Consider the following 71,289-nt stretch of genomic DNA (forward strand, 5'->3'; position numbering starts at 1 on the left):
TTTCAGCTCTATCAGTTTTTGCTTCATGTATTTGAGGCTCTGTTGTTTGGTGCAAGCACATTTAAGATCATTATGTCTTCATTGTGGTATACTTTTTTAATTGTTATGTGATGTCCCTTTTTGTCTCTCTTCTTTCCTCTGAAGTCTACTTTATGTGATATTAATGTAGCCGCTCCTGACTTCTGTTTTAATTAATGTTTTCATGGCATATCTTTATCCATTTTTTTACTTCAACCTACCTAGGTCATTGTATTTGATGTTTGTATTTGTCTACGTCTTGTACATAGTGTATTTTTGACCCTATTGTTAAATCCACTCTGTCAATTTCTCTCTTTTGATTGGCGTTTAGATCATTCACACTTAAGGCAATTATTGTTGTGGCAGGACCTAAGTTATCATTTTGTTGTTTTCCTCTATTTTTTATTCCTTTGTTTCTCTCTCCTTGCCTTCCTTTAGGTTACTTGAACAATATCTTAGGATCCCATCTTGATTTACTTGTAGTGACTTTCTTTATTTAATTGAGAGGAGCCGCCATCTAGATGTCATGAGCTTTTCTGTGGGAAAGACTCTTCCAGGCACTGCATGTGACTAAGGCAAAAGCCACAGCACCCATGGCCCAGGTGTCTTGGGGTGGATCACCCATAACTGAGTTCAGGGCTTTTTCCACCCTTCAGCATGAGGAACCTTTGACAGAACTTAGTGTCTGCAGCAGTGGAGCCTCTGGATGACAATAATCACCAGGGCTGAGAAAGGATTTCTCACATTTATCATGGGAGGGAGATGCCAGATGGGGAAGATAGACTTTCCCACAGCTTGCAGGATGAGTGCTCCAAATTTAATCCTATGAAGCTGTGTTGGCCTTAGTTTGTACCCCAATCTAGTGAAAACTATTCTAGAAATGCCAATTCTATCTTTTCCTTAGCCAGAAATAGCGTCTAACTGCAACCTTCCATGTAGTGACATTTGGAATCCAGATTATCTGCCTTAGATGGTAGAGAAGGATGGAGACAACTTCAGCCACCCTACACGCCCGACAGGAGATGAAAGTGCATGTTCATAGTCCTGTGGCAAGCATTTTCCCCCAAGATGCTCAGAGCACTAACACTCTCAACCTCATTAGTCCTTAAGTTAAAGATCAAAGTCTTTATCCCTCTCGTATGAGTGGGAAGATTAAAGAACAACAGATACTTGCTCGAAGTCACATGCTAAGCCAGGAGTTGAATTAGGAGTTAAACTCCCTCCTTGGATATGTGAGATAATCAACTACACCAGCTGATATCTGCAATGCTGATTATTTCTGGTGCTTAATTTATAACCCAAACTGAGACTTCTGCCTTCTCAGAAAGGAGCATGTAGTCTGATTCAGGGAGACCTGACTCAGTCATGGTTTATTCAGCACGACATGGAATGTTGTGTGTGATGTATAATGATTATAGTTTACCTCCTCCCAAAGCTTTGGGGACTTTCGCTGAGAGCTTTCCTTGGATTTATCCATTCATTACTTCCTTCACGCATTAAACAGTCTTTGTCAAATGCCACCAGAGCCCAAGAATACTCCTGACTATGGAGATATAAAACTGAAAGGTGAGGTAGGCAGCCAGGTAAACAGAGACTCAGAGATATACGATCGAAAAGGGAGCTATGAAAAGCCTGGAGATAGAAAAGAGAGCTGAAGAGAATTTTTCAGAAGTGGCTGGCCTTTATTCAGAATTGTGGCAGGCAGCCAAAAGGGCCAAAGCTGTCCTAAACAGAGAAGTGTTCCAGACAGAAGGAACAGCAAGTGCAAAGACACTGACTTGAGCGCTGATGTGCGTCCATGAAAGGCGAGGAATTCCGTGTGGCTGGAGACCGGGAAGGCAAGTATAGATTTATGGCAAATTAGACCAAGGAGAGAAGCAAGGGTCGGATGATGGAAGGCCCTAAGTCTCTGCCATTTCCCAAGCAGTGCGCTGGGTAGAAAGAGCACAGGCAGTGGAATCAGATCTAGTTTTCATACCAGCACTGCCTTGTGTAGGGGATTCCTTGCTTCCCCCTCCTCCCAGCCACCCAAACAGTTGTCCAAGGTGTCTAAGGCATTAGACAAAGAATGGATTTACAAAGCCATAAAAATACCAGGGCAATGTCATCTAATAGTTTGTGTGTATGTCTGGATTTAAAATCAGCCAAATGAGGCTTAAGCCACATTGCTCTGGTTATAGGATCTGGTGAAGCTTAAGAAACTGGCTGGGGACCAGGTCGTGCATAGTATTTGTTTGCCAGCATCTGCTTCCACGGTACCTGGAGCCACTTTCTTCAGCGTCAGATTTTCCACTCTCCCTCACCTTCCTCTCCACTTGGGGGTGTGTTCCCCGGGGCACAGCTCGGCGTTAGGAATGTTGACATATAGATCTCCAGACAGGTTAATTGTGTCCACCTCCGGTACTTGCCTTCACACGCTCCTCCTAAACTCCTCCCTGGGAGAGACGCTCCTGGGATCATTATCAGTCAAGACTGATGCCTTTTCTCTTCTCCCTCTTCTTTTTTATTCCTTTATATTTCCTCCAGAGGAGATGATTTATTGAGTACAGTAGTCAAAAGTGGAAAACATCTAATACTGTGTCTATTAAACCAAAACCAATGGACTTACCATTCCATTTAGAAAGCTGTCTACACCTACGTTGCATAACAGCTGTGTTGACAGTCCTGGGATGAATGAGGAAAATGTTACAGAGATTTAAAATGTGTGACTAAGTGACTCAGTTCTTTGATGCTCCAGTCTCAGAAGAGGGCTATTTGGAAGACTTGGATTTTTCTAGAGCTGAATTCAGCAACAGCTGAGGGTGGTCACAGTTTTTCAGGTTTATTCAAGAACAGCCATTCGATGCACACACACTACTTTGTACACACCTCACACCTAAGAATACACACATCACACAGACACACACCGCAAAACGTGTGCACGCATCTTCCAATTGCAAAAGGCCATTGCAAGTATTACCGTTAGGCACCACCCACTTGAGGAGCAAGTGGATCAACATTATAGCAGGTGTGAATATGTATACTTATATGATAGCCCAGGTACTCAGATAACTAACCCTTTGAGGCAGGCATTGTCCTCTTTATTCACAGGTAAGGTAACAAAGGCTCAGTGAGGCTAAGTTATTGGCTCAAAGTCACACAGCAAGGAACTTGAAGTTTATCTGATTACCAAGCACATTCTCTACCACTTCAGCAAACCAGACCACTTCAGCAAAACAGACAAGTGAGTCAAAGAAAAATATGAAGAGGCCCGATTTCCATAAAGAAGTATAATGATCTCTTCTACTTCCCATACCCATCACACATAAATTAATTCATCCATTCAACAAATATGAATATGCAGGGTCTACTGGCTGCTACACATTGCTCATTTTGAGAAGCCCATCCCAGCCAGAACCAAACGTACTGAGAAGCAGCTTCAGATCTAGGATTTTATTTCATTTGCATCTCACATGCCAAGAAGCAGAGATAATTTCGCAAGTCAGGTCATCCAAAGAATAAGAAATTAGAGGTATCTGGAAATGTCACTTCAACTGTTTCAACAGGGATATCCCTTCTCACTCCTGAGTCGGTGTGTCAGTGTCCTAGGGCTATCATGACAAATTACCACAAATTGGGCAGCTTAACACATCAGAAATTTCTTGTCTCACGGTTCATGAGGACAGAGTCAGAAATCAAGGTGTCAGCAGAGCCACACTGCCTCCGAAGCCTCTAGGGGAAAATCTTTTCTTGCCCCTTTCAGGTTCTGATTGTTGCAGTCAATCCTTGGTGTCCCTTGGCTTGTGGCAGCAGCATTTCTGCTTCTGTCTTCACATGACCTTCTTATCTATAATACATGTATTTCTGCATGTCTACTCCTTTTCCTATAAGGACACAAGTCACATTTAGGGCTCACCCTAATCCAGGATAGCCTCATCTTAACCGTTACATCTGCAAAGGTCTCATCTCTAAATAAGGTCACAGTCTGAGGTTCAAGGTGGACATGTATTTGGGATGGGGTGGGGGTGGGGGACACTAATCAACCCACCATAGTAGGAAAGAAATCAGGGAAAACCTAGCTTGGCTTCTCATCTACCCCCTTGCCACCAACACGAATATCTACTAGTTCCCCAAATTTGTGTCTTGATGCTCCCTTTTCTGATCCTGTACCTCTTGACTTAAGAAAAATCTTAGTCGGAAAGTCCTTGGAGTCACTATCTTGCCCCATGAATCTAAACCCTTGGGCAAGTAATCTTACTTCAGACCTGGACACCCAGGACAATGGACCCGGTGCTCCAACACTCTTACTTAGCTAGGGGAGGGTGTCAACCCAGTGGTCAGCATGAATGAGATCTGGACCAGACTAGCATGGGGTTAATTTTCAGCTCTACTACCAACTAATGAGGTTTTAGGAAAGTCACTTTAGGAAAATCTCAGTTTCCTCATCTGTAGAATGGGTATGTATAACTCACAGGGTTACTGAGAGGATTAAATTAGGTAATAATTGAATGTTTTTAAATAGTAGCTTTAGTAGTAGCGGTAAAGGGAAAGAATCACAAGACCCATGGGAAGGCTACAGTGAGCTCTGCTACCTGGTTTACTGGGAGGAATATGGCTGGGGTGAAAGGAAATCAGAACTCCCTCCCATGTTCAGATTACTCCAGAAATGGTAGGGTCTTCCCACTGGACCTGAGAGACCTATTTTACCTGAAGCAAGAGCTTGATTGAGAGAGAAGTGGAGGTGGGGAGAGAGATCTGAAGAGCTCAAAATGCTTAACAGCTCATCCTTGGCTGAGCTGAATACTGCTTCTCTGGAACTTCATGGAATTCCTCCGGGTTTTGCTTCCAACTATCAACTCCTCTCTCACTACCTGTCTCCTTTCCTGGTAAAAGAGTAAAACTAGGGCTTCCCTGGTGGCGCAGTGGTTGAGAGTCCGCCTGCCGATACAGGGGACACGCGTTTGTGCCCCGGTCCAGGAGGATTCCACATACCGCGGAGCGGCTGGGCCCGTAAGCCATGGCCGCTGAGCCTGCGCGTCCGGAGCCTGTGCTCCGCAATGGGATAGGCCGCAACGGTGAGAAGCCCGCGTACCGCAAAAAAAAAAAAAAGGAAGAGGCTTCAGTTTCCTTGATGCCTCTGGGAATTGCCTGGTTACCCTCCCCTCTACACGGACCATCATCTCCAGCCCCATTTAAAACATCTGTTCTCATTTTTAGTTCCAGGATTCTGCATCATAGCTGGACCCTTCCCTTCTTTACCATCTCTGTGTTGGGCATATGGTTCAAATGTTTAAACCTGCTCAGCCTGGCCTGAGCATCTGTGGCCTCTCAGACCCAGGTTTCCAGAGCTCCTCCTGCATAAGAAACAAAGTTTCAACCCACAGTCTCCCCAGAATTCTAACTCTAAGCTTTGTTCATGGGAAGTCCTAGGGGTGAGAGCCCAGTTACAAGCCAGTGCTGCTGTTTCCATTGGGAAGTGGTCCAACTTGAGCAAAAAATTCAATTTGGGGATACCCAGACCCAAATGTTGAATTTCACTCCATATCAAGTCTCATTTCTCAGCTGCATTGAGGAGCACCTTCATCAGAGGTGAGAGGACCTTGCTTCAACCTGGGGCCCAGAGCCATGGTTAAGGCAAGTTAACACGTCTCCCTCTGTCCCCCGGTACTAGGCTTGGTTACATCTCATCCTCTGCTGTGTTTCCTTCTCGACTGAGCAGAGACACACAGAACAGTAGTTCTGCATCTCCTCTTACCAGGTGATGTGTTGGATGTATGACGTTTTGCTACTCATCTGATCCGTCAATTCTTTTTTTAAATTTAAATTTTATTGAAGTATGATTGATTTACAATGTTGTGTTAATTTCTGCTATACAGCAAAGTGACTCAGTTACACATATATCGGTTATAGATATATCTATATATCTATATATATACATTCTTTTTCATATTTTTTCTGTTATGGTTTATCACAGGATACTGAATATAGTTCCCTGTGCTATACAGTAGGACCTTGTTGTTTATCCATTCTATATATAATAGTTTGCATCTATTAACCCCAAACTCTTTGTCTGTGAGTCTGTTTCTGTTTTGTAGATGTGTTCATTTGTGTCATATTTTAGATTCCATATATAAGTGTTATCATATGGTATTCGTCTTTCTCTTTCTGACTTACTTTGCTTAGTATAATAATCTCTAGGTTCATCCATGTTGCTGCAAATGGCAAAATTTCATTCTTTTTTATGGCTGAGTAGTATTCCATTGTGTATATATATATATACCACATCTTCTTTATCCATTCATCTGTCAATGGACATTTAGGTTGTTTCCATGTCTTGGCTACTGTAAATAGTGCTGCTATGAACATAGGGGTGCATGTATCTTTTCAAATTGTAGTTTTATCTGAGTATATGCCCAGGAGTGGGATTGCTGTGATCCATTGATTCTTGACACAGCAGGGACCTCAAACGAGACTCTTAAAACCAGACTCTTGGGTAAATCCCAGGTTTTGAGAAATCAGGACCTCTACAAGAAGTGAGAGGAACTATGAGAGGACGGGGTCTTCTAGGGGCAGAGAGTTGGCCCAGCAACAGTCAGGAAGTAGAAATGTGATGGCATGGTGTGGGGGGGCAGACATGATTGGATCACAGAGAGATTTCTCTCTTAGCTGGAGTCTGAAATTTATGCAAGTGAATAAGTAGAAAATAAGGTCTGAAAGATAAGCCAGGGTCCTTTTTTGGAGGTCTGAGAAATTGGTACTTCTATCTATTGAGAACGAAAACCATAATCATTTTCAGAGCAAAGTAGAGGAATCACTGGGATTTATTTTAATATCAATACTTATTGAGCTACCCAGGCTACAGGAAATAGGCACCCTTTTACTGCCTTACAGAGTCACTCGATCATAGGAAAGTGACCACACGCACCTCTATAGGAGCATCGGCTTGTCTACACCTTGGGAAGACCTAGTTGCTGACAAAGAGTTCACTGTCCTTGAGCCAGACTCCTGGTGTGTGCACTTTGCCTCTTTCCTCTCTCACAGCCCATGTCTTTGCTCCACCTTCCGTTATTTATTTTATATTTTTAATGACTCACAGGCACAGATTGCTAAGTACCCATGGAACCTGACACTCCTGAAGTGTTCTCAAGCTCCAGAGAAGTGAGCAAGTCATAGAGACCCACCCACACAGCCCTTGGAGCAGTCTGGAGTGCAGTGTGCACGGGGCCCTAAAGCCACTCACTTCCCTTCTAGGAATGACCCTAAAGAACCCGCTCCCAACCAAGGACACACGATGATTTGTGCGTGGTGCTATTCATAGCAGCAGTGTTTATAGGAAGAGAAGGGTTAGATAAATTACGGCCCATTGTATAATGAAATGGTAAGCATGCTCTCAGATGCATTTTTTTCTAAGAAACTTGAATAATGTGGGGAAAATGGGGAATTCCCTGGTGGTGCATTGGTTAGGACTCCTCACTTCCAGTGCAGGGCGCACGGGTCCGATCCCTGGTGGAGGAACTAAGATCCCACACGCCATGGTGCAGCCAAAAAAACAAAATGTGGGGAAAATGTTTCTGTTAAAATAATAAGTGAAAATCAAATCTCTGCATATATATATATATATATATATATAAAACTATAAGTAAATAATAAGTGAAAATCAAATCTCTGCATATATATATATATATAAAACTATAAGTAAATAATAAGTGAAAATCAAATCTCTGCATATATATATATATATATAAAACTATAAGTAAATAATAAGTGAAAATCAAATCTCTGCATATATATATATATATAAAACTATAAGTAAATAATAAGTGAAAATCAAATCTCTGCATATATATATATATAAAACTATAAGTAAATAATAAGTGAAAATCAAATCTCTGCATATATATATATATATAAAACTATAAGTAAATAATAAGTGAAAATCAAATCTCTGCATATATATATATATATAAAACTATAAGTAAATAATAAGTGAAAATCAAATCTCTGCATATATATATATATAAAACTATAAGTAAATAATAAGTGAAAATCAAATCTCTGCATATATATATATATATATAAAACTATAAGTAAATAATAAGTGAAAATCAAATCTCTGCATATATATATATATATAAAACTATAAGTAAATTATAAGTGAAAATCAAATCTCTGCATATATATATATATATATATAAAACTATAAGTAAATAATAAGTGAAAATCAAATCTCTGCATATATATATATATATAAAACTATAAGTAAATAATAAGTGAAAATCAAATCTCTGCATATATATATATATAAAACTATAAGTAAATAATAAGTGAAAATCAAATCTCTGCATATATATATATATAAAACTATAAGTAAATAATAAGTGAAAATCAAATCTCTGCATATATATATATATATAAAACTATAAGTAAATAATAAGTGAAAATCAAATCTCTGCATATATATATATATATAAAACTATAAGTAAATAATAAGTGAAAATCAAATCTCTGCATATATATATATATATAAAACTATAAGTAAATAATAAGTGAAAATCAAATCTCTGCATATATATATATATATATATATATAAAACTATAAGTAAATAATAAGTGAAAATCAAATCTCTGCATATATATATATATAAAACTATAAGTAAATAATAAGTGAAAATCAAATCTCTGCATATATATATATATATAAAACTATAAGTAAATAATAAGTGAAAATCAAATCTCTGCATATATATATATATATATATAAAACTATAAGTAAATAATAAGTGAAAATCAAATCTCTGCATATATATATATATATAAAACTATAAGTAAATAATAAGTGAAAATCAAATCTCTGCATATATATATATATATAAAACTATAAGTAAATAATAAGTGAAAATCAAATCTCTGCATATATATATATATATAAAACTATAAGTAAATAATAAGTGAAAATCAAATCTCTGCATATATATATATATATAAACTATAAGTAAATAATAAGTGAAAATCAAATCTCTGCATATATATATATATATATATAAAACTATAAGTAAATAATAAGTGAAAATCAAATCTCTGCATATATATATATATATAAAACTATAAGTAAATAATAAGTGAAAATCAAATCTCTGCATATATATATATATATAAAACTATAAGTAAATAATAAGTGAAAATCAAATCTCTGCATATATATATATATATATAAAACTATAAGTAAATAATAAGTGAAAATCAAATCTCTGCATATATATATAACTATAAGTAAATAATAAGTGAAAATCAAATCTCTGCATATATATATATATATAAAACTATAAGTAAATAATAAGTGAAAATCAAATCTCTGCATATATATATATATATATAAAACTATAAGTAAATAATAAGTGAAAATCAAATCTCTGCATATATATATATATAAAACTATAAGTAAATAATAAGTGAAAATCAAATCTCTGCATATATATATATATATATATAAACTATAAGTAAATAATAAGTGAAAATCAAATCTCTGCATATATATATATATAAAACTATAAGTAAATAATAAGTGAAAATCAAATCTCTGCATATATATATATATATAAAACTATAAGTAAATAATAAGTGAAAATCAAATCTCTGCATATATATATATATATATATAAAAGTATAAGTAAATAATAAGTGAAAATCAAATCTCTGCATATATATATATATATATAAAACTATAAGTAAATAATAAGTGAAAATCAAATCTCTGCATATATATATAAAACTATAAGTAAATAATAAGTGAAAATCAAATCTCTGCATATATATATATATATAAAACTATAAGTAAATAATAAGTGAAAATCAAATCTCTGCATATATATATATATATATAAAACTATAAGTAAATAATAAGTGAAAATCAAATATATTTTATGTTTATCTATCTATCTATCTAAAACTTTATATAAATGATGCCCCCCAGCTTTGTTAACTATGTATGTAAATGTATGCATCTATAAAAGACCAGAAGAAGATATGTTTAGATGTTAACATGTATTTGTCCAAGTGTGGAAATTTAGAGTTTTTATTTTCCTCTTTATACTTATCTATATTTTCAAGAGTTCCTACAGTTGAACTCATATTAATTCCATAACTAAACACAAAAGGTGTTACTTAAAAAGAAGAATAAAGTACTATACTTAACAGCTGTTTCTTGAATACTCATTATATGCCTGGTACTGGTCTGTTCTAAGTGAAGAAATAGAGAAGGAGAAAGGGGGAAAAAAGGAAAACAAAGCCCAACTTTCTTCCGAAAGGAAAAAAACACCCCCTCACGTCCTGCACTGTGTGGGTGGATCACAGGCTGGGCTGGAGAGAAAGACATGCTTCCTGCTGCAGAAGCTGAGCTCAGGTGCTTGAGACCAGGTCGGCCCACACCCCGGGAGCATTTCAAAGTGAGGAGCTGGGACTTCCCTGGTGGCGCAGTGGTTAAAAATCCGCCTGCCTATGCAGGGGACACGGGTTCAAGCCCTGGTCCGGGAAGATCCCACATGCTGGGGAGAAACTAAGCCTGTTCGCCACAACCACTGAGCCTGCACTCTAGAGACTGCAAGCCACAACTACTGAGCCCACGTGCCACAACTACAGAAGCCCACGGGCCTAGAGCCTGTGCTCTGCAACAAGAGAAACCACCACAATGAGAAGCCCACGCACCGCAACAAAGTATAGGCCCCGCTCGCTGCAACTAGAGAAAGCCCGCACACAGCAACGAAGACCCAACGCAGCCAAAAATAAATAAATGAATCAATGAATCAATAAAGTGAGGGGCCGTTCTAGTCTGCAGGGTCCTAGCAGGCACCCAGCTGGGAGGCAGACCTCTGATTCCAGGCCCAGCCCTGCCCCTGCATCTGGGTGTCAGGGAGCCTTTCCCTAATCCTCCAAGTCCCCTCTGTCCCTTCAAGTTGCCACAAATGAAGACCCCAAGACACTCTGTCTTGCAGCTGTGAGATTCTCCTAGATAACACAGGCTTGCATCCTTCCTTGACGCATGCATGCCTTTCTCCCAGATCCAGCTGTCCAGTACAGATGTCCTCACAGCCCAGGTTACAGTCCAGGTCTAGACGTCATGGAGGCAAGAAGGCCAAAGTTCAGGAAAGGTGGATTTGCTTTCTTCTTGCTCAGCTATAAACGATGCTGTTCTGAATAATAAACTGGGGATAGTTACTTTCAAACCCCCTTAGATCCCCAGCATCACCACCTGCTTGATTTCCCAGGGGTGTAAGGCGATCCACTAAGGCTCCAATCACTTCCACGTGCCTGCTGAGCAGGGCCTTCTCCTTTCTGGCTTTGTTTTGTCTTCTTCCTCTCTGTCTCTTTACAGATTCTTTTGTAGAGACTACATTCTGTGCCTTTTGCAATGATGCATATTGGGAGTAAAGCGTCTGTCCCATCTGTGTGGTCTCTGAAAGTGCACATAGAATGAGCCACAGCGTCCACATTCCACAGGCTCCACCCCACACTGAAGCCCAGCATCACGTTTCAGGCACAGGGCAAAGGAGCCACTCTCCTCTGTCCCTTTGCCCGGCCCTTGGATTACCTAGAAGACGAAAATCAGCACTGCCACCTGCTTCCCTAATGAGGCCACGAGAAGGATCAATTGCACTTTCCCAGGCAAAAGAGCTCTGAGATTTTCGAGGTCTTGTGCAGGGGTAGCCATAGTTATTTTTAGCTGGGAGATGGTCGTGACTCATAGGATACAATTAGAGACTGATTCCCTGCAAAATCCTGTGGCCCGGACCACAGCTGTGGTGAAAGCGGGCTGCAGTGAGGCCAGCGTGACCACGGAGTAGAGGGACGGAGCTGGGAGGAGAGGAGGATGGACGTGGAGGGAACACTGAGGGGAGGGATGCAGGTGGCTGCGTGCAGGTGCACCAGCCCGAGCTCCCAGCCTGGGACACACAGAGCCTGCCAGCACTGGGCAAGCTCAGGGGGCCCCATCCTGTAGGAGTGTGTGTTTGTAAACTCTTAGTTTGAAGGTTTCCCATTTAAATTCCAGTTGAGAGTGGAACACAAACTTCAAGAGTGTAACTGTGGTTGTGAGAGGGCTGGTGGGTGTGAATTTCAGTGGGTCACGCCTGGTCTGTGTCCTTGAAAAGATCATGTAATCTCCCAGTGCCTCAGTTTCCTCATTTGCAGTGTAACAAGAGAAGCAGCCTCACTGGGTTCTAGTCTGCTCACACACATTAATACATGGGAGCCCCCTCACCGAGGGGTCTGGCACAGAATAAATGTTAGCTGTTATTACAGGGATGCCTATAATTTAAATTTAGATCAGTCCACGATCTACAGTTACAGTCTGAGAGCCTTCAACTCTCACGTTCCTAAAATGAGTGCCTCTGCCTGCACATCACAGGTGGGCACAGAGCAGGTGATCAAAAATCAACCAGGAAGTGCTAGAGGCATCTCGTGGGCACTGTGCCCGGCCACTATAGATGCAGGGAGGAGTCAGAGACCCGCACACTCATCAAGCCCCAGGCCAGCAGGGGCTTCAAACAACGCCTGTGGGGAAGCAAGACATAAGGTGGGCAGAGCAGATAGGCCCAGAGGTCACCTGGCTCGGTGTTCAGGGGACTCCAGCCACCCGCCACAGATTTGCAACTGGAAGTGCAACCTCCCAGCTCCACCCCTGCCCCTGTGTGACCTGCCCAGGCCGTTGACTTTCTCTGGACCCCACTTCTCAGGCTGAGATGAGGACCAGCTTTCTGAGCACTGTTGGTCTAACCGACCAAGCACTGTCACCTTAGGGGGGTGGGGGCTGGGCTTGCTTCCTGCACTCAAGCCTTTGGAGAGAATGAGACACATTCACAGTTAAGCCTCCTGCCACATAACCAAGCCCAAAGCAGAGGACAGCGGATGCAGAGGGCCAGGCACAAATGATGGAGAAACCTTCCCAGTCAGCTCTGGTGGACAAATCTGGAATGGTTTTCTGCATTCAAGCTGAGCCTTTATCATGGATCTGATATTAAAACTGCAAGTTAAAAGGGGGAGGGTGAGAGGCACTCCAGGAACGAGGGAAGGAAGAGTCTGGAACATAATCAGGGAATATTTATTAGTTCCTCTGCATATATGAACACTGAATTATGCTAGGTATATGCAAAGATGAGTAAGCAAGGAGCTCCTACTAGGCGGGCGGAGACACTTGGGAGAACAATGGGATGAAGGATGCGATAGACGTGCGGGGAGCCCCACCCGCGGAGATTTAGGGCTGGGGAACCAACGGCTCTGGTCTGCTCAGGACTGTCCCAGTTTTAGCATCCACAGTCTCACGTTGTAGAAAACCCCTCAATCCCCTTCAAGCCAGGGCAATTACTTCCCTACTTGGGGCTTGGTGATTTGGGCTGAACTGAACTGTGTCCCCCAAAATTCATATGTTGAAGTCCTAACCCCCTATACCTCAGAATGTGGCTGAATTTAGAAATAAGGCCTTTAAAGAGGTAAGTTAAAAGAAGGTTCCTAGGGTGGGCCCTAATTCAACATGACCAGTGTCCTTATAAGTAACAGAGGTTGGGACAGAGACATGTACGTACAGAGGAAAGACCTTGTGAAGACCCAGGGAGAAGGTGGTCATCTGCAAGCCAGGGAGAGGGACCTGGAACAAACCTTTCCCTCATGGCCCTCAGAAGGAATCAACCCTGCCCACACCTTGACCTCCGTCTTTCCAGCCTCTAGAACTGTGAGAGAATAAATACCTGTTGTAGCAGCCCCCCAGACGGTGGTATTTTATTATGGCTGCCCTGGCAGACAAATACACTGGGTGAGAGGTAGGCTTGAAACAAGATGGGGGTCATTCATTCAAGGGCTCCAGCATGTGAGAAGACACCCAAGTGGCAGTGACATTGTGGTTTAGTAAAACACCAAAATAGGTGGTCAGGCCAGAGACACGGCCAGGACTCCAATAGTTAAAGCCATATGTGCCAAACTAAGGAGTTTGGGAATTGTCCTCAAGGACGAGGGGATGCCGGGAGGTAAAGTGGGGCCTGAGACATCTGATCAGGTTGGAGTTTTAGCCAGTTTCTCTGCTGGGTAGAGTAGGAAGCAAGTGGGCTCGGAGAGACCCAGCGGAGACACCCAGCACAGCTGATGGAGCGGCTCAGAATCCCGCTGTTCACTTTCACCTTCGTCTCTTACTGACACGTGTCTTCAGCACGTTCCTCCTGGCCTACAGCCCTCAGTTTCCCCAGAAGTAAACAATTCCCAAAACGCAGGCCCCCAGGAGAGCTAACACAATCATTTTCAGGCCAGAACTCTTCCAGGTGGTACCAAATCTCACTCGGGTATGGAGTCCTGGAGAGCAGGTCCCCCCACTTTTGCTTCTGTGGCTTCTGCTGAAACATTGGTCAGTGAGCAGGTCTGCGGGCTCAAGTCAGAGCCAGGCGACTGCCAGAGATGATGCTAATTGCAGTGCACTGAAGACCAGGCTCGGCCACATGTGCTGAAAGTCCACTCGGAAATGTCTGTCCGGGCCTCAACAAGTCCCTAAAAACCAGTTGACCACACACGGATGGGTGACTGGACCACTGGGCACTGGAGGGCTAATTTAATGTTTTAAATGTAAAGCTTTTAATGTTTTAATGTTTCAGTATTTCAAATCTGCAAACTTGGCAGATTTACCAAAATATTTATTAAAGTCTCTAGCGATTTACATTTGACGGATTGGCAGGGCCTAAGAGAGCTGTAGGAGACTGGGCTGTGGGGCCTCCATATTCTGCTGATACTGCCAGCCCCTCCCTCTCTGAGTCAGGCAGTCCAGGGGGATCCATGTGCTGATTGCCTTTGCCTGTCCTCCATCAGAGAATTCCTTTACGTCCCGGTGCCCTCCAGGATCCCTACAGCAGCACAAGTGAAACATCCCTTAAAACATCAATAAGCTGATAAAATCATCACATCCAGTAAGATTGCCAAAGTCTCAATAAAGAATCAAAAGAAACAAGTTGTTGATAAATCTGTTTATTTATATGGTCACTGAATTAGTCATTTTGCCAATTGATTTGTGACTTAATTGGCTTTCATTGAATTGGCAGCGCAGCTGGGTACAGCCCAGAAAAAGAGACAATGAAATCTGCAACACTCCAGTGGGGAACCGGGCCTTGAGCAGGGAGGGAGAGGGAGGCACCAGGAATGGATGTGGCCTCGGAGCTGAGGGGCATGTGCGGATGGGGGAGGAAGGGGCAAGAAACACTGATTCTGCGGCACCTCTCTGAGTCTGCATAGCCTTGACTATGATTAAAAAGTGAAGAACGGGGCTTCCCTGGTGGCGCATTGGTTGAGAGTCCGCCTGCCGATGCAGGGGACACAGGTTCGTGCCCCGATCCGGGAAGATCCCACATGCCGCGGTGCGGCTGGGGCCCGTGAGCCGTGGCCGCTGGGCCTACGCGTCCGGAGGCTGTGCTCCGCCACGGGAGAGGCCGCAACAGTGAGAGGCCCGCGTATCGCAAAAAAAAAAAAAAAAAAAACGTGAAGAACTGTCTTCCCTTTTTTTTCTCATTTGATCCTCACACAAGTCTTTTAATTCCATTTGCAGAAGATTAAACAAGCCTAGAGATGTGGTTTACCAAGATTAGTTAAGACTTTACAGAACTTAAAGCTCAAACCCAATTTTTTAGAGTCTAAGATCCATGTTCTTGTCTGTTTCACAGGTGAGCTCTCAGTAAAGGATAGACAGATCCAGAGGATGGACCACTATGGTCTCAGTGCTTTGCACACGGTAGGTGCACAGAAAATGTGTCCTTAATAAATGAATACTGATGATGACAATGAGGATAATAGTAATTAAAATAGCTAATATATATTGAGTTTGCAGGAATTATTTAATTTTCAACCATATGTGATAGTTCATATTATTAAACCCATTCTGCAACAGCATGATGGAACCAACAGACCTTGTAATGAAGCAAGAAGAAAACGCTGGACCAAGCAATGCTTTCCCCCAGGAGAACTGCAGAGAGTAGCTTGATTGTGTAACAGGAAACCGCGTCTGTAATCCAACCCCCGGGTCCTCAGTTTATACTCAGGTTCCTGGGCCACGTGGTTCAAATATTTAGAGAAATTCTAAATAGCCCAACTGTGCCTGTTAACTATTTGTCCTTAGAGGGGATGCTGTGGGGAAGGGACCACAATCCTCACCAGTTTCCAAGTCCCAGGGCTTTGCCTGTCCCGGTGCCTCGCCCATCACTTCTGCCCCATCCTCCACTCCTCCTGCACTTGTACGATTGTGCAGGACCTCTTTCCTGGAGACAAGTATCTGCTTTCTCATTTCAGCCTGCCCAACACACCACAACCAGGGCAATCTGCTTTAAGAGGATCTTAGATCACAGTACTCTCTTGCTCAAAACTGCTGCGGGATCCCCCAGGACCTGGGAGCAGAGGGTCTCAAACAAGAGCCTGCCTCAGAGCTCGCTGGGCCCCCTCCCCAGAGTGTCTCATTGAGTAGGTTTGGGGCGGGACTGAGAGTTTGTATTTCTTGTAAGTTCCCAGGTGGTGCTCTGCTGCCCATGCTGCTGGTCCAGGGATCACATTTTGAGAAGCACAGCTTTAAATAAAAGCCAAAGGCCTCAACCTGGCATCCCAGCCCTTTTTCATGATCAGGTGGCAGTCCTCGTGTCCTGCATCTACTTCCATGGAATGTCTTAGGCACATTCAGCTGTTAACAGTTAGGGCTGCCATGTGTGTTCCTGCCTCTGCATATCCACTCATCCTGTGTCTCTGACAGAAATGCCTGTGCCTCTCCACCTTCCCCACCATTCCCCCAGCTTCTCTGCACATCTGTATCTTACACAGATCCTTCCCCCCTCTGCTCCAAGCCACCTGCTTCAGGAAGCCTTGCCTTACTTCTCTGAGCAGGACAGGTTCATTCCTTCTTTGCTCTTAGAGTAATGTATCGGCTCCTTTCTTCTAGTACTTATCAATTTCAACCTCAATTTCTGGTCCTATGCATCTGTGTTTTACGTGCCCTGCTAGAATGTGGGCTCACACAGAGGCAGGGTATAGCTGAGCTCGCTCAGGTCTCCTCTCTGCTGCTTACTAGCTGTGTGAACCACCACTCACCTCAGCCTCTCCAGATCTTAGTTTCCTCATCTGTAAAAGGAGAGGAACAATAACCTGTGATGGTTTTTAGCATGTCTGAAAGTGCTTTGATACTCCTTCCCTTAAATATGGCCTGACCTCAGTGATGCTCGCAGCTGATAGAATGCAGTGGAAGTGATGCTACGTGATTCCAAAGTGAGGTCACAAGAAGCTGGCCAGCTTCTGCCTGGTTCTCTTGGGCTGTTCCCTCTCAGCACCCAGTCACTCTCCATGAAGGACCAATGCAGACGTTCCAGCTGACGGTCCCAGTGGAGGTTCCGTGACGGCCTCAGCAGCCAGACCTGTGAGCGAGTGAGCCTCCGGTGACTTCGGCCCTCACTGCCACCTGAGACACGTCCATGGAGCACTGCCAGCTGAGCTGAGTCCACCCAGAACCACAAGGATGGATAACGAAATGATTGTTCCTGCCGCACGCCACTAGATCTGGGGGTGATTGGTTCAGCAACAACGGATAACTACTCTACATGCTTATATGAAAAGTTAAATGAGACAATGGAAGAGTTTGAGTACAAACTTATACAGTAAGCACACTGAGAGGAGGCGTCTTGTGGTGCATGCACTCGGCCATCCCCTCAACCCGACCCACATTAAAATTTTCGGTTCTGCCTATATGCCCTCTTCCAAGTTGTCTACTCTGTCACACAGATTAGACCCATGGTACACAAGCCACAGTCTTCTCCCAAAGCTCAGAGCAAGGCAGCAGTTCTCTCGACAGTTGGTCCTACCCAAGACCCAGGACAAATGTGACCTTGACCATCCCCTCTTGTCTCCAGTAAGGAAATGCATTCGGAGGCTGTGTGATGATGCCAAGGCTCTGGGCACAGACACGATCTTCAATCTGTACTTCGTCTGGCTCCTTAGATAATTATTGGGAAACTTTACCCTGTGTCTTATCCTAGTTCTCAAAGGGCCATTGTGGATTTTATAGTGGGCAGGCTGTAAGACATGGACCCACATTCCTTGACATGCTTCCTGTTGAGAGGTGGTCTACACGCCCTCCCCCTGAATCTGGGCTTAACCAACAGAGCATGGAGCAGTGACGCTCTGTGACTGCTGGGGCTCAGCCAGGAAAGGCCCAGATGCTTCAGCCTTCCGATTAGGTCTCTCGGGATTGTCCGTCTTGAGCCCCTAGGTGGTAGGGTTCTCTAGAGAAACAGAACTAATAGAAACAGAACAAATAAACAGAACTAATAACATGTTTTAAGGAATTATCTCACCTGATTGTGGAGCCTGGCAAATCCAAAATCGGCAGGGTAGGTGGATAGGCAGGCTGAAGACCCAGGGAAGAGTTGATGTTACAGTCTTGAGTTCCAGGGAAGTCTGGAGGCAGAATTCCCTCTTTGGGAGAGGTTAGTCTTTTTCTCTTAAGGCCTTCACCTGATTGGATGAGGCCCACCCACATTACGGAGGATGATCTGCTTTATTCAAAGTCCTGATTTAAATGTTAATCTCACCTAAGAAAAAACAAAACCAAAACCACAATAAAACAAAACAAAAAAAAAACGCTTCACAGTGACATACAGACAGTGTTTAACCAAATATCTAGGTACTATGGCCGTGTCAAGTTGACACATAAAATTAACCATCACAGGCCCTTTCGCTTGGAATCCAAGAAAGGCTACATGGAAAGGCAAGGCCTTCGTGCTGTGGTTGGCAAGTCACAGTGGAGCCTAACCTGCCGGCTGTCTAGCCCAGGTGCCAGACATTGAGAGAAGGCACCTCCAGAGGACTTCAGTTCAGCCCTCAGCTGTGAGCATCACTCCTGGCCATTCAGTTCTTTCCAGCTGAGGCCCCCAAGTGCATGGAGGGGAGACCAGTCACCCCCTTCTTCCCTGTTCAAACTCATGAGCCACAGACTCCATGAGCACAGTGAAGTGGTGGTGAAGTGTCTTTATGTCACTGTGTTTGGGATGGTTTGGTAGACAGTAATACATAACTGAACTACTCACATCTTTAGGAGAAATATTCCTACGTAGTCCTGAAATGTTGTTGAGGGAGGATTTTGTTGGCATGGCTGAAGGCCTATAGCTCCCCAAACAGTATTCATTACACCAAATACTAAGACTTCTCACCTCTTCCTGTCTCATCTTTCTTTGTTTTTCTTCCCCAGAAACATAGCCTTCTCTGAACCAGCTCAAGAAATCTCAATTTTAAAGGGTTAACTCCCGAGTTCCCCTCATTTCATCTTCTCGTGTTCCACTGAACCCTCAACAAAAGAAGTCTATAGGATGGATCCGTTAAAAGCTTTAAAAGGAATCCAGTTATATATAGGCTCTGGAATTTATATTTGATAAATTACTTAGCTGAGGCTGCGTTGGGGGTTACTCTATTAATAAAAAGAAAAAAACCCATCATAATTACTGGAGTTAGTGAGTGATTCTTTCCATCTACAGGGGCTCTCTTGTGAATTTCACAGTTTCCCTTGAGCTGGCTGCCAGCCACTTGTAATGAAGGACACTGAGAACATACACAAATAATAGGATTGCTTTGGAGGGAAATGCATTTCTTTAGGGAGGGAAGAGAAAGGAACAGACTATTTGTTTCCCAGACTCCACCGCCCAGCCCAGACCGGTGTAAAGAGCCATGCCCACTTTTGTTGAGGGGCGGGAACAAGGGGATGGAAAATCTGGCTCTCCACATCCCGCCTGCAGAAGGACTCTAGGCTCATCCTTTCTCTTTAAACTTTTCTGAGCAAGAATGTTTGGAAAAATGTCATTAGAACCTTGGTGTATCTCTAAGATATGGAAATGGGATTGCAGTGGGCAGCATGGGGCATCCTTTCCACATGGGGTGTAAATGAGTCACAATCCAGCTGAGAGAGGCAAGGATGACTGTCAAATGGATTAGATGAAGGGGAATCCTTGATTCCACCGTTTCCCCTGAGGGAGCGGGGAGTCTCAGAGTCCTGCTTTCTAGTCCAAACTCAGCTCTTGGTGCCATTTCTGAAAAGGCACCTAAAAAACTTGAACAGTAAGGAAGAGATCCATGGCAATAGTGAAGGAATTAAAAGACACGTCCCAAAGGAAAGAAGGGGACATAATGCAAGTTAGTCCTCAACAAGACCTGTCGCCCAGGTCTCTCTCCTCACCTGCAGACTAGGGGAAGAAGGGTTGAGGTGCCGAAAGGGCATTTGAGACGTTGGTCCACTATAGAAGTTCTGATCAAGACTTTGACCGCATGTAGATGGGAGGAATTTCAACTGCCTTGGATGAAAGAACCAAGATCCAAAGTTAACCTACCAACCCAGAAATATGTACACAATTTAGCAAGCCCTACTGCAGAGAAAAAGACAGGTGAGAACTTGAAAGCCTTGGACATGCAGCAATCTTGCATCTTAGGGCTGCCTTGAAGGTTACTGAGATCTTGGGGCATGTAGATCAGCTGCAGCCTTCCAAATGCACGCACACTTCTCCTCTGCACTGCTCAGGGACCAGCCCTTTCACCCCACATTTTGGAGACTGTCGGTCTGAAAAGGCAGAGCCCCAGGGCAGAGGACAGGACAGCTGTGGGTGCATGGGCCGTTAAGAGTGCCTCCACAGGGTGCCAGCTACATGTGAACCTGGACGTGGCAGCTGCCCAGATCTAGCTTCCCAACCTGACCTGCCACATCTCATTTCTTAGTTAAACTAGCGTAGCTTCAGGGCATAGCTTTTCTTGCATTTAACTTTCTGTACTTTCTTCCAAGGTGGGGCTTCGAAGCATCAAACTAACATAGATTCCTCTGAATTTCCTGTACTTTGTTAAGTTGTCCCTGGGGCTCTTTGGGGGAAGAATCCCATGACTTTTTTTTAGGGGGTGGGGGGACTCTGAAAGGATAAAAAATTACATGTCCTATACTTTTAAAAATTAATCAATCTGTTCTTACATTCAGATTCATACCAACCACTCATCCCGCCCAAAAAGTGGCTTCTTAATACAGGGTCACCTGGAACTTGACAGAACACAGGACGTGCTTTCGAATTTCAATAAACTGGGGAAAGAGAGAACTTGGATTTCAGGGACTTGAAGGAAATGACAGGAATCTGCCACAAACTCTTAATTAGTGTACCGCATATTGAAGCTCACGATTATTTTTAATGACCTCGAGTAATGAGTCCAAAGTTTAAAAACACCAAAATTACTTAATTGGCAATAAAGTCAGAGTGCGTATTGGAAGAGCAATTATTTATTTCTGCTCTGGAATTCTTTTGAAAGGGTTTGGACGTACTGACTTCCCTGGGTGCAAGCTGGTCAGATGGAGTTCCCTGGTGACGATGTCTCTTTAAGGGGCGTTCATAGTGAGCTCTGAGGAATAGCCCCCCTTTTAGTCTGGTTGCTAGGAGGAGGCAGCAGGAACAGCTGGGAGGTCTCCTGCAGTTTGACCACTAGAGGGTGGATATTCCTTTCTGCCCCAAGGCCCGGGAGAGAGAGACACCATGGTGCTGCCAGGACATACTTCCCCAAGAGGCTACATCAGTACAAGAGGGCTAGGTACTGGCTACAGAGGAAAGTCACATGGAAGTACCTCCAAAAGGAGATGTCATGTGTTATATGATCTTGGCCCTCCACAATGCGTGGGGTTTGAATATGTTGAGAAACGACCCTTTAGGCAGGGGAAAGAACAAAGGTGAGCATGTGGGGAAGGAGCTCAGAGGAGCCAAACTGGAAGACCTCCAGGGGGCATCCTCCTGGAAAGGGGGAGGGGCGCAGACTGGGAAGGTCTGGAACGTCAGAGGGAAGGCCTTACTATTATGTTCTCCAGCGTTGGGGAGCACTAAGTGAGAACCCAAGAGAGCAATGTAGTGATCAGCTGTGGAGTCACCGCAGGCTCCCTGCTTTAACCTGGTGAGCTGTGTGACCTCTAAGCTCAGTTTTCCTCTTATTTATTTATGTATGTATTTATTTATTTTTTAATTGAAATATAGTTGACCTACAAGAATATGTTAGTTTCAGGTGTACTACATGATGATTTGACATTTGCATACATTATGAAATGATCACCAACATAAGGCTAGTTACCATCTATCCCCATACAAAGTTACAATATTATTAACCATATTTCTTATGCTGTGTATTACATCCCTGTGACTTATTTATTATATAACTGGATGTTTTTACCTCTTAATCCCCTTCACCTATTTTATCCGCTCCTCCATTCCCCTCCCCTCTGGCAAGCACCCCTTTGTTCTCTGTATCTATGAGTCTGTTTTTGTTTTGATTTGTTTGTTTTGTTTTTTAGAATATAAGTGAAATTCCATGGTATTTGTCTTTCTCTGTCTGATTTATTTCATTAGCATAGTATCCTCTGGGTCCATCCATATTGCCACAAATTGCAATATTTTATTTCTATGGATGAATAATATTCCAAGGTGTATATACACATACATATATATATATATGTATGTATGTATGTGTATATACACACCACATCTTCTCTATCCATTTGTCTATTGATGGACAATTAGTTTGCTTCCACATCTTGGTAATTGTAAAGCTACAATGAACACCGGAGTTCATTTCTCTTTTCAGATTAGTGTTTTTGTTTTCTTTGGGTAAATACACAGAAGTGAAATTGTGGGATCATATGGCAGTTCTATTTTCAGGTTTTTGAGAACCCTCCGTACTGTTTTCCATAGTGTCTGTACCAATTGACAATCCCACTAATATTGCACGAGGGTTTCAGTTTTCCTCTTGTACAGGGATGGGGGGAGAAATAGGGGTACCCGCGTAACGTGGTGACTCTGATGAGCAGGTTGATACCATGTATGTGAGATGCTTGGCACAGGGCCAGGCACACAGTAGGACATATGTGTACGTGTCAAATATTAAACCTTGGCTTGAGAAAGATTTAGCTCGCCAAATGCATTGGAATGGAGGAAAACCGAAGAGGGGGACAAATGAAGATGCTACCGCATAGTACTGTTTGAAGAAGAAGACGAGTTGGGGAGGCAGAGAGGGGACAGGGAGGGTGGCAGGGGTGGGGTTCACTGAGCTTCACAAGGGTGGATGGTGGTGTCCGTTATCAATTTATTTACTCAGTGAACAGCCATTGATCACCTGCTTCATGCAAAGGATCTAGTAATGCGTGGGGAGGTGGAGGAATACTGCAGAAATACAATTGCTTTCCAAGCAGTGCTTCTACTTCTCATTTCTGATGCATTCCTTCTATTTCTGTATATTACTTGAAGCTCGGAGGCCAGATTTTAGTAAGTTTGAGGGGTCGATGGGGCATCAGGCTGGAGGTGGTAGTAGAAAATGTGAGACTGGATTTTGGAAGTGACATGAGGACAGAGTGGAGATGTGGGAACGATTTAAATGGAACAATTGGGCTAGATAAGCTCTGGGTGGGAGACTGCGTAGGAAGCAGGGAGAAGAGGGCTGGACAGACCCGGCAGGGATGGCGCTAAGCTGCCTTATCTCTCTTCTCCACAAAGAGCACACACTAGAAAACGGAATTTCTGGAGAGACCCGTTCCTGGAAAGAGAGTTCTTCTGACTCGGGTGTTTGCAAGCAGGGGCTCCACAGAAGTTCTCACCTATGAAACTTCATATGTTGATCCCTTCAAAGTACCTCTAGCTTTTCAAAGTTCCATTTTGTTTAGTTGGTTTTACTTCAGAGAAATTACGTAATCACTCAGCTCTTCCTTTGCTTCTTCCTCGGTGTCTCACCCTCTCCTTCATTTTCCTCGTCTTATTTTCTTCACCCTTTTTCTCATGTATCCCTAGTCCCTCCCTCCCTTCCCTCTCCTCTTCTCCCCTCCCTTCCCTCCCCCATGGAGATTGAGTCAGGAAGGAGGAAAGTGTCCACACTTTCCAGTTTGTTTTCCTGCACTGGAGCTGTGGCTTCAAACCAACAGAGAAACTCTTTGGGAGAAAGAGACCTCCGAGGATTCCGCCCTTATCAAAGGCACATCAGCGTCAGGGCAGTGGACTTCCTGTTTACACAGCTCTCCCCCTCTGGGGAGGCTCTGCTGAGCCTGGCCAGCTGTGGCCTGGGCAAGCCGCCTAGCTCCAAAGCCCAGCATCCCACTGGTTGGTGTCGGGCTCAGGCTTGCTGGAAACCCACAGCATCCACACCTGTCCTCCGCCACACCTGAGTGTGCTCCCCACACCTGAGTGTCCTCGGTTTCTGAATACCCACTTCTCCTGCATCCCCAGTCTCTCTCCATTAGGTGCACTGGGGGCCTGCACTCTTCAGAAGCCAGGCTGGGACACTTCCTACCTCTATTTCCCTGTTGTGTAACTGGTCCACAGGGGGCATGGCTGCCTGGGCTTCTCCGGGCTCTCTGGCCTGGAGCCAGGACCCCCCGTCTCTAAACTGTAAGGCACTTGGGGAATCATCACCCATCCTCACCTATTTATTATACCCCTATTATGTTCTCTTCACTGTCCTAGGGGCCTGCTGACACAGGTGGAAATGAACAGGTTCTCTGCCTTTACACGCTTCCGTTCACAGACAGACAATGAGGGAGAAAATGTCAAATGATAAATGGGTTGGGGGAAGTTAGGGTGCAGGCAGGACTGAAGAGGAGAGGGTGTCTGCCTGAGGACCAGAAGACGGCTCCCTGGGGGGGCTTCTTTAAGTTGGGGGTGAAGAGGGGGCAGTGTGGGAAGATGTAGGGGACAGTGCTCTAGGCAAGGGAACCCTAAGTACAAACGTCCTGGTCCTGAGGAGGGAGCAAGTGGGGCTTGGTCAAGGGACAGAGAAATGGTGGGGAGATTGGATCTCAGGAAACAGGTGATGGGGTGTTTTTTGATGAGCACTGGAAGGTAACCAGAGGCAGAGCTTCCTGAGCCTGTGGGTGGGCTCTAGAGAGATGCTTGAATTTTATTATAAAGGCGCAGAAAAAAAGCATTGAAGAATTTTACTCAGGGAGAAGGGCATGAACAAATTTATATTTTAAAGATCAGTCTGGCAGCTGGGAGCTGTTGGATGCCCAGTAGAGGGTCTGGTGCCATAGAGAACCCCACTGGTGGACTCGTGTCCTGCAGCTGGGTCTGGGGTTGCATAGTGAACACCAAGAGCTGAGCCCCGAGCCACACGGACCCTACACCCATGATCTCCGTGATCCTCCCACAGACCTGGGCCATAGAGGGAGAGTGGCCAGGGAAGGACAGAAACAAGAGTGTGACATAGTCCATGGAGACCAGCTGTCCTTCGAGTGCCATCCCGAGAGGCTCCTGTGCGAGCCTTTGCTCCCAGCCCATAGGGGTGGGACAAGGAAGTCGCTTCGGTCTTTCAGGCCTGGAGACGTAGAGCTTCAAGGTGACCATTCCTACCTTCACCTCCGATGAACCCCTGAGGGACAGGGTCAAACACATAGTGCTTTTTCCACTGAGGCCCTCTGACCATGGAGGAGTGGTTGTATGTACAGAGAGGACAGGGTGCCTTTATAGGGGAATTGTCCCATGTCCTGTGGGAGCACTGAGCTTGAATCTCATTCCAGAAAAGACTGCTCCCAAACAGCAAACATTTAAGATGGCAGCCCCAAAACCACACTGAGCCAGACACAGAGCCTTCGCGTGACTGACAGCAAGATGCCTGTCCCAACTGACCACCAGGCTGGCGGCTGGAGTCCTGGGAAACTCACTGGAGGGAAGCTTCCTTCCTCAGACATCAGGTGGTAACACGTCTGTGCGTGAAGTGACCTTTGAATGACTATAGATCCTCGACTGCGGATCTTCTGCCAACTGTGGCAAAGCCCTTGAGAGGAGGGCTTGCCACCCCAAGGCAGAGCAAATTGGGCCTCAGGTATTTAGGGACCCTCAGCTGAGGATGGACAGAATAGGGGCTGAAGACCTTGCAGCAGCCCAGGCCAGACTGGGACCAAAAATGCCTCTTGCCACACATGCCATGTGAAAAACTAGAAGTGTGTATATCATCATCCATCTTACTGTACTCACGATTGCTCAAGGTATGGAATAGCATTTATAATAATTATATGAGAATTATCTCCGTGTTTTGAGGACTTGCTGGGTGCTCATTTTGCTAAAGATTGAAAATATATTATCTCATTTAATTCTCTCCACAGCTGATATTCTGCCAATGACAAGGTTGGGGTTCAGAGAAGTTAGGTGACTTCTCTGAGGTCACACAGGCTGGAGCCCAGGGCTGCCTAACTCCAAAGCCTGGCCCTGTAGCCTCTGAGCTTGATGTAGACCTTGAAATGAATGCAGAGTAAAGTTATAACCTTCTCACTCCAGAGGGTGAATTGAGTCGTTCTTGGCAAATCCTTTTGCATCATCATAATTCACTGAGTTAAAATCTTCCCCTGGGTATTTTATGCACAGATGCAGGGACCTGGGTCAGTTCTGTGTCCCCTTGGGGGTTGAAACCTAGGCCCAGAGTGGGCCAGGTCAGGGAGCAGCTCTCCGCCCCATGCAGCATACTGACTGCTGCCTTTCCTCGCTTCTCCTCTTTGCTGTTTACTTCTTCTACTGTAAAAGTAACATGGGCTTGTTATAAGAAATGCAAACATCATGGAAAAATATAATCTGAAAATGTGAAAGTAAATGTAGCAATCAGGGTCCCAGCAGAGATGAGACGGCACACTCCAGTTAACATCATTTCAGGAGAGTTTAATAAAGGAATTCCTTACAAAAGTGCAGGCAGGACACAGAGTCACCTCCCCTGGAGAGGGGGGGAGGGGAGGGAGAAGTCACCAGATACAAAGTCAGGGAGCAGGCCTGGACAGAGGGACAGAGTTCCCACCTTCCATCAGCAGAAGCGGGCGGGGGTGGGGGGTGGGGGAGGTGGGATGACTTGGCTCAAGGTTCCAGGGAATAAACATCCCGTCGTCCTCAGCTCCTGCTGGTGATGCCGGCAGTGGTGTTGGCCAGGTTGGTTCCCAGGGTAGAGGTCAGGCCCAAGAGTGTGGGACTGGGTCTGGAAGGTGACAGAAGATATTCCACAGAGTGCCCCAGAATCCCATCCTATAAAGTAACCTCTATTGGCAGCTATGTCTCTAAATACCATCTTAGGAACTGAGTGCTCGACACACTCACTAAACCTGGACCGTTCCTCCCAACCAAAGCCCCCGCAGCCCACTGCCCTCAAGTTCTGCAGGGCACTGAGTGAGTAGCATGAGGTCTGCCATATACACTCAGAGAATCCCACTAATCAAACGAGAGGGAAAGAAATTAATGCAGAGGAAGAGGGAGCAGCAACACAGAGGCTGGGTCCTCAGTGACAGGCTGAGAAGAGGAAGAGGAGGGTGCCCATGGCTGAAGGCAGCAGATGGGCAGGACACCTGCCCCAACACCGCTGCAGGGCTGGCCCTGCCTCTGCCTCCGGACACCCCTCCCACTTCCACGTGCCACTCCCCCCCCCCCCCCCCCCCCCCCGCAAGCCCTGAGAGCTTCCTGTGCAGCCCATGGAGGTATAGGCAAAAGCAGGTATAATGAGGCATGGGGCCAGAGGCTGTGTGAAGCTATGAGAGTGTTTGATTTAGTTCTCAAACAATCCCTGGGGCTTTGTCTTTTCCCCAAAGGCAAAGCATCCCAGGTCCAGAGCACAGGCTCGCTGTCATCCTGTGGTCCTGGACCTGCAGCGTCACATCCCCTGGGACCCGTTAGAAATGCACCTGTTTAGGGGCCACCCAGGCCTGCTGAGTCAGAAGCTCTGGGGTGCTGCCGAGAAATGTGTCCTAAGAAGCCCTCTGATCACCTCTCAAACTTGAGCACCTGTGGTCTACAGCAGTGATTTCCCGCGATGAGTTTCCCTAAGAGCAAAGAAAGTACTGCCACCTGGTTCCCGACCCCAGACTCTGATTTTGTTGGTCACAGTCTGGGAGTCGTGGTCCTAACGTGTAGCTCGGGCTGAGCCCCTGGACTGGGCCTTCCCCCAGGAGGACTCTGTTGCCTCTAGACTTTCTCTTCCTATCTCTTTGCTTTCCCATATTTCTTTGGACTAAATCCTCTTCTTGGATTTGCCTTCTCTTTTTTTCATCCACTCACTGAAAACAAGTTAGGGTGATAATCGTCTTTCCAAACATGCACTGCCAAAAAAAAGTGCCTAAACAAGATAGATCCTTGTGAGCAAATCCTCTGGGAGTTTTGCACAGTATGTTAAAAATAATATATTCGATTTTTCCTAACGCTTCAGCCTGTAGTCTTGGGGACTTAACGGTGTTCCATATGAAACTTGCCAAATGATTTTTTTTTAATAAAATGAATACTACAGTTTATATTAATGTATTAACATACATTACAAATGTAACCACATGAAAGTTTCTAGAGAAATATTAACTTACCACATTATTCAAATTATGTCAATTTGACCAATGCAAAACCCTCAGGGCATGTAAGCAACAGCAACAAAAAAGGTACTGCTTTGTAAACAGTTAACAGGAGACAGTTTTGCTGCCTTCCTTCTTGGGATAGTGGATCAGGCTTTGGCTAAAGAGAAGGTAAACAAACTTGGACTTGGCCGTGTGACAGGAGAAAACTTCCAGAGAGACAAGACCGAAGGATGCCAGCTGCCCGCAGAGGCTGTCCTACCAGGGACAGCTGGGGTGCGGTGTGGAAGAGAGTGCCTGGTGGGGCTGGCAACCAGGGGGAGGACAGACCACAGACACAGACACGTGAACAAGGGAGTGAAGATGATGTGGAGATCTGTGCGTTGTGAGGGAAACAGGGTGGAGCAGAAATGCTTATCACGGAGGCATCTTGGTGGAGGGGAGGGTCCAGATGAAGGGTCAATAGAGCCATGGGGTGGAAGGTCTGGGAAGAGGCTTGGGCAAGGGAAAGATGCATTTGAGGACCCTGGTGAGATGGTGTGATTGAGGATGGGGAAGGGAAGTGGGGCTGCAGAGGGGAGCTGTGGGAATTTCTTGGAGGGTTTCCAATAAAGGATGTTAAGGTCCACGCAGAGCATTTTTATTTAGTGCCTACAATGAAGTCACACTTTCTTGAGTACACAGGGAACCCCAAAGCAAGGTGAGGCTGATCTTTCTTCTCCAGAATCTAACACGTTGCTACCTTTGAGATACTTTTCATTCTTCTGTGAGGAAAGACACTGAATCCAAAATCCTAAAAGGCTCAAGACCATTCCAAAGACTCTCCTCACGTTGTTTAAAATTAAGTGTTTAATATTATTTTGTAAATTATGTTTTCCTTCCATCCATTTCCATTTTTGCTTGCTTTTTCCCTCCAGGCTCTTCTTAAATCACTGCATCTCTTTTCTCACCATGGATGACGCCCACCGGCCACGTCCAGGGAATCAGGTAACCTCTTTTGTTTCTCTTTCTGGATGCTGGGAAGTGCAAAGGTCCGAAAACATGTCTTCCCTTGTCCTAAGCATTGGGGGCATACCCAAAGAGTCACATATCAGGCTGGAGTTACTCCCAAAGGTTGGCAGCAGCTCCCTGACTCATTCAGTTTGGGTTTGGCTGGGTCCCTGAGACGGGATTTCTCATGTGTCTTTAATTCCAGCCACAATTCCAAGCCCTAACCCGCCAAAGATGCCTTCTTCTGTCTTTTGTTTCACTTTGATAGTGAATCGTGCGAGCATGTGAGCGAAAACAATGGGGAAGTTGCATTTAGTTGCTGGAAACTTCACAAGTTTGTTCCACTTTGATCTGATTCCTGTAAAACAGCCCACGGTGTGTGTTGGGAGAAGAGATGCAAGTCATTTCCAAGCTGCCTTGGACATTCTGTACGTGTTTCTAAGCAACCTCTGGGTGGAGACCAGTTTGAGCGGTGAGTGGCTTAGGTTGAGGGGACGAGGTGGAAGACTCTGTCTGCCTGTCTTATTTTACTTGGAAACCATTTTTAATTAAAAAATTTTTTTGGCATAGGAGGCCATCTGGCTGCTCTGAGAAAGGATCTGTAACACTGGCATGAGGTGGTGCTGGGGTCCCCTGGCAGGACAGCTGGTGAAATGAAATTGCTGAAGCTGGAACAGTTGGGAGTGAAGGATGAAAGTTGGGAATTTGAACTCCCAAGAATACATATGTTCAGCTCTGTAAAGATCTGTGGTTTGTGAGCCCTCAGCAACATTAAGCAATGGTAAAATCCAGATAAAAGAATTTCAGTTCAAGATAAAGGAGCAAAAATGATTTTCAAACCACATCCTCATCAGCAGACTTATAATCAGATGTACCGTGTGTGCTGAAATGTCACAGGGATGGGCAACTCTTTCTGGGTCCAGCCCAGATCACAGTCGTCCCAACGCTTCCAGAGCTGCGGGTCAGGGAGCTGCAGCCAGTGGCAATTACATAACCTCAGTTGTTTGTTTAAATATTTTCTTCAGCAAGTAATTAAAATTTCTTGCGATGAGTGAGTGGTGGACCCAAGATGGAGACTTAGGAGCTGGAAATTTCCATGAAATTGGGCAGAGCTGGTGACTCTTGATGATGGGCCCAGGGGAACAGGGCCCAAAGCCCTGGATGAGTGGGAAATCTTGGAGAAGGGCTGAGCTAGGAGCTGGGGTCCCTGTGGATGGGGTGAGACTACAGACAGAGAGCAGCATGGGGATGAGGAAGGGAAAGGAAACAACAGGCTGGGCCCAGGGTGGGTGGACTGTGGGCCTGTGTACCCTACGGCCAAGGACAGAGCCTAACCACATGAACCTGAAAAAATTCCTGAATCCTGGCTTCACGAGAACATCCTGCCCTGGGTACTTCAAACAGCCCAGGCCACCCCAGGCGGAGCCCACTGGGAGACAGCCCTAGGGAAAAAGCTGAAGGGGGGTGGGGTGGGGTGGGCTTTAACCCTTTATCCCAGCCTGGTCTCCAGCAAAGGAACACCCTCAACACAGACAGCTGAGGGGATGAACGTTACCAAGAGCCCCTGGCACTTCATAAAGATATGGGTTTGATTACTAATGGAGGACGTGGGAGGCAGCCCTGAAAAATGAAAGGGTCTCATGCTGGCAGCTTTGAGGGGCAAAGATACGGAGGGGAACCCCAGCCCAGCACTGCACTCCCTGGAACCCAGCATATCAAGCTGCAAAGCCCCCATTGCTAGCCTTCAAACCCACACCATGCAGAGATGGGTGGATCTGGTCCGCGTCTGCCACTGATCCTGCCTGTCCCTGAGCAACTCACTCCCTTTCTCCCAGCTTGAATGAGGTCGCAGACCTAGAGCAGCCAGCCCTGTGTGGCACATAATCAGCATGTGGGGAACGTTAGCGGGCGTCATTTTTGTCCTCGTTATTCCTGTTATTCTTTATCAGCCTCTACCTTGGCTCCCTCCATGCCTCCTGCTCAGGGCAAGGTCTAACCCCCACCCCTCCTTTTCCAACCCAAGAATGCATTTCTTCCACCCACACTCCTGAGCCCACGGCTGCGCGTGGCTGGGGGTATGTCAGTCAACAGGGTCACGTCCAGGAGACACTTCTGCATACGTTGCATGTGCAGACCCCATGAGAGTCGCAATCACGTCACCCCTCTATCCCTGGGCAGCCCCCAGCTAAGTGGATGGTGAAAGAGTGTCCACTGCCTTTTAGGCTCAAGGTGACTCCCTCCTGTCATCATAACCCCTCCCCACCCCAGCACCTCCCTTTCATCCCTCCACGGCTGATGGTTACTTCTGAGACACACAGGAAGGAGGACTAGCTGGTGATACAGATGGTGCAATAAAACATGTGGAGACTCAAGGTTCTGTTACTTTTACACACATGGCTTTGGAAAGTGCTTAACTCGACTTTTCTGATATGCAAAATAGGAACACCATCTCCCTTGCAGTGAGCACCCATTAGTGTGTGTTGTGTGCCGGGCACAAGGAAGATGCAGTGAATGCAACGTTGGTACCTTCCCTGCACTCAGGCGCCTGCCCTGCCCACCTCCAGGGCAATCCAGGGTTGTCCCTTCTCCCCTCTCTGTGAGCTCCAGATGAGGAACCACAGACAAGGAGACCAGGGCTCAGGGAGGTACAGAGGCTTCCCTGGGTCCCCAGTGTGGTCTGGGACAGGTGGGCATTGACTGTGGGTCCAGTGACTCTTCAAAAGCTCTGTGGATTGTGATGTCTCCTCTTCCTGGGCCAGCCGCCCTATCTTGTACCTGACCTCTGGGGAGAGTGAGGGGCCCAAGGCTGGGCCAGGGATTCAGATAGCCCAGAAAGCAGCTCCGGTTTGGGTGAGCAGAGGAGATGAGGGCCAGGGGAGGAAGTGGGACAGGGACCTGAGGCTTGTTCAGGCTTTCCTGAAGGGAAGGGAGGGGAACGAGGGCTGGGAGAAGCAGGCATGAGCTTAGCGGAGTCCACACACTCATTCATCCTTTGATAAGGCGGCCATATAATTTATCATTCAAACTAGGACATTCTGAGAGAGAAAGGGCACTATTAGTGATTTTGTTGGGACAATAGGCAGACACTGGGACTGTTTGGGCACATCAGGGGCCAGGATCACTCCATTTGTGAGGACCCTGAAAGGGCATTTTAACAGCATCACCGATACTCTTTATTGCCCGGGGGACTACTCCCTCTGGCTTCGCTCTTTGGGAACCTTGAGGTTCAGGCCCTACCCTCTCTGGAACCTAGGCTCCAGGCCCTTGCTCCTTGGGCTTCCTGAGTACAGACCAGGCTTGGGGAGGTCAGTTGGGGTCTCCTTTGGAACTGGACTCCCTGGAAAGGCATAATGATGGCGATCTGGCTCCTGCCCCCCTGCCACTTGAGAACATGGGCCAGAAAAGTACACTGTGGATTAGATCTGATTTTGCTATTCTAGAGAAGCCTACAGCTCTTTAGGAAAGAAAAAAAAAGTAAGTAGCCATTTGATACATACTGTTATTATTACTGCATCCTCATTTTAGAAACATAAGAATTTTTTTAACTCATTAAATCAAGGAAATCTAGTGCTATCCTCTAACTTCTTTCCTTCTACTCAGGGAGGGTGAGACACATTCATCACTGGGTTGTATGTACACAAGACCAGTATACTTTTGACCACTGTCTGCAATAAAAATTGCACTTGACATTATGAAATACACACACACACATACCCACACGAGTGTGAATTGTTCTTCCCTTTAGTAAGTGTGACATATTCCCACATTTTCCAATTTATTCTCTTCTTTTCTATTCAGTGCTATTTCATTTTTAAAAACTGCTGCTTCTGACAGGCTATACTGACATCACAGCCAGAGTTTGCCTAGCATTTCTTCTAAATGGATTCTCATTTGGGGTCTGGAAATACGCTTGGGCCATATAGGGCAGAAGGGATCCGAAACCCGGCAGCCCTTGCGCACCACCTCTGCCTGGGGCCCTGCTTTGCAAACAGCAAGGACGGGTTGTCTGGTGCACTGGAGCCAAAATGCCCAGGATCAGATCTGCCATCTCCACGTCCCAGCTCTGAGGCATGAAGGCTCCATGGCCACCCCAGACCTTGGTGCCTGTGTCCATCACACGGGAGAGGGCTGGTCTCTCGTGGGATTGTTGGGAGGACAAGAAGACCATGCCTAGAAAGTACTGCTATGGGCCTGGCAGGTACAGGCTGCACCAGAAATGTCAGCAGGATGGAAAGCACCTGACCAAGGGGTTTGTTTTTCCCCACTGGGAACTCTGTCCTGCCCACATAAGGAAACGCATGGTGAATGCATTAGCCTCTGGTTCCCCTTGGCCTCCTGAGCAGGGAGCAGGCCTTGGCTGGGCAGGTGATCTATCAGGGGAAGAACTGGAAAGAGCTGGTCCCTCACAGGCCTCGTGCCTAGGTGCCAAGGACTTGGCTTGGTGCTGGGGGTTCCCACAGTGGCCGGAAGGACAGTCCCCTCCCCCACAGCTCAGGAATGCTCAGAATGGTTGTTTCCTCACAGCCTACAAGGCTGTGTGACCTGGGCTGATGTTCCCGTGTTCAGGAAAATGCCCGGGAAGAGGCCAGGACAAGGTGAGAGCCTGTGGCTGCATCTGGGGCCTTCTAGGCTGACAGGTCACCCCTTCCCCTGAGCAACTTCTCCAGCTGCAGTTGCAGTGCTTGGTTGCTGCTCAGGAAAGCTGAGCACAGTCCCTGCTGCCACCCACCTTCCTGAGCTCTCAGCCCCTGGCCTTACCTCCTCCTGGGTCTGGCTGCCAGCATCCGCCTTCAGGCCAAGCCAGCAGCATCCAGGTACCTGGAGCCCTGCACTTGGGAAGGGCAGTGGGAAAGACATGGGCATCCCTAGAAATGAGGCAGGGAATCCTGATGGTTATGGAGGTTGGAACCCCTCCAGCCTGTCACTTCCCACTCGTGTCCATTTGTGGTCACACAGCCTCAGTTTCCTGTAGCTGACCCCTGTAGATTGTTCTTTTCTGCTCAGTATTTCGGGAATCGTGCTCCTCTAGGGTTCTTGCTGGGTCCTAAGGTCTGGCCAGCCATCCACTGCCTGTGATGAAGCGCCAGCAGCAGAGATCTCGTCCCTGGGGACCTGTACTGGCTGTGGCCGTCCTCCCCCTGAGCCCCCGGCTGCAGAGCCCAGGCCAACTGGACCCCAGCCCAGCACTCACCGCCCCTGTGGTCTGCACAGGGAGTGTGTGCAGATCCTCACAGCGGGGAGGAACGCTCAGAAGGAGGGGCCTCTGGGGAAAGGGATGATTCTTTAATCTGGACTCACAGGAAACAAACCACTATAGTTCTTCATGTGATGGGGACTTCAGGGGGAAGGGTCAGGCACAGGGGATTCTAGAGAAGGGTCATGTGTGTGACCACGGACATACGGACAGTAGAGTAAGATGAATTGGATGCAAGTAATGACTTACCAGTGTGACCTTGGGTGCATGAATGAACGCACAACCTTGGGAGCATTGCTATCTTTATTTTAGAGATAAGCAAAGAAAACATCCAATATGTTAGCATCCTGTTGATTTATCAGGTAGTCATTCAAAAAGTATTTCTTTAGTACCTTCTATGTACCAGCCGCAAAGAAGAATAATTAGTGAGTGAAACAGACCAAGCCCCTCTCTTCCTGTGTGGTATTAAACGTCTCCTGTGGGGAAGCAGTCCGCAAGCAAGTAAACAGGGCAGGTGGTGCTGTGGACAGGAAAAAGCAGGATAAGGTGCCAGGGTACATGCAGGTGAGGAGCTGCTGTACAGGATCGGGGGTCTGCAAAGGCTTTTCTGACAAGGTGATGGCGATCAGAGATGGAAGGAAGGGAGGGGGTAAACCCTGTGGTTTCTAGGCAGAGACCACCAAGTGCAAAGGTCCTCTGCCAGGGGCAGTCCTGGCCTGTTCAAGGGAGAGGAGGCCAGCGTGGCCAGAGTAGAGAGAGGTGACATCAGAGAGATGACAGGGGCCCGCAGGTGTAAGCCTCTGTTGGCCGCTGGAGGGTCTGAGTAGGAGTGACATCACCATGCCCGGCCACCCTTGCTGCTGTTGAGATGACACTGCAGGACATGACGGTGGGCCAGCTTAGGGGCTAGTGTAAGGATTCAAAGAGGAGATGACTGTGGCTTGGATCAGATGGTAGCATGGTGATTGGGTTCTGGATATATTTTGAAGGCAACTAATTGGGTTTGGTTATGGTTTAGCTGAGGGCTGTAAGATAATACAGTAAATCAAAGATAACTAAAAGGTTTTGGCCTGAGCAACTGGAAGAAATAGAGCTGTTATTTGCAGAAATCGGGATGAGCAGGTTGGGGGAAAATTGGGAATTAGCAGTTTCATTTTGCATATGGTAAATTTCAGAGGAGGTGCTGAGTTTACAAGGTGAGAGTCCAGGACAGAGATCACTGGTTTCCTTAACCTTCACATGGAGTTCAAGGCCAAGAGAGTGAGTGAGTTCACCTGGTGCTTAAGAAGAGCATCTGAGGACTGAGTACTGGGGCGTTCCTGTCTGGATGACGTCTGGAGGATGAGAAGGAAGCAGCAAAGACATGAGAAGGCGTGAAGCCAAAGAAACAGTCAGGAGTGGTCTCCTGAGAGCCAACCAGAAAACGTGTTTCCAGGAGGGTGTTCCACGATGTCCAATGATGCCAAGAGACTGAAGAAGCTGAGGACTGATAACCGACCATTCGATTTCCCAACGGGGCTCAATGACGCCCTCGACAAAGAGCAGCTCTAGTGGAGTGAGTGGTAGGGTGGGTTCAGGAAGGATAAGAGAGAGAGGGGGAGAGGAGGTGGACATAGGAAATACAGGCAACTTTTCTGAGGACTTTTGTGTGATAAGAAACAGAAATACTGTAGAAGTTGTAGGGGGACCTAGGGGTAGAAGATACAGTATAGAGGCTGTTTTTATTTTTGCTTTGTTTTGTTTTGCTTTCCAAGGGAGCTATCATAGCATGTTGGCATGACGGAGACAGTGAAAGATTGATGGTGTAGGAGACGGGGGAAGTTAGGAGAAATGTTCTTTTGCAGGTGAGAAGCACTTGGCACCACTCCCAGGTGACAGCAGGGACAGTGGGTACAGGATGGACAGACAGTGGACGAGAGGGGAAACTCACGGAAATGCCCTTCTTACCTCTTCCTTTCATTCTGACATAGAAGCCAGACCATCAGCTGGGAGTGTGGAGGGAGAGGGGGATGAAGACTTAAAGAGAGAGGAAAGTGTGGAATCAGCACCCAGGAGAAGTAGGAGAAATGGAACAGGGAAGTGTGGTAGCATCCGGGCGGCACTAAGGATCCACTTGTGGTGAGTGTCAGGAATTTAAACAGACCGGATGGCGGGGATGTACTTTTTTCTCTGAGCTCCAGTCAGCTACAGAGATGCAGGCAGGCAGCCTGTGCACTGAGTTAGATTGAACTGGGGATGGGTCATACAGCAATCCGCAGCTACTCGCTTTCACTACAAATCCAAGCCTCCTCCCACCCATAAGCACCCCTTGCCACTCTACTCTCCCCCCTCCATCTAGGGCTTCACTCTGCTATGTTTCTGTTTGGTTTCACGGGCCGAGAGGTAGCTGCAATTCATTTGCTCTAAAATGAGTGTTAACTTCTGGAAACTTAGCAGAACAACCTCCTTGGAATTTGAGATTAGCTCCAGTGCCAGGTAGGAACACCAGGGCTTGGTTGTGGCTTGCCCGGGAAGCTGCTGCTAGGGTCTGTTGATGCCTCACAACTCGAGGACATCAGCTCACATATCAAATGTTTTATAAACACCCACTATGACAAGCACTCTTCACCACAGAGCTCCCCCATCCCCAACAGGACATTACAGAGCCTGCAGCCCGGCAGGGGATGCCCTGGGGATGGATGCACTTGAGAATCCATTGTCCCAGTTTGTTCTCATTGGACACATAGGCTGCGGGTGGACTGCAGCCTCCCCTCCACACATCTGGGGTTGGGCTAGCGCTCTCCACAGGCTGATGGCTCAGCCATCTCACCACAGTTTATGCTGGGCAGGTTGGGTTGGTGCTTTTCAGGGAAGGAAGAGCATCTTGGTCCTAAACAGAATCTGTGTACCTTTTTATGGGGGGAGGGGCTTAGGGATGCTTCTGGGTCATTCATCAGTCTTAACAAGGTAGCAAGCACAGGCCTGAGGGGTCTTTCCTTGGAGTTCAAGCTGAAGCCAGGGACAAACCCCAGAAAAGACCCCTGGGGAGGCTGGGGAGGAGGTAGGGAGGTCTCCAAAATGATTCCTTGTGCAAGTGCGAGCCCATGTCCAGAGCCTCATTGCTCCCCACCTGCCTTGCCCCCTATGCCTGTCTAATTGCCTCCAATGATGGTTATTTGGGTGTAATTAGCAGAAATCCTCATCCTAGCTCTTGAGAGGGATTTATCTGGAACACACAGAAGCCGAGGACAGGGAGTGTGGCTGGACCTCCCTCTCTACTTCTCACCTGCATCTAGGGCCTCCTGCCCTCTCACCCCCCTTCTCTCCCTGAATCTGTTTCATCCAGTTGTAGCTCCCTCTACGTCTCTCTCTCTCCAGCTACCCACACTCCCGAGAACAAGGCTCTCAGCTGTAGGCCCAGAGAAACCCGGAGAACCCGATGAAGTGTGAATCACAACTCTGCACTCCTGGGGCAGAAAACTGGACCGGGCAGCCAGGGTCAGGTGTCTAAACCATGCAGTCAGCTGTACCGAGGGCACCCCTTTATCATGTTTCCCATCTGTCAGGACCCCATCCGCGTGGGGGGCCCAGGCCTTCTCAGGCGCCGTGTACAGTCTGTGCCTTACGCAAGGGTGCAGCAGGGGAGTGAGGGGCTGAAATCCAGCTCTCTCTGCCATCACGCTGGGCTTCCCATGGGAGCTGCGTCCCTGGCAGAATAAGCTCCCATTTCTAACTCACAGCAGGACACCATGTGGGCTCACAAGGGCAGTCCTCATGGGTCAGTGGATACTCCCCTCCCTGGAAATAATCTACTTCTCTCAGGTGTCAGCTTCAGCAGCACTTCTTTTAAAGGAGCCCTCGATGGTGCTCTAAGCTTCCCTGACCCCTGGATGCACCCTGACCTACATGACCAAGCTTTACGAAAATGCTCACTTAATTGCAAGACAGTCCCCCAGACTACAGGCTCCCTGAAATCAGGGGGCACGCCAGCTTGCTCACCACAGTATCCATACTACCCACCTAGTACCGGGCCTGGCGTGGCAGGTATTGTTGGCTGGCTAGATGAGGGCCATCCGCTGTGTAAAGCATGATGGGACGTGGATCCAGTTATTTATTATTATTATTTTTTAATGCAACGTCATTCTGAAGAGTCAACATCAGTCCATGGAATTCATCCAGAGGTTAGGTTGTGAGTTCCTGCTGCCAGGATAGTGGTGGGACATGCTGGGACCAGCACCACGCAGGCGCCGGGACACCTACAAGACCCAACCAACAGACTTCCCCCATCTGTTGGCTAAGCGGGTGAAGCTCAACTTCTAAGATCACTTTGCGCTCCAGCTGGTACCAGAGCTTTGCTGAGGGTCTAAGCAGAGGCAGGCAGGATCTTATCCCAACACTGTGGACCCCGGGGAGCAGTGGGGTGAGAGAGAAGGATCCCAGTCTAATCCTCACAACTCTTGGTGATTCTAAGCTCCAGCGTGATATGGGGAGACTGAGAGTCAGGCCAGGGTCTCAAGTCGCGCAGTAAGCAGAGAGAAGACCAGGATTCAAGCACTGGCCTGCTAATCCTCACTCCCACGCCTGTCCCAGGACGCCACGCTGCCTCTTGACGTGGTCTCTCTAATCCTTCTTCCTCCAGTTCATCTGCAACTTGGTAACCACATCGCAGTCACCCTAGAAGTACCCGGGATGTACTGAGCACAGGGGTGACGTGGTCACATCTGGGCATGTGGGCAAGAGGGTCTGGAGGACAGAACAATCTGGCTTTGGGGGCTTTGTGCTGGCTTCTCCTTTCCAGCATGGTTGACTGGATCAGAGAGGATGTGGTGGAAAGTGGGAAAGGCTGACCGACCTCTGTGAGGACAGAACCCTGTCTGTTGGGCTCAGCCCCTGTCCCCAGTATTCAGGACACTGCTGGCTGAATCAGCAACTGGCTTCCAGCAGAGGCCCCGGTGCAGGACAGAAAATATAAAAGATGCTGGGTATTTGGCCATGCCTTCAGGGACGGGGCCTCTGTTGCCTTCTACTAAGCCTGAGAAGTACAGAGTGGAAGTTTCTTTCCCCACGGCTGACAGGCAAACACCCAGGCCCTTGCACAAAACTATCCCTTCTGGAGTAGCGGGCTGGCTCGCCTTTAGAGAGCAAAGGCAGAGCCTTTCCCCCTGCTAAGTACACAGACTAGGAGACGCAAGTCTGCCCCCAGAATTCTTGCCTATGATGAGTATGGTTACAATGGCCTGTTTTTCACTGACTATTGCAGCTAGAATTACATAACCCCTCCGTGTTGGGTTTGAGGAAGAAAAACCAAGTCTGGAGAGTTCCAAATGGTAACACTAATTTCAAACCGTTGGCTGCTACATTTGAGTACATGTCTTTATTAGGAAAATTATAAGTGCATATACAGCTTTTTATTGATATGACTTCAAAGTAGAAATTGTTGTTTCTCAAAAGGAGTTGTTACTTGTTAAAAAAAAAAAGCACACTGCATATAGAAAGCTGCCTTCTCCTGGACCATTTTCACATTATGTGGGAGATGCAGTTTAAACAATACAAAATACAGTATTTATCGCATTTAACACTGAACCCATCCATCACCGCTCAGAGACTGAGAGTCCAGCGAGGTTGCAGAGTAACAGTCTATGGGATTTTTCAACTTGACAATGTCAGTGGTCTCCTTAGGGGACTTGAAGGTTTCCAGGGAACATTTCCCAGGGATGGGAAATTTCCCAGGGAATATGTGTAGAGAGATCAGGACCCCACAATTCTCATCCAGCTACAAAAGGATGCACCACCTGGGAAAGGTGATGAACTCCCAGTGAGAGATCCCATAGTGATAACACCAGGGGGCGGTCAGAAAAGGAAGGTCAAATCGGATCAAGTGAAAAGGCTTAGAAGTTCTCTGGACTTCACACAGTGGGGACTGCAACCTTTTGCTAACTCAGGCCCTCTGCTCAAAGCTGGCCCTCCTTTCTCTGGAGAACAGGCAGATAAGCAGAGGGTCCTTCGTGTGCCTCGCTGGGGTCTCAGCACCTGGCCGGAGTGGGACAAAGAACGGTGCAAAACAACACAAGGCACAGATTCGGATTCCAACACACAGCATGTCTGTGGGTTCAGTCCCCCCAAGTCTTCTCTGCCTGGGTCCTGATGCAAAGGCTGGCAGTGGAGGACCACCCTGGAGGTTACACGGAGCCCAAGGGAAGGTCAGGTAGAGGCAGCACTGGACCAGGAAGAACAGCTAGGTGACCCCTAATCAAAGTGATCCACGGAACTTGTATTTTGAAAGCAAAAGGGGATCAGGAGAGCCTTTTCCTTTGCAAATGGACTATTTAAATGCATATTTGCTTTAGCTGGGCAGTCTCCACTTAGGAGCAGATTGCAAGTAGAGGGATTGTCACACAAATCATTTTTCCTGCAGTTTCTCCTCTTATCTATTTTTCCCCCTATAGGGGAGAAACAAAAATTATTCTTAACTGTAGTCAAGATTTACTTAGGGCCATGTTAATTTTCTTGGAGAAAGAGATTTAATGGCTCTGGTTCATGGGCTCCAGGGGATGATAATTCCAAATTTTCCATATGATTTTAAAATGTCTTGAATTACTTGGAAAATGACCCTCCCACTGAAAATTAGATCAATTTCATGTATAATTCAGAAGGCCTGTAGTGACAGGTTAACTTCAGAAGAGGGTTTTGAAACCAGCTCTGTATCCCTTATAACTAATAAAGGCCCCTCCATACTCCATTGTTTTCAATATAACAAAGCTGGTTTGAGGATGTGAATTTTTGTTTGGTTGATGGATTTGCGTCTATTTGCATGAAGATCTAATTTAAAGTCATATTTATGGAAATGCCTAACACATGTTACTGATAACCCAAAGATTATTAAATCTGAGAACACCTACGATTCAAGATTATTTTACAAGAATATCCTTTCTGCACGTTGTTTACATCATCCTGTCAGTTGATACATTTCCTGGTTTTGCCCTTCTTTTTTCTACTTTCTTAATTAAAAAAAAACTTAACCAGAGGGGAAAAGTATTAGTGAGACCAAATGAAAAACAAAACAAGCCAAAAGCCCTCAAGTGCCTCCTTTTCAGAAAGTGAGAGTTTTAAACTGTTTAATGGAGCTCTACAAACCGCTCTCAATAAAGGGAAACAACCTAAATGTCAGGAATTTTAAGCTACTTTCCCAACCAGCCCATTCTTTTCTAAGAGGAATGCCCTGCTGGACATCCTGTAAGCACAAGATGACAGCGGCAGCAGAGAAGGTCCAGGGGCCGCTGTGCAAAGTTAAGAGATGATGGAATCATCAAATGGGGAAAAAAATGAGGTTAGATTTTAATCGGGAAGGAATCTTCAAGTCCAGGATTGATTATTTTAGGGATTGGGCTTTCAAAACCAAGAAAAAGTTGAAAATTCTTTCCTTGTTATTCCCCAAACAGTGCTGACACCGTGAAGACAAAACTCTCTGTAGTTCTGAGGTACCAACAATTATAGACGCCTTGAGGGTCTGCATCCTCGAAGGTCATACTGCAGCAAACCGAATTCCCTTGGGCTCTGTTGATCCAACATGGGTTTGTGATCATGGGGAAAACAAGGTTCCATCCAAAAGGATCACAGCCCTAATCAAAAACCTGGTCAAAGGCCCCAAGGGGCATCTCCTCACTCTCAGGCTTTGCATTTGAGGAACTGACAGTGCATGCACCGAGGACATCGGCTTTGAACAAAAACACAGGATTGGACAATGGACAATATTCCAAACAAGCCACAGACGTGCACAGTGTTTTCAGGACCGGGTAACACGAGACATTTTGATTTACTTCTTGGTGCCCAGTTTAAAGTAAAGCTTTGCTCTTGAGAGAGTCCTTTTCCTGGGTCACGGAGACAGTCTTGGATACACATGATGATGGAGGAGAGAGAGAATGATGAGAAGGACGTGATGGGATGTAGAGGAGAGCTTGGGATGAGGGGTGAATCTCACCCTACCCTGGCCTCGCACTCCTGCCCGCCTCAGCTCAGGGAAGCCCTGCGGTACTCGCCAAAGAGGCAGAACCCTGCTCTCACCCTGAGGAAGGGTGAGGCTCCTGCCTGGCTCCCCAGAACCTCTCCCCGACCCCTCTGCCCCTGCACAGGGCAGCCTTCACTAAGGTCTGCCCACGCTGACTGGTGCTGACACCTCCTGGTGGCTCTCCACCCTGGACACGGTGATGTGGGCAAGGTTCCCTCCGTCTGGGGTTCCAGCCTGCACAGCTCAGAAACCTCTGGCTAGATAAGGGGCTCCGGGATGGATATTATAACAAAGCAGGTAAAAGAATGGCCTTAATCTAAGTTCCTATCTGTCGCCAGTGACACTGGATAATCAGACTAAATGAGAAATAAACGCCATATATTTTGCTACATAATCAAATGGTGAAGTAAGGCAAACTGTGCAAGACGAGGCCCTTGGAAATGCATTCAGGCCTGCCTGGGTGCAGGGGAGTGGCTAGCTACAGACACTTCCTAACTCTGATTTCAGACCTGGGCTCCTACTGTAAGGTTTCCTCAGGCGTCTGACCCAACCTGCGCCTCTCACATCTTGAACCTCCTGTTAACAAGAACAGAGGGAGACACCATTAAGGCGGGTTCCTGCAGTGGCCGGGCCGCACACCTGAGACGCTGAGCCCCGCTCCAGCCGGGGACACACCCCTGATTTCCAAATCTCTGTGGTGCTTCTGCCTTCCGAGACTCTGAGCAGGGGGACTGAAATGAGAGAGACAGCATGGCAGAAGCGAAGGACGGATGGAAGGCGGGAAGCAGAGAGGGCAGGTGGGCACAGCAAGCACAGGGCGGATGGACGAACAAGGGCACGGAGATGGCATGGCACAGTGGTCACAAGGCAGGACGAAGTGCGATGCCTTAGCCCAGCATAGACATTAAGCCCCAGGACCTCTGGGCTGGCACGGCGGAGCGGCCCCGGAGCTAGGCGCCCAGGCAGCCGGCACTGGGACCGCGCACGCACACCTGGTGGGAGACACGCGAGCGCTGCCTAGTCAGTTTCAACCCACAACGGAATGGAGGTCCAGCTCTTCGGCTCTTCCACGGCGACCCTGCCTTCAGCGGGGCTGAGGCCCGCTGGTCAGATACAGTGAGGCCCCAGGGCCAGTGGAGTCATATAAGGACAGACAGGGGCTTGCCTATGTTTTCTAATGTGGGTCCAACCCCCCGAGTCCCCACAGCCTCGGCTTCCCCCGGAGAAGTGGCACATGCTGTCTCCCTGGGCACTGCAGAAAGCAGTTTGTAAGCTATTGCTTACCTCAGGGAAGCAATAGCTTGACCCACAGCTGCTACAGGGCAAACAGCTCTCCCAGAACAGACCTGTCACCCTCTCTGGCACAGAAATGTACTGCTCCTGCGGTGTGAAAAAGGGAGCGTGGAGTCACAGGTCTGACCCTCTGCAGGTGCTTTTGTAAGAGTAGCGCTACCCTGGCCAAGGTCCTGCAGACAAGAACTGCTGCTGGCTTCCACGGAAAGGACTGCAGCCCTGGGTAGCCCAGCAGCCATCCAGAGGCCTTCGGAGGCACCACAGGCAGGATGAGGTAAGTGGGCAACCCACAGGCCCGGGAGCAGGCCTGCCATCCCTGTTGCTGGCAAGAGGGCCACAGGCTGGGGGAGTTAGCCAGGTACAAGGGATGGCAGTGGGAAGTAAAAGTCTTTGGCTACAGTGCCCTAGGGGGACACTTCTCCAGTGAGGAAAAGTAATGGCTGTAATTCCTTATGCTGCAACTAAAAGGAGCACACTAAAGCGTGAGGGGGACACAGCGCTCTGTGACCCAGGTGACAGGCAAGGACCTTGGGTTTCTTCTCCTGAAATCCATGTGCCCCGTCCTTCAACCATGTCGTCTTTCTGGATCCATGTACTGAAATTATGACCAGGGGTCTGGGGTACAGGGTGAGTGTGTGTCCATGTGTGACAGGGGGATGGGGAGAAGAGTAGATATTCAAGGTTTCCCTTTTCAAAGCACTACTGAAATCAGGGCCTTGCTCTCCCCTGTGGTCCCCCTCCTTCCAGTCCAAATTAGAGAGACTTGGCAAGAAAGCTCAGCCATGAATCTGCGTGTGTACGTGTGTTGAGGTCGGGGTGGTGAGTGAGGACTGAGGCAGCTGCGTCCCAGAACCTAATCACTTGGGGTCACGCAGAAGGGGGAAGGGGATAGGCTAGGGGTCCCCGGAGCTACAGGCCCTTCACACAACTCCTCTGCATCAGCGACCCGTTTAAAGAATCTACAAAGTGAATTGCCCTGCGAAGAGGCTCCCTGAGAAGCATTTCCACAACTGCTCTCTGGAAATGCAGAGCTGTCAGCCATTCTCCCCACACGCTCTGAAGAAACCCACCCAAGCTTGGAGGTAAAGCCGCTCATACAGCCCCAGGCCCAGGGAGGGAGAGGCCAGAAAAGTCCTACCCCAGGTGGCAGAGTGGTGGAGAGCCAGGCAGCAGGCATTTGGGGAAAGAAGTCAGTTATCGCCTGCAAATGGCATGGCCACAGCCAGCTCTGCCCCGCAAAGGCAGTGATGCCACCGGCAGTGGCAGGTGAGAGGGTATCAGGCACATGGCCCTTGCTGGGTGAGATGCCAGCTGCTGGGCCAGCAGGCCGCTCTGTGCACAGGCCAGGTGGCCACACGCTGGCCTCAGACGGGAACGCAGATTTTAAGAGTGTGGAGCTGTGTGAGCTCTGAGCGCTCATGATCATGGGCCTTGCGAGAGAGGGAGCGGAGGGCAGGGTGGAGGCTCACCAGCCCAGGGTGATGCTGGAGAGAGACCCTGGGCCATTCTAGATGGAGCGCTGGGCCATCCCGGAGTCCCAGGCTGTTCTAGATAGAGTCCTGAGCACACAGGCTCTGTGTCATAGACTCCAACCCCGGTCTTTGTACAACTACTTTCTTCTTAACTTAGCAGACCAGGAAAGGCCCTAAAAAGCACATAAATACAGGACCCGGGGTGGCCACAGTGGCGGCAAAATGCTGCTCCCCCATGGAAGTCTGAGCGCCCGCCCGGGAAGCAGGGGCTCTGCCCTGGAGGAGGGTTAGGGCAGATTTACAAAGCGCCGGGAGACACAAGAGCAGAGTGCACTGTGGTCCTTCTCGAGGTGGCAGATAACTAGTTTTTCCTTTTCTGAGCAGCCTTTCTCTTCTTCTGTCGCTTCTTTTTTCCTATCTTTTCTCTTTTCCCCACTTTTTCTTCTCTGCGCCCCCTTAGATAAAATTAGTAGAACCATTAATAACGTTGAAATAAACAGGAATCTTTCTCAGTCTGCACAATATTTAAAAGTGGCCCGTGTATTTGTTTAACCCTGTCTTTAGTCTCAGGTCTGGAGGCCCCCGGGCAAAGCACTGTCTGTCAGTACTTCATTAAAATAAATTAGACATTTTCCCCAATTCAAAAAAATGTTAGACGGGCTTCCAGAACACAGATACCCGTGAACTGATCCGAAAGGGTGGGAAGGCACGCCCAGGGCCAGGCTGGACTGGTCTTCCGTCTCACCCCAACCCGCTCTCCTAGGGCTTCTTTACATCTCAATGCAGAGCTGAACTCTCTGCTTTATCTTTAAAATCTCTGCATTTCAAATCGAATAATCTTTGGAGGCTGGAGGCCCAAGGTTCAGATGGCCTTCCAGGAGGAGAGAAAGAAAGCAGCCTGATCCCACCTTCTCCTTTCTGGACGCCTGTGCACACACCCCCTGGGAATGACTGGGATTGTTCTGGAGAGCAAGGGAGAGAGCTGGTTAGCAGAATTTTATTAGAGCAACTTTATTAGAGCAATTGGCTCTTGACTGTCACATTAAAATGATTCAAGCTGAATGGTATTTAATGATTTATGGGGTAAGGCCACCTGTTCCTGAGAAAGCTTGATATTAGCCATGGGCTAGAATTATGGGATTTTTACATGGGAAAATGTGAAAGCTGGATATGATGAGGATTGAGTCTCTGGAGATTACGTGGGGATGTTAGGAGGACCAAGGAGCAGTAAGAAGGGGAGGAGGAATTAGTGAGTCAAGTATGATTCTTCAGAAAACTAGCCCCACTGCTTCTACTGGGTTTAAAAAAAAAAAGACATAAAAACTCGAGCTGCAGATCTAATCTGCTCCTGAGCAAGGCCCATGTGCTGTCACTTGCATGTGAACTCGGCAGGAGGGATGCAAGGCACCTGACCAGCAGGCCAGCTTATCCGAATAAATTCCAGAAATGTGTGTGAGCCCCATGTCTGACAACTAACGGACTTCACCTCAGGTAAATAAATTCCCACACACAGTAGGAGGTTTGCACCACGAAGCAATGCACATTTTATTGCTAAGTGCCTATACTGTCACATCTGATACAATCTTAGTACAAGTGGAAAAATACACTGTGGGTAACATTAAAAAGCTGCAGTCACACGTATATATTTCTTTACAAATCGCCAGTAGTTTACGGCAATAGAGAAATGTAACCTACTGACATTCATATGGCTCCACTTCAAATATAGGAATTGTTCGACTATAAATATATTCTGAAATACATTTGTTTACTAAAGTAACGTTTAAAAAATTGTGCACGAAAATATATATAAAAAAATGCCTTGCAAAAAGTTACAAATACCACCAGGCCCATCTGTGGATCACATTTATGCAGGGGATTTCATCTCGCCAACATTTCTGATTGGAACCTGAAACCATCTTGTGGCTTCAGGAGGAGGGGTTAGTGGCAAGAGGCTTGTTGATTCATCTATTTTTTCACTTCTGATTTCAGAAACCTCAGAGTTTGTAGAGCCTCCATGGCATACATAGGTTTCAGAGGCAATTACAGAAACCAAATTCCTCAAAGCAAGCTCTCAGATTGAAAACTGCATTTGATTCTGCAAAGACCGTCTTTCACGGGAAGGAGGAGACGTGATCTCATACCCCCAGCAGAGGGCCAGCCCCGTTTTGGAGGAGGCCAGAGAAGGATCTCACAGAGGGCCTGCAGAGGAGGGGCGGGCAAAGGGAGGAGGGGGCCACAGGGTGGGAGCCCCTGCGGTCACCCTCCTCCAGCTGGGTGCATAGAGAAATGAGAAGCAGAAGCAGATGAAAGCATATTCTGGGAGGCAGGAAGAGGCCGGGAGTGACCCGGAGAGGGTCTCTGAGCACAGTCCCCGGTGATGGCGGTTCTACGCGGAGCCCACCCATCCAATCACTGAGCTTGAAAGAGGAGGCGAAGGTAGTGGCCGCTGCCTAGCACTGGTCAGCATGTGGGTTGTCATTTCAGGAGAGGCACCCCCTGCTGGAGTCGCCCACAGTCTTCCTCCGAGCCTCAGCGTCTGGAGGAAGGATGCTTATCTGAGCTCCCTGCTCGGCCATCACCTGACTGTGCTCAGACTCCCCCGGGGAGAAAAGGAGAATCTCCAAAACAAACCAAATACAAAGCTTGAAGTAATCATCGATTTAAAAAAGGGTAATGAGAATGATGATGACTGTGATGATTATGAGGGAACGGACAGGTGGGAAATGCTATTGGGATGATACAATTTCTTAGAAAAACCCCAGTTATAAAACAGCCAATGTGAAAGGTACGGGGCACAGAAGAACACACGCTGCGATATTGTACCGTAGGCTATAAATGCAGTTGTCTACATGCTGGGCAAACCTCTCGCCCGTGCCCAGGTCAATGCGCTGCCCCCCAGGCACACCTGGTCCTCACAGTTCAGGCCTTCCTCCCCCACACACCTTTGCCCTTTCATCTCACATGGGTTTAGCTTTCCTCAAGTGGATCTAGTGGAAAGTCCTTTTTGGTGGTTGTGCTTACTTGTTTAAAGCTTTCTCCAGGTATTCCTGAATCCACTTCAATTTCGGGTCGATGCACACTTGTCTATTGTTGTTCTTCAGCCTTGCCCTGGCAAAACAGAAGAGGCGACATTGTGCAGCTGATCGGAGGGGAACATGGCTGTGACCTGGACATCTGCTCATCCGACACCCAGGTTGGGACCCAACTGGAGCGGGGTGCCCCGCTTGGCAGGCTCAGCCTCGGGAGGAACCCCAGGTGTGCTGGGGAGAAAGTGCTAGCCGTGCTTCAAGTTTTACCCCAGAGACACTGGGGAGTGAAGAAAAGTCTTTAAGGAGTCCAGGGAGAATTCACACAGGGAACATTTGAGTTGGCTTTTGAAGGATAAGTAGGAGCTGGGCAAGTGAAGTCAAGGGGGGAGGAAAAGCAAGAGCAAATAGCCCAAAGGGGTAACAGTGCAGAGACGATGTGAGGAATTTGGGAGACAGGACATTCAAGAAGCCCGCGGCCAGATGTAAGGGGCAAAGCAGTGGGGCTTCATCTGCCATTTTGTTTATGACGGGAACTTGTGGGGTGGCAGAAGCAGATTTTTCTTTTGATGGACCATCTTGGTAGTACATGGAAGACAGACTTAAAAGTAAGCCTAGAGGCAGGAGACCTACAAAGAGGTACCACATAGTCTGGGGGATGGGGAGAGGTAGTGTAGGTAGTTTGCCAGAGAATGGTTTCCAGAGAGATTTTACAAGTTCACTGAATGTTCATGGTCTCATTTGTTCTTTGAAAGTTCGTACTGCATCTTCCTCCCAATTCTCACCTTTACTCAGAGCCTCCCTCTCTGAAGACTCCTGGAAGAGGACCTGGACTTGTCTCTGGATCCCTCTCCATAAAGCCCCGGGGTACCAGGTAATCTCAAGCAGCCCGAGGACACCACTGCCCAGCCACTTGGGGTCTAGGAGGACCCATGGGGCCAGCACAGAGGCTTGTGGACACCAGGAGTCTTCACACAGCCTGCCTGTTGAGTCAATGAGCTGTGCAGAGGGCCTGGCTCAGAGCAAGGCGGATCCAGGTCCAATTCTGGGGATTGCTGTTTATTAATGTGTTTGCCGGGAAAGACATGAGGATTCTATCTGGCTTCTTCAACCTCGAGGCAAGGGAATCCACAGAGTCTGCACTGCAAAGTGGGCCCATCCTTGCTGAATTCATTATCTGATTAAATACTTCTCAAAAGAGAGTATTTTATTACAAGCAAAGAAAATGAAAACAAAAAAAAATTCATCTTCTAGTGCCCTAAAGCATATTGTAAATGACAAACACATTCAAGGCAGCAAAGGCTAGAGAAAAAGAAAAGTCAAACCTAAAACCAGTTGGTGTTGGGTGGAGAGTCGTCAGATGGGTGTAGCTTTTGCTCCAACTGCTGTGTTCCCATCCTGCTTTTAGTGCTGGGACTTTTCAGGAGGTGAGCTCTGCCCAGGAGACCCCGAGCCTCCACTCCCCGACATCTAGACACATGGCCAAGCTCGCTGTGAGCGAGCACGGGGACACATGGGCACCGGAGGGCCGAGCAATGGACGGCCACGTGTGGCTTTCTTTCTGGACTTGGTTCAGCCTCCTGCTCTCCAGGAGAGATCTTAGTGTCTCACGTATGTGTGATTTTGGTATGTCTCGTCTCCCACATGAATAAAATCAAATGTTAGCAGCTGCCATCAACACCAGCAAAACTAAAACCTTGTGTGCTGGCTTTCAGAAAATGCAGTTAAGTGAGCTGGTAATTTTGAGTTTCACCAAACAGTTTAACGATGACTTCAACTGAATTTGAGTCTTGTGAGTTTGTGCTATGTGATAAAGGATTAAATTAGGGCACCAAAGCCCTGACATTGGCAGAACTGTTACTAGCAAGGGGCTGGCTAATTTACTATTCTTCAGCAGAAAGAAACTTTGGTGAATCCCATGTTTCTCCAGTCTAAGGGTGCATCTGAATGTGCTCCCATCTCTTGCACTAAAGGGAGGAAGCTTGGAAAGAAGAGGCAAGGACCCTCTGTGAGTGAGCACGGCACCAAGGTTAGGGCACCAAGGGTAAGAGAAGCTTTTAAACTCCTGCCTGGTGGTACTATCGGCTGCCTCTAATTATGCCAGGTTCGAGCCTGGACACTCGGCATGTGTCATTTCTCTAGCTTTAACAAGTCTGTGAATTAGGTGTTACTATGCCCATCAAATGTAACATCCCTGGAGGAGGATGTTCAGACTTACACGATCTGAAGGGCACAGTTCGGAGTGTTGAGGATTTTGAGATGCTTGACATTGGCTCTGGCGACGTGGCTCTCAAAGAATCGGCAAGGGCATCTGTAGCTCAGGCTGACCGGTTTCCCTAGAGAGGTAACGAGAACAAAGCAGCTTGTTATTATCCTGCCAGGCCTTGGGGATACAAGTGTGTCTGGGTCTGCAGCCGAGCGATCAGATGGTGGAATGAGGGTAGGATGGGGAACGATGGGAGGAGTCATGGGTGCATCCTGGCAGAGACATTTTTCTTGGGCAGCACAGGGAGCTCTGAGTGGGCTGAGGCTCAGCCTCTACAGGGCAAGAGGCCAGAAGGACCTGAGGAGAGCTGGACCTTAGGAGGGTAGGGAAGCTAAAATCGGAAGGCCCCTGCTTGGGTGTCTCAAGATAAAGGACATTAATCACAGGAGAGAACTGTTTCAGTCCAAGGTACTGAGGTTCCTAGTTATTCTTTGCAAAATAAACTCCTCCATGGCCAACTGAGAAAGACTTCCCGATTCAGGGAACAGGGAGGGGAAGAAGGAGGCTCCAGGCTCGCTCTCTCCCAGGAGCCACTGCAGCTCCCCTGGGAATTCTCCCTCCCCCACCTGCAGTCTTCTCTGTCCTCACATTTACCTTAAGCCCAGGCAATCACAGAAGAATCCCACTGGCTTCCTACCTGGGCGTCCCCAGAGGGCAGGCGAGGGCCCATCTTTTCGCTGCACTTCCAGGGCTGGAGGCAAACGTGGCTTTCATTGCCTGTGCAGGGATGCTCCAGCCTCCTGGGTTGTATTACATCTTTGTTTGCCAATTCACCAATTTGCAAAATGCCATAATTGACACTCATTAGTGTAAATTAGCAAAGGGCTCCTGCAGAACCCACAGCTCACCCTGGAAGTCTAGAATTGCAAGCCCCGGGGGGTGGGGGGGTGGGTACTGACGTGTGTGTGTGTGTGTGTGTGTGTGTGCGCGCGCGCGTGCGCGCGCCCGCACACGTATATGTGTGCACGCGTGTATGTGTGCATGTTTTCTGCAGATTTTATCCAAGCCCTACTTAATACCCCAAATTATTTGAATTTGTGGATCCTTTCATCAGGGATTAAATGTAGGTCTGAGAATATTTAGTCCAGAGATTAAAAAAAAAAAAGTTTGCCTGTTTACAGAGCTCCCAGAGGGCTCCTGGTGGTTCTGAAGTTCCATATTCGGGGCAAGAGAGCTGGAGAGGCCTGTGAGTGAGGGACTTAATTTTTTTTCCTCAAGGCTGAACTCCGTCAAGAGATGGCATGGCCAACAAGTCAGTGGGAAAGCAGACCACCTGGCCCCCCAAGACCAAACTTGACTCCCTGAAAACCAGGAAGAAGAAAGCCTGGCTTCAAGGCTCTCGGTGACTCGTGGCACTGGAGAGCCTGGAGCAGGCTTCAGGTTTACACCTGGGCTAAGTCCAGAAAGTCGCTGCTGGGGCCTGGCTTTTAGCAAGTGTACCGGATCCCTGCAGAAGTCTGTATGGCCCTGTAGCCAGGTCACCTGGGAAAGTGGCCTGCAGCTGGGGGCTGGGTGGCCAGGGTAAAGGAAGAGCCAAAGTCTCCCCTCCGAGTGTCCTGCCTCCAGGTTCCCCTGAAATTCTCAGGGGTCCTTCAGAGCTGAGCAGAACCGGCATGTGGGGCCCACTGGTGAGGCAGGAATGGTCCCAACCCCAGAGCAGCAAACTGCAAGGTGCACAGTATGACAGCTGCTGAGGGCAGTGTTGTGCAAGATGGGGGCTGCTCCTCCCCCGTGTCCCTGAGATGCTGTTCTGAGTCCATTAGCGAAGCGGTGGCGATCAGGCCAGAAATCAGAGCCCATTCTGAGCTCAGAACACAAGCTTTCTCTTTTTCTCTTCTCCCCTCTCCACCTCCTGGGATTATCCACTTCCTTCAAAGGCAATTTTTATTCCTGCTCCCAGGACCCAGTTGCCTGCCTGTCAAGTGGAGAATTTCAACAGGTTTTTTAAAGTGACAGAGCCCCAAGTGTTCTTACCAAGAGAGCTAGGTGCTGTGTCCAGCTGGTGACCTTCCTGCCAGCTTTTTGTCAATATTACTAACTTTTCCAACTGTTTTGCACGTGGTCCGTGTACAGGCAAGAGGCCTGACTGGTCCAGATGTTACCCAGGGCTCGGGGGAACTTGGCTTCTGGTGAACTTGGCTCCGCTCTGGAGCAGTCCTTCCACTCGAATGCAGAGACAAGAGCCCCCAGGCCAGCCCCTCCAGCCAGGCCTAGGAATGGGGCCCACCCTGACTTTAACCCCTAGAAGCCCAGGGCATCCGGAGACCCAGCTGCTTGGCTGAGGTTAGCCAATGGAGGGAGGGCAGGAGCCCGAGTCAGAGCCTGAACAAGGGGACCCAGCATGGGTACACAGGCTCCAGGTGGTCAAAAAGTTCATTCCGGCCTATGCGTGCAAGGAGAGCCCGACTAAGCGGGAGCCCAGGACCCTGACTTGGCCGCTTGGCTGCCAAGAGGGCAACTCAGATGGGCAAGCAACCCACCCTTCCCAGAGTCAGGAGGAGTCTGTGGATGAGGCCCCCACTCCTTCTGTGCTCCCCCCAGGTCAGCTGTGCCCAGGACTCAAGGACCTGGGTCCTTGCATTCTAGTCACTTCTGCGGTTCCCCAGGGGAGGGGGCAGCTAGAAGAAGCACCATTTCCTCCCACAGCTGGATGATGACACGTCTACTCTCACCAAACCACTCAACTGTTAATACCCAAACCAGAGTGTGCCCCATGACCTGGGTTGGGGGTGTCAGTGTCAGTGTAAAGACACAGGCTAGGTTACTTTTTCAGCTTACAGAAAAATTCTGAATTCCCTTTGGTGCCAGTCTCTCTGCAGCTCTGACCAGCAACTTGCTACACTTTTAAAGAACACTTCCCAGGTGGTGAGCCACCAGCCAGTGAGAATGCAGCAGAGGTCTTCAGCTGGCACCTAGCAGACTGCTCCAGGGCCTGGGGCCCTGCACAGACCTCAGCTGCACCAAGGACAGTGTCCTTCAACCCTTTGCAGGATTCGTTGGAAACTTCGCAGCCAAGAAAGCTCGGCATGGCCTGACCGTGCTGACGTGGTTTTGTTTTGTGTGTTCAGAGGCAACAGTTTATTTTGGTTTGCAGCAGTGGTGTCCTGTAACAGGACAGTGAGATTTCGCTTAAGCCTCAAAAAGAAAAAAGGTCTCTCCCTCTCACAGTGAAACGGTACACCACCTTTCCCCATGGCCTAAAGCCTTGGCGACTGAACTTTTCTGCAGCGCTCACTCCGAGAGAGAGCAGTGCTCGCCTGTCTGGTGACAAAGGCGCCAGCCTGCAGGTGTGTTTTGGGGGCTGGGCAGGCGCATGCATGACCCAGATCGCCCCTGGGCCTCTCCTGGGTGACCCCAGACAGAGGTAGGGAAGGCACTGTCTGGATGCGCTTCCAGCTTCGCCGCGTCGCTGCGGACCGCGTTGCGGTACGGAAGCGCAGCCAGGCGTTCGCTGCAAACCCGACAGCTGCTCGGAACGATAAGACTGCGAGGGACGCCTCGCAGCTGCACCCGATCGCATTGCCACCACAAGCAAGTCGCGATGCCAGACAGGCTTTGCAAAGCGCTCTCTCCAACAGGAACCGCAGAACGCATTTCCATCGCGGTGCTCAGCGGGGCCTTGGCGCGGGCCGGGGCAGAGGAGCCGTGGCCCCGCACGGAGCCAGGAGCCCATTCTACTCTGGAAACCGAGCTGGGCCGCGGGAAGGCACTAGCTGGGAGGTGGATGGTCAAGGGCCAGGGACCCGCGGCTCCCGACTCGGCTCCACACCTCCGCGCCCTCCCGCTCCCGCTCCGAAAGCGCCCTGGGCGCGCTCGCATCCAGTTATCCTGCCCGACCTCGCTCTGCAGCCCGCCCGAGGTCTGGCGGCCGCTCCCGCGTCCCGGAACCCGAGCTCAGCAGCGGAGTGCGAGCCTCAGCGCGGGGGACGCTACGCTGGGGACCTCAAACGCCGCACGCCGAGGGAGCGCGCCCCGCGAGGTGGGCTGCCTCGACCTCCCGGGTGCAAAGCGGCGCGGATTAGGTTCGCTCGGGACGGCGCGGGCCGGGGCAGAGGAGCCGTGGCCCCACACGGAGTCAAGAGCCTGGCGCCTGCCCACGCCTCCGTCGCCGGGCGCACTCACCGTCGCTGAGGCACAGCGCAGCCAGCACAAGGGCCAGCACAGCGACGATCTTGGCATCCATGGCAAGAGCGGGCGGCGGGTGGACGGAGGCAGGACGCGGAGGGGATGCGACTGCGGAGAGTGAAAGTGCGGCAGCAGGAGGCGCGCGCCCAGCACTTTAGAGGCGAAAGCGGGGCGGGGTGGGGCGGGGCGGGCGCGCGGCAAGGGGCGGGCCTGGAGCCGAATTCTGCCCGCGGCCCGGGGCTCTGACCAGAGTCCCCTCCCACGCGGCCGCTCCCCCTGTCCCCTCCCTCCCACCCCTGCTCCGCGCCCGGGATGCTCCTGGGCCTGCGGTGCGCCCCAGCCTTTGACCTCTCGGTTACGCTGGGCCCTTGCTTTGTAGGCCTAACCTGCACGGAGGAAGTCAGCCGCTCAGTGAGGGTCGGGGATGGGACTGGTTACTGTTCCCATTATGCAGATGGAAAGATTGAGTCCCAGAGGCGGGAACAGAATGAGAACCAAAGGAAAACAAACAGATCGGTCCTAGAGGTGAGGGCCAGCTAGGCCAGCTGCGTCCCGGGTAGCTAAGAGGGTCCTTTTGGGGGAGTGTAGGACCTGGAGGTGACCACCGGCTTCAGCTCGCTGCTCCGCGGCCGGGAAAGCTGGGACTAAGGGAAACAGACTAGTCTTTGCAGTCAGAGCGACTCCGATTCTATTCCAAGCCAGAGCTATAACTTATTAGCCGAGCCTCAGTTTCCTCAACTGTGAAATTGAAGCTTTTAAATAGAGTGCTCTGCCACCAAAAGGAAATAATGGCAGTTCGCCCCGGAGGCTCTTAGTAAACGTGAATTTACTTAGCCCTTTGCACCCCTGCTCTTTCCACTGTGAAATGGAATAAACCCAGTTCCCACCCCGCGGAGGGGAACTGTGGGATTTGACTTGAGACTCCCCTCCCGACCACCACGAAGTGCTCAGCACTGCGTCTGGCACATAGTCTGTACTCAGGAAATGGGAGCTAGAAATAATTGTTTACGCTTCAGTTATTTTCTCCCTCTCCCCAAAGGATGCCCAGCACCACCCGAAGTGATGAAAGAACGCCCCTCTCCCCCCACAACCAGGAGGGTGCTCCACGTCTTTCTGGTGCAGAGAACTACACCCACGGGGTCGTTTCTCGGCGGTGTCCAGCCCTCCTGGTAGGTTGCCGCACCCTAACCTGGACACCCGAGATGGCCCCGGCAGAGCACACGGTTGCAAGCAGGCGGCGGTCTGGGAGGCGCAGGAGTGAGAAGAGTGCCCTTCTGAGCCTCGCTAGCGGTCACAAGCCTCTCCGGCCACCTCCCTCTGCTCTCTCCCTCATAACCTGACAATGGAGTGGATTCTGTCCCCGCGTCCATCCAAGGGGTGTTTGGTGGGAACAAGTCTCTGGAGTCCCGGATCTCTGGCTTTGGGGGAGTGGGCGGGGCCCGTCCGGCCTGGGTTCAGCTGCTCCAACTGGGGGCCAAGGGAAGGGGCAATCAGCAGGAAGCTGCGAGAGCCCCGGGATTCCGGCCGTGGGGATGGGTGTCTTTTGCATTTTTCGTTTTTTTCCCCAAACTACTTTCGCGCCCAATTAGGTGCTCTGTGAACCTGTATTCATTCATTCACTCCGGGCCGAGCCCGCTTCTGGGTGCTGGGTGTAGAGCCGGGAATCCCACTGACTTGGTCCCTGCCCTTAAAGAACTAACAATCCAATGGATAAGACGGTCCTCCGGCATTCCCCGGTCTCCACCTCCTCTAGGGAGACCTGGGGCGGGTAATGTCCCAGTTGGAGCCCTAGCCCACTGCTGACAAGCTGGCGCGCGCGGCAGCTGAGCTCGGACGCCCTCTGGTGGCAAAGTCTCTCATTTCCCCCTTTCCTCCCGCTCCCCCGCGCTCCTGCGGTCCGAGTGGACCAAGACTCAGGCCTGCCCCAGATCACTGCACAGACGGGTGAAGCTGCAAGGTTCAGTCATATATCGGGTGGCCGGGACTTAGGGGCACACCACAGAGGCCAGAGCCCGGCGACAGCCGCGCTTGTGGAGCCTTACCTGCAAGTCCGGCCAAAGCCAATGTCAAAGCATCTCGCTTGTTTGCTTTTGGTCACAAATCGGTTGTTGCTCCCACAGCCTGAGGGAGCCACTGGGAGGGACCCGCGTGGGCTGAAGGGAAACCAGGGCCTTCTGTCTGGCCGCACCCCGCAACCCCAGGACAGACATTAGTGTGGGACCCATCAGTGCCATCACTTCCTCCATTCATTCATTAAAATTCTTATTGAGCACCTGTTATGTTCCAGACATGGGATAAGTGTTTGAAATACTTCAGTAAAGGAAGCACAAACAAACAGACGAAACAACCCAAACCCCCTTCCTCCTGGAGTGTACATTCTGGGGGATGGGGGAAAAGAAAATGGCACTATACATAAGTAATTAAGCACATAAACTATGGGAGGTCATTAAGTGCTTCGAGAAAATGGACCAGTTGGCAAGCTACTTAAATTTAAAACTCTGCACAAGTCAACACTCTGGGGACCAGACTGTGCCTTTTTAACCTGGGCTCTGTGCTCTGTCACAGGGGTGCCTCCCAAATTCAGGGTAGCAGGGCCCACTACCCTTTCTCCTCTGTCTCTTGCTTATGGCACTATCTCTGCTTAAAAGGCTCCACCTTTCTTTCTCTGCCAGGAAACTCAGTTCCCTGTCAAGACCCAAAGCAATGCCACCTTCCCTATGAGATCTTGCAGATTTCTCCCACACTCAGCACTCAGAGCTGCGGCTCCTCAGAGACACCTCAGTCATGAGGAGTTCAAGGTGAGAGGGAGGCAGGGGTCTGGCTGTTGGGTTAACAGACAGGTGCATCTCCAAGGCTCGATGTTGTACTATGGTCTCTAGACCCCTAGTGACAGTCCAGGTGCCTGCCCACAGCCCTCTGCCCAGCATAGGCTGTTCACACCTTCAGAGTTCAGTGACTGGATTTTGGAGAAGGACCTTAATACAGGGTTGAAAGTTTGCACCCAATCATTGTTTCCCAGTGTGAAACCAACAGGATGACTTCAGGTGGTACTCTGAAAACATTACTTTAAACAACATAGATTTAGAAACTTATTTTTTAAAGTAATAAAAAAATAACTAGCACATTAAAGCAGACATTTCAGGTATTGCTCAAGACTGATTTCATGATTTAAGTTTTAAAAAATAAGTAGATTTAAACTAACAAAGCATGCAATAGTATAGGTAGTTGGGGAGATAGCAAAAAATCAGACAAGGGTACAAAAAGTTCTGAAGTTTGAAAATAAATAAAGAACATTTTAAAATTGCTTGACACTCCCCCTTTTAGAAACAAACCATTTGGTCTCAAAGTGGTAAAACAAAATAATACAAGGGAGATATGGCATCTTCACTCTTGCCATCCAGATAAGGCCAGAGAATGCTCACCCAGGAGTGTTCAGGTCCTAGGAAGGGTGTGGGGATACATGAGATCCCAACCCCCTGCCGTGGATACCCATGACCCTCCCACCCCAATCATGAGTCTTCTTTCATACAGCCTTGAGTGCGGGCCTGGAGGGGCTACATCCCACCCACCCCTGCTCTCCCACCTTTGACATCTCGCATCGGGGTTCACTGGTATATGTCCTACCCTGGGAACCAGGAGGCCCGTGAGAAAGACAAAACCTCAAAGCCTCGATGCTATCATCTGTGGAATGTGTATATTATCTGTCAGGGTTGGCCTTTGGATTTACTAAGTGTGAAAGCACTTGGCACAGAGAAGGCCTTCAGGAAGATATTTACACAGGATTTCAGTTTGCTTTCTCTGAATTCGTCACATTTGGTTCTGACAAAGATCACACCAGCAGGATAAGCCCTAATATCTCAGCTTTGAAGACAGGAGCCTGACGTTCAGAGCAGTTCAAGGCCTTGGCCAACATGGCAGAGCTGGCCAAGGACAAAGGCGCAACTCTCTAGACCAGCGTCTCTGGATTCTGGAACATCAGTGTGTGTGGGGATGGAGGTCACTTCTGTGGCAGGTGTCTAGGGAACCTCTTGGAGTCCTGTTTCCAGGGCCTGGGCTTAGCATCTGTCAGGCTGACTATGTTTTCATTGACTGGATCCAAAATTGACCTCAGGAGCCAGTTCCAAGAGCCCCAGTTCATCCTGGAGGGAAGGACCCAGGGAAGCTGAGGCAGGGCTCCTACATGGGGCTCGCTCTGTGCTGGGTCCTGGCTGGCTTTGGGACATACCTGCAGGCAGGGTTCACCCTAGGTGAAGGTGCACGTCCAACAAGCCAGATCTTCTGTGTAAGGTGGCTGTACCCAAAGATTCTCCCTTGATGGACACTTGTAAAGCAGGGGTGGTATTTTCTGGGACATCCTCGTGCCCTCAGCCTGCACACCAGCTCCCACAGACCAGCGCAACTCTGTGTGCACCCCATCGCCAAAATCAGTGGAGGCAGGTCCAAATTTGCTCTGTCAATCCTAACCCTACCCCTCTCTCTTAGTACCCTTGCCTCTGGGCAGACTGGCCTCAGCATTTGGAGCTCCATCAAAGTTTCTGGAGCTGGAGTATACACCAGCCCCTACCATAAACCCCTGGGTGATAGGAAGTGTGTGCCCTGGGGGATAAATAACATTTACACAGGAGTTACTCCGTGTTGTATACCTTTTGCCTCCTTTATCCCCACATCTACCTGCGAGGCGGGTTCAGTGTTAACCCCATTGCCCAGATTTGGGAACTAAGATCACACGGCTACTCTTTGGCAGAGCGGGGATTTAAACCCGCTTAGCCTGCCTCTGCAGTAGAGCTGTTCCTGGTGAAGGATAGAAGAGTAGATTTGCCACATAAACTAGAGGACACCCAGTTAAATTTGAATTTCAGATAAATGTGTCTTTTTTTTAGCATAAATATGTTCCAAATATTGCATGGGACATAGTTACACTAGAAGGAATTATACGTTGTTCATCTGAAATTCAAGTTTAACTAGGTGTGCAGGATTTTTATTTGTTGAGTCTGGTAACCCGACCCCAGGGTCTTACACTCTTCACGACACAATGGAGCCCCTCTCTATGGGCTCCCTGCCTGCAACTTCAGGACCTGTGGGCAGAGGGTGGGAAGAGCATCGGGAAGGTAAGTTCTGAAATCACCCACTTTCTCAGTGAGAGAATTTCTTGAATTTTACTACAACAGAGTCTTATTATGCTGGCAAGTGGCACGTTAAAGCAGTATGGGAGTGATCGTTTTTTATTCTCCTTTTTGCTATGAACAGTTTAATGACACAATAGCCCCAATCCTGACCTTCCAGAAATAGTCCTGGTCATGCCTGAGGCAAGGAGATCCAGGCTTCTTCTCTCCAGCATCACCAGCCCTCCTCTTCCTCTGGCCTGGGCAGGTGAATGTGAAGTCCAGCTACTGACACCCTTTCTGTCTGTTTAGGAGGCCTGGGCTGTGTAAGGGGGAGGAGGAGAAGCCGTCATGCCAGGAATGAACATCACATGAGCGGTATCCTATCTGGAGGGATTCTCAGATGTAGAAAGAGGTCAAGCACTGCTGTGGGTCATGGAGGATGGGCTGGGCCTACTGCCTGCACAGCTGGGCCCCTAGTCAGAGAAGTCAGGATCCCAGCCCCACTGGTCCTCCCTGTTCAGAGGAGGGACTTGTACATTTCCTCCACCTTACATCCCTGTGGCCAGAGTCTGAAGTCTTTCTTCACAGATGTGCTGGACAAGACCGCACACGGAGGCTGCCCAGAGAGGCATTCAAAGCCAAGTGCAAAGGCGGGTCCCCCTGGCAGCCTGGCCCAGGGGATATAAGTGGGAGATGGACTCGGGTGAGGATTGCCAGCACCTCTAAGGTACACATCCTCCCACCCCACTGCTCAGAAGCAGTCTGAAGAGGTTAAACAAGTTGATCATTAAAAGATATTTTTGTTTGGGAATAAGTTATCGATAAAACTTTGTAAATTAGCGGTGGTGTTGTTGTTTTTAAGCAATACAAATCCAGGATGCTGACTGGGAGTTTGAGTCTCACCCATGAAATCTCACTGGCTTCCAGCTTCCAGCAACCTTTCTCTTCTTAGGTTCCCAGAATGAAGTTTTTACTTTTGTAATCAGACTGATGGATCACTGATGCTCCCTTTGTCTCTGTAAAGTACCCAAGTTTTGCCTCACAGCCCTAGGCTTGCCACCAAGAGGTACTATACTTCTTTCATAAGTCTGCAATCCAACTTTCCATCCATTCATCCACACATCCATTCACCCTTCCACCACCCATCCATACATCTGTCCATTCTTCTATACCCCCACTCATCCAACCATCCCCCATCTGTTCATTATCCACCCAACAATACATCCGTCCATTTGTCCACTTATCCATCCATCCATCCATCCACCCCTCCATCAGTTTACTCACCCATCCATACATCCATCCATCCAACCACCCATCTACCTGGCTCTCCCTTTCAACCAGTCCACACCAATTCTCTCCAGGTATTGCTCTAGCCCTGAGATGCCTTTTCCACCAGGAACAGAAAGATGTGCCTCCTGCTTTCTGGGCCACAGGGGAAGAAGAATCAAGCATAAAGGGCCCAAAACCCAGAGGTCACCCAGCAAGCCTTCACCTTGAAACAGATCAAAACCTTTGCTCTCTCCTTGCTGAAGGAATGGGCTCCCCGAAAGGCAGGGAAGGTTTCCTGGCTTCCCACCCAGGCAAGGCGCTAAGGAGGGACGACATCTGAGTACCCTTTACCTCTTATTGCCCATCCCATGATTTTCTTCCATAAATAACAAAAAAAAAAAAAAAAAAGAAAGAAAAGAAAGAAAAAAACAGCAAAGAAACAAACCTTTATTTCACTGTTTACTCCTTTGCATTTAATGAGCAGTTGTTAACATGACTAAAGCCATCTGATGATTTTTGCCAAATGGAAAAATCTCCCTACAGGGGCAATAAAACAAATATTCAGGATAGAGAGAGGCAGTCATAAAAGGCATTACCCGGTTGTAAACAGAGACGGGTGGTGGTGATGTATTACCCCTGCCTTGGCAGCTTTCAACAAAGTTCTGAGATTCCAGGAGGGGCTCTGACCCGAGGCAATATTTACTTCTGTGGCTTCTTCCGCAGGTCAGTGTGGGTATAATTCTGTCTACCAGTTGACTGAAGCTGAGGTTTTGAGCAGGAAGCTCCAACCCTGAGCACTTATAACTCAGGAGGGGTCAGGAACCCCTGCCCAAAGTGGGCCAAGAAAAGCACATTGTCCTGTCCTGGCTGGGCGGGGTGAGAGTCGCTGCACACCAGGCCATTATCAACAGAGATGGGTGACTTCAGTTTGTACCTGGTCCAACAGCACCACTGGTTTGTGAAGTTGTAGGCTGTATTTTGTCCCAGTGCCCTCAGGAGGCCCACGCTTTTCTGATATTCCACCATGCAGAGATAGCAGTCTTAGCTGTATAAGAATCTCATGCCTCAGTAGAAAGAGCCCATTAGACCTCACACAGATCTTGAAGTCTGAAGGAAAAGCAAAGCTTAAACTTATGCGGACAGGCGTCCTTCCTTAGGGACCAAGCGCGAAGCTGCCTTTCGAGGCTGCATTTAGCCTGAGGTCCTGTGTGTGAAGATAACCACGGCCGAATGTCAGATCCTGACGATTCCAGAGCTGGGTCACACTGCCAGCTCAGCTGAGCTTCCCAGCAGCGCTGTAGGGTGAGCGTGCTCGACCCACTCTTCAGATGCTGACACCCGGGCCCAGACAGTGAATGGACTTCCCATCACCTGCTGAGCTGGCAGTGCAGACCAGACTCTGCCCAGAACTCATGCTATGGCCCATGTGTTCCCGGCTCGCTCCAGTTTGGGTGTGGAGGTGCCTGTCTTTTGGTTGCTTTGGACGTGGAAGGGAAGACTCCCCCCTGACCCAAGGCCCACTTTGCAGAGCACTGGCTGGTATGTAGTAGGGATCTGAAACTTCACAGTTAGGTTCTACCCTAGAGCTGAGAGGAGGCAGTTTAATAACCCTACAGATAGCTGACCGCAAAGACCAGAATGAGACCCCCAGTCCTTCGGTCTGTGTCTGAGGCCTGCTGTGGGGTCTGCAGAGCCTCGGAGGCCCAGGCCGGCTGGGAGCCCCAGCGTGGGCCATGGGCCTCCTGTCTCATACCCATTGGCGCCTTCCTGGAGGATTCCAGGCATGGCTCTCTGGGCTCCTGACGTGGGCTCCCCTCATCCCTGCCCTAGCAGATCTGGACTCCTCACAGCTAGGATCATGCCCAAGCACCAGCTTCTTAGAATGGAACATTGTTTACAGGAGCTAGAAGAGGAGGTGGGATCTGCTCTTCCCTTTTGGTGGAGCCAGAAGCTTGGAGGACGGCACGCTTCCATTCTGTGTAAGTGCAGGGAATGCCAGCACTTATTATTATTTACGTCTTCCCAATTTACAACTCTTCTTGGTTTATGAAGCAGTTCTTGCACGCATTTCTCTCTCCCACTGAACCAGGGGCTCTCATCCCCATTTTGATGACAAGGAATGAATCCAGGACTCAAAGACTTGAGGGAGGTCGCTCAGGTGGTGGGTGGACAGGCAGGGTCCTGGGGGGTTTCATGTCCTCAGCTGCAGGACCTCTAAAGGCTGGTGTACACATTGAGAGGGTTGGGAGTGCCGTCAGGAAGAAGCAGCTCGTGCAGGGGTGAAGGTGCAGCTGCTTCAGCAGATTTGACCTCAGCAAGATGTCAGGAAAACAATTCATTGCCTGTAGTCACTGCCGGCCACCTCAGTCTTAACACAGAGGTTTCTCAGGCAGGTGTCTGCATGCAACTGGTCCCTGCGTCAGACCTGACAGCAAGAAAAACAGGTTTTGAGCACCCACTGCTCACCCCACCCCCTTGTTGCTTTCAGCCTGGCACCCTAACAGGCTCTTAAATGGGAGCTTATTTTCTGTAAGCACCAGCCCCTGGAATTTGGGCAATCATGGTTTCAGTGAGAACCAGCCTGTCTGCAGGCCTAGGAACTGATAGGAGATGGGAGTGAAGACAAATTGATCTCTTTAGCCAGGGCAGCTCCCCATCAGCACTGGGGAAGGGGAAAGGGGAGGTGGAAGGAGACAGGAGGGCAGGATAGGAGAGCTGTACTGAGGTCTGGGGAGGGAGGGCATTTCCTAGGAGCTGCATCTTGGTAGGAGGAAGAGGGTGCTTGTCTGTAAAAGTCAGTCACCCTCCCTGGAGCAAGCGTCCAGTTCCAGGACCCCAGGGAGAGCAGTGAGGGCAGGGCCAGGCTGGGGTGGGCTGCCGCCTGTCTGCCCTCCACCCCAAACAAGGGCAGGCCTCTCCTGCCCCGGCCACAGAAGTGAGACCTGCCTTTCCCCTCCTCTCACTTAGCCAGCCCAGGGGTGTCCTTACCCCAGAGTACTTCTGGGGCCAGGAGGTGGCCCAGGCTGTGAACAGCTGGATCGATTCTGAGAACAACCAGGAACCAAGAGGGGAAAAAAAAATAAAAACCAACGAACAAAAAACTCGTTTATTCAGGCAGAAATTCTTCATGTGTGCAAAATTTGACCTCCATCTCCCCAGGTTGCCAGATGGTAGATGTGTTTAGTTTGCAGATAAGATAAAGGAAGAAACTGGACTGGATGGAGAGCTACCTGTCAGACCTCACAATGGCCCGCTGCCCACTTCAGGCTCCCCTTAGGGTCTGTGCCCAGTGAGGAGGGGCACCAGTAGGTGGTAGCACCCAGCGTGCCCCTAAAAAGAGCCTTAAGGTCCCTAGCCTGGCCCCTTCCACCTTCCCAGCCCCTCCTGCAGTGTCCACGCTAGGACCCTGGGCACTGCTCAGCCAGTGCTCAGTTCAGCTCAGATCACAGCCGTGCAGGGAAGAGGGGCATTCAGTACTGCAGCCAGCGGGAGTCTCCGCCCAACAGCCAGGCACCTTGGACAGAACCCATTTGGCTTACATAGCTGCAGATTTGGGATGCTTTGGAGCCCAGCATGAGTGTGAGCCCCACACATTCTGCCTCTGGCAGGTCAGCTCAGGGAGGGTGAGTTAATGGTGAGACAGGCCAGCCAGCAGCCATGAAGGCTCTGTGTTCCTGCCCAGTAAGCCCCCCACCTCCTGGGATCTATTTGGGGCAAGAATCTGGAAAGGCACCTCTACCCCTGTCCTTGGGCACTCAACGGCCTCCCTGGCCCCTCGCCCCACACCCTGTGTATTTGCTTTCCCCGAGGGACCAACAAACCGAGTCATCTCAGCGATGCCACATGTCCAGCCCCAGCAGTCACACCTGAGCACCAGGACTGGCCCTCCTGGGCACCCAGCACCATCCTCGGGTGCTCCTTGCTTCCAGTCTGCCCTGCAGTGGCAAGGGCACACTCCTCCCTTGTGGTCCCCTGGGCTCTTCCTCCCTCCCTTTCAGGGGGTAACTGGAGGTCCTGGCAGAGGCTGACCCCCAAGAGTACGGCTTTCAGGCAGAAGCAAGAGTGGACAACCCGAACTCCCCAGAAGCTCTTCTGCTCCCTGGATGAAGAGTCCTTGGAGCTCACCTGGTGCCTACACGTTGTTACCCATCCCTCTGTCGCAGATGAGGAAACTGAGGCTCGGGGAGTTTGTCACCAATAAATGGAAAAGATGGGATCTGAACTCACACTCAACCACAAATCCCAGCTTCTCCCCTCCTTTATGCGACACACACCCTCTCAGGGCAGGAGGAAGGGGGTGTCTCATCAGGATGGGCCTGAGGTCTTGAGCTACAAAAAGGAGGGGGGGAGGGCAGAGGAGAGGCACATCGTGGGGGAGGTTTGAAAGGTTGGATGAAGGAGGGGGTTTCCTAAATGCTTAAGACTGAAAAGATCTAAAAAGTAAAGATGAGGCAGGTGGAGGGAGAGGGTTAGGGGAGCAAAAGAGAGGACGAGGACGCTGTCCTGGGGGCATGTTGGGGGCACCTAGGAGCATGATTTGGTGGAGTATCAGATGCTAAACAGTGAGGGCAGGTTGTGACCAGGTCACAGAGACCTCGAGTGTCTGACCAAGGAGTAGGGTGGTATTACTCACTGTCCCCACCTTTCCCAGCCCATGGGCACAAATGGGCTTCATCTGCAGGAGATGGTCACTCTGCCTCCTTTCACTGGAGCCCCCCCTTCACAAAGACCCTGCTCCAAGGCCATCTGGCTGCGGCCGGCTATTTCATGTCCGGCCCGCACAGCTATGTGAGGACACACTGACGCCGGCCCTCCTGCTGGGACTCACCCTAAAGCCACGGTGCGTGCCATGGGCCGAGTGGGACCACGCTTCTCCAGCTGCCAAGGCAGAGGCCGTGCTCCTCTCAGTGCTGGCTGGAGCAGCCCCTGTTTGTTCCCTGCACCATGCTCCAGGCCTCAGAGCTTCCATCTTGGCAGCTGTCCACCTTTGGCCGTCTCAGACCCACTCAGGGGGCTTGGCCAGGGGCCAGAATGCCCCCCGCAGCCCTCCTGTCCCGCCACCTACAGCTTCGTGTCTCTGCTTTTCTCTCTAGACACTGTCTTGGCCATCTGAGTCCAGCCAGTCCATCCCTGGCAGGACATGCCCAGGATGACCTGAACCCCCGTGGTTGGCCTCATTGGACCATGGTGGGGAGTACAGCAGAGGTCTGGGGGATAAAGGGGGCCCCCTGAAAATGCTTGAGCCCAGGACTACTGGGATGGCAGGTGATGTCTTTATTTACCTGTGTGCCTTGTTAACATGCAGCAAACTTATTCTGGAGTACTCCCGAGGCTGATACCTGTGGAAGGGGAGGGAAGGAAGCAGGACCGAGCGGAGGGGGATGCCTTAAAAAGGTGCCAGTTAAGAGCCCAGACTCTGAGGGAAAGGGGCCCTCATGCTCCCACCCTGCTGGGTTGGTGGTGATGCCGCCCTGGGAAGAGTACGACCGTGGGTGAGGCTGCTCTCTCCAGCAGAGGGCAGCTTCTGATGGGGCAGCTGCAGGGTGGCCTTCAGCCGGTGACACTCCCAGCGCTTGGAAGAAACAAGTCCTTCGGGCCGGAAAGGGGACCTGGTGACCCATCACAGCGTCTACTACAGGCCGCCCCTTCCCTGCCAAGCCCTGTCTCTCAGGAAGTGTCTTCTGTTAGAAGGGGACCAGGCCTGTTAAGGCTCTGGCCTTGGACTGTGATAAGGACCCACACACATGCACGCAGGAGGCTCCTGGGTGCGGGTGGTCTGTTTGGACAAGCCGGCTGGACAAGGCCTCTGAAATCTCAGGGTGCCCAGTGGAGTTTCATGGCACACCTTTCAGAGTAGCGGTTTGGCTTGGTTTAAGATGAAATGTAATTCTAAGAAGCTTTTATAATGGAAACAGCAGGGATATAAAAATTCCACCAGCTTGTTAGAATAGAACATCTACAAACCTTTTGCAAGGGTTTTTTACAGTCACAGGTGACTAAAACCCAACAGAACAAACTCAGGCCGAGGTTGGGGGGGCACGGCGTTGGGATTGACTGTTTCTCGTAAATAGATGGAGGAAGGGAAGGGCTGGCAGACTTGCCTCAGGGAAGATTAGATCTCTGGCTCCCTCCCCCTTTGCATATTTAAAGTATAGAAAGAGCGGTTGCTCCAGAGAAGAGGATGTGGACCCCTCCTGTATTTCACGCCTGGGCTTGGTCCTAAGGTAGGTCGGGGTGGGGGGGGGGCGGCCTCAGTGGGGCCCCTGACCAGGGACAGGGGAGGAGCAGAGCGAAGGATGCCTGGGAGTGCTCGCTGGAGAGCGGGGCGGCCTGGCCCCAGCGGTTCAGCCAGGGATGCATAGATGTGGGTCTTGTGGCTGCAGTCCCGATCCTGGTGGAGGGTCCTTGCATTCTAATGCCCTTCCACTCCCTTTGTTCCCCAGCTACTGGGATATAGATGAGCTACTGGATATTCCCCAGAGTGGGGAGCTGGCAAGAGCAGAAGCGGGGGGCTGGCAGGGTTCAGAATCCAATGTAAGCTCTCACAGCTGGTTTTTTTCTGCCTTATTTCTTAGTGCTGGACTTTTTTCAGAACGTAGTAGGATACTCAGGATGTCTGGTCAGAGACAATAATACCCTCCCTCTGGGTCATATGGCCTAGCGAGGCCCCTTGAGGGTGAAGAGTGGCATTGCGGGGGGCTCACATGGATGCTTTGAGGGATTTGGTCCTCATGGGCCCCTTAATCCTGAGCTCACAGTAGACAGTGCCAGACAAGGAGGGCGTGGAGGATACCAGCTGCCAGGTGACCCGAGAGCCAGGTCTGGGCATCACCAGCCTTCAAACAGATGTGCCAGCAAGTGCACAAATTGAACATTCTCTTCTGGTTACTACTGTCTGTTAATATCTGTGCAACACCTACAGTGCAGGAAACACAGTGACAGAAGCGAGGAGGTGAACTTAGCTCTACTGAGCATATACTGTGTTGACATGCTCCTGGGAAATAGACATACGTTAGATTTTTAGTTGACACAGGAACTCTACAAAGCAGGCAATCTTATTGCCATTTGTTAACTTAAGAAAGAAACAGGCATAGGAGACATAAATAACTTGCCCAACCGTAGAGCTGACGAGTGGCCAGGACTAAAATGTAGGCTCTCTGATTGAATCCTGGGAAGACCACACTGCCTGTCTCTATCAGGCAGCACTCCTGCTGTGTTCCAGGGAAAGTCATTTAACAGTGCTGAGCCTCCATGCTCGCAGACAAGGCTGACCAAAGCCTTTGGTTACAAAGAATAAGTATGTGAAGAAAGTGCGTTGGAAACTGTGAAGGGCACATTGCACCTCAAGGTGCCACAATTCTTACCATCTCAGCTGGTCACAACACGGCTCCATCAAGGTTACGAGGGCACCTCTGTGTGCTTGCGTTCTGTTGATTTACAAAAGCCTCAGAGGGTAATGGGAACACTGACGTCTCATTCCATTAACGCAGCACCTGGCCTGTTGTCATCTGCTGGCAGGTGGTTTTGCAGAGGAGGCTCTGAAGGCGAAGCTTGGAAGGTGTACTAGACTCACTGTCACTGCAATGATCAGCCTCTGCTTCCCTGACCTTGGTACCCTGATGCCCGGTGGATGCAAAGCACAGAGGACCCCTCCTTCCTGGAGGCCACTCCGGGAAGTGCTCTGAGGGATTGATGTGGAGGGAGGTTAGGTGACCTGTCCGAAGTCGGTAAGCCTGGGGATCTGACCCCAAGTCTCCTGATGTCCAGTGTGGGCAGATTTGACCTGGAGAGCTGTTAAACTAGAGGGAGCTGCACCCCAAACCACGTGTCTTTTTAAAAATTAACCCTGGTGGGCCCAGCGGTGGAAGGACCTGAGTTCCTTGTTACAAAGACCTCGGGAAGCCCACTTCTCCCCACTGATCTGCAAACATCAAGAGCTCAGAGACCGTACAGGTGCCAGACTCTTCTCCACCCAAGCTGGGCCTGGGAAGCACAAATTGATTTACTTCTCTTTCGAGGAAGGCAGAGCGCAGACGGTTCAAGGTAGAGATTCCTGTTTGTTTCTTCTCCCAAGAAAAGCACAACTAAAGGCGCCAACACATTCCACACCCTCTTTTCAAGGCCTATTAATAAGGAGCCTGGGGCCAAATCATAAACATGGCAAACTCCGTAACCACCGAGGCCAGCAGAGCGAGGGCTGCATTAAGGGGGAATTTCAGCAAAATGCCGCACGGTTCCTAAATTCATACCAGATGAGCTCCAGAAGACTAAAGTTATTACAGTAAAGCCCCAGGGAATCAATCATGCTCTGTCATATAACCTTCTCGCTTTACCTCATCATTTACACAAATCACTTTCTCCAGGGCCTTGAGGAGGGTGTGGAATCAATGGAGTTAAATGTGGCAAAGGGCAGAGGGACAGCTTCATGGGTTCAGAAGGCGCTGGGGCTTTCCAAGCTGGGTTGGACTTCAAGCTGGAAAGCCCCAACAGTGGGGAGAACGTGGCCTGGATGGGTGGCTGGGCCTGGCATGTGACTTATTTTGTGACTCATCATAGTTGGAGAGGGAGCACAGCAGGGGAGGGGTGTGCTCCCTAACTTCCCAGCCTCCCTGGGCGCGGTCATTGTCCAAACCTTGACAAGAAACAGGCTAAAAGCTGTAAAGAAGCTTGGTAAGTTGTAAAGCATGGCACATTTCTCTTTGTCTTTTGTTGCTACTTTGATGTTTTCACTCTTTACACTTTTATTTTTCTCAAAGTTCCTCCCCACCATCTAAGATAAATCTCTTCTGTGCTCAGGAACTGTGAAGCCCCTGGATCTGGGCTTCAGGCTCCTGTCTTGCAGACCACTCTGTTCCTGCTTAGCAGAGAGTTCTCTCTCCCAGAGGCCACTGTGGTCACCCCACGCCCCTGCACCTCTGTCCTGGAGGGGGAGCCCAGCCCTCATTGCCCACCGCACCTCTGAGGCCAGACGTCAATGCTCACCGCTACTTTCCAGCAGAGTCCCAGAACAATTTACAGAGGCGTTTCAACCTCTCAGACTCAGACCCGCCTAGAGTCTTTGCCTGGTACCTGCATTTTGCTCCAGACCCGTCCTCTACAAACACCCCTAGCCCAGCCGCACTTGGTCAAGCCCCAGAGGCCCTTGATCCAAGCACTCAATCGCATTCCATTTCCTCCAGCCAGGACCCTGCTTTCAGTCTCAGAAACGTAGTTGGACCCAATGACCAAGAAAGATACTCACAAATTGGCTGCCGTTGGCACATTACTCCATTTCTCATTTATGCATCCTTACTTAAGCTAATGTTTAATTTAGGATTTATGCATCAGTATCTGTGAGAGTTTTCTATACTTTTTCTGTGCTATCCCTTTTAGTTTCATGTCAGAGATGTACTACTAGCTTTCCAAAAAATAATTGAGAGGCTTTTCCCCCCCCTAACTTTACAATCTGGATCAGTTTAAATTCAGTGTTTGCAAAAAGCTCAGCTAGAAAAAAGTTTGGATCAGGTGTTTTAAAGGGCGTAGTTCTTTGACAACTGTTTGCATTTGCTCTTTAGGCTTTCCTATCTCTTCTGGAGTCCATTTTGATAATTTGTATTTTCCTAGAAAAGAGGGCATCTTATTCAGGTTTTCAGAGTCACTAACATGCATGTATAATTCTGTTTCTTCTTTTTTAATACCTAAGTTTGTATATTTGTGCTTTCTCTTACTCTATTTTTTCCCATCTTCCTTTCTTTTTCTTTTATTAGTTTATTTTTGTTTTTCTTGACTAGGCAAATAAATATTCTATTGTATTGTATTCTATTCTCCTTCCCACCCCCAAAGAAATACCTTTTGTATCATGATGAATTGTATGCTGCTTTTCTGTGTTAACTTCTTAATTTGCTTATATTCTGTTTAATGTCCTTTTTAGCAAATTTAATTTTTTAAATGTATTGAATGGAATTCTCAATTCACTTGTTTTTTCATATTTATTACTAAAAATATTAATGGCTGCACATTTTCCTATGATTACAGTTATAAACAGAATCCCACATTTTTTGATAAGGAGTTTTAAGAAAGTTCTATGAGCTATCTTCAGCTTTTCTTGACCAAAGTATTGTTTGGGGAAGAGTTTTTAAAATTCCAAAATTGTTCCTTGTTATTATTGGCAGTGATTAACCTTTACTATGTATTTCTAGTTTAACTCTATTGATTTTATAGAAAGTAGTTTCTGCTATTATTCA

The 71,289-nt window shown here is 48.9% G+C and overlaps 1 protein-coding gene across 4 annotated transcripts; it reads right to left on the reverse strand.

Moving 5' to 3' along the window:
- Window positions 1–26,887: 26,887 nt before the first annotated feature.
- On the reverse strand, window positions 26,888–54,802 carry CXCL12 (C-X-C motif chemokine ligand 12). Of its 4 annotated transcripts, none has more exons than XM_065894245.1 (4): window positions 54,690–54,774; window positions 50,520–50,637; window positions 48,297–48,383; window positions 26,888–26,991 (listed from the first exon to the last, which is right to left on the reverse strand). In XM_065894245.1, the coding sequence occupies exons 1-4, from the start codon at window positions 54,748–54,750 to the stop codon at window positions 26,907–26,909; spliced, it is 351 nt and encodes a 116-aa protein (XP_065750317.1). In that variant the 5' UTR covers window positions 54,751–54,774; the 3' UTR covers window positions 26,888–26,906. The 4 variants fall into 4 exon arrangements, with proteins under 4 accessions (XP_065750317.1, XP_065750318.1, XP_065750316.1 ...); XM_065894246.1 differs by lacking the exon at window positions 26,888–26,991 and adding an exon at window positions 43,025–43,086 and having other exon boundaries at window positions 54,690–54,802; XM_065894244.1 differs by lacking the exon at window positions 26,888–26,991 and adding an exon at window positions 45,637–45,730 and having other exon boundaries at window positions 54,690–54,750.
- Window positions 54,803–71,289: the final 16,487 nt, after the last annotated feature.

The sequence above is a fragment of the Phocoena phocoena genome, chromosome 16 (assembly GCF_963924675.1).
Source record: "Phocoena phocoena chromosome 16, mPhoPho1.1, whole genome shotgun sequence".
In the NCBI taxonomy this organism is placed as follows: domain Eukaryota; kingdom Metazoa; phylum Chordata; class Mammalia; order Artiodactyla; family Phocoenidae; genus Phocoena; species Phocoena phocoena.

Excerpts from the sequence above, each read along its gene's own strand:
- CXCL12 (XM_065894243.1), bottom strand. The coding sequence starts at position 54,750 with ATGGATGCCAAGATCGTCGCTGTGCTGGCCCTTGTGCTGGCTGCGCTG. Across the intron at positions 50,638-54,689 it reads TGCGCTGTGCCTCAGCGACG|GGAAACCGGTCAGCCTGAGC; the intron begins GTGAGTGCGCCC and ends TTACCTCTCTAG. Across the intron at positions 48,384-50,519 it reads AACTGTGCCCTTCAGATCGT|GGCAAGGCTGAAGAACAACA; the intron begins GTAAGTCTGAAC and ends CTGTTTTGCCAG.